Source organism: Pelophylax lessonae (genome assembly GCF_965119305.1).
Source record: "Pelophylax lessonae genome assembly, chromosome: 7".
NCBI lineage: Eukaryota > Metazoa > Chordata > Amphibia > Anura > Ranidae > Pelophylax > Pelophylax lessonae.
Window position 1 is genome coordinate 26174332 of NC_138774.1, and position 72089 is coordinate 26246420.

The 72089-nt window shown below is 44.5% G+C and overlaps 1 protein-coding gene across 1 annotated transcript; it reads left to right on the forward strand.

The window, feature by feature from the left end:
• Nucleotides 1-1100: 1100 nt before the first annotated feature.
• LOC309560399 (tripartite motif-containing protein 75-like) lies at nt 1101-28438 on the forward strand (the record flags this gene model as incomplete). The annotated part of the gene is made up of 3 exons (XM_082264036.1): nt 1101-1864; nt 2303-3127; nt 27802-28438. 3 exons carry the CDS (start codon nt 1101-1103, stop codon nt 28436-28438), a joined length of 2226 nt encoding a protein of 741 aa, XP_082120162.1.
• Nucleotides 28439-72089: the final 43651 nt, after the last annotated feature.

Here is a 72089-nt window from a genome sequence, read left to right on the forward strand (position 1 = left end):
TTAAAAAGCACTGATAGATTATCACTGCTGAGTACATGTGCGTTCGACCCCCACTAATGTTAATAAAATAATTAGTCCCCCTACATGAATTTACATATATACTGCATACACACAGACACACATACATTTTATATATATATATATATATATATATATATATATACACACATGAAATATATATATATACATGTATGTATGTATGTATATGTATATATATATATATATATATATATATATATATATATATACATAAATATGGCAGGGGGACATGATTACTGTGTTGGGGGGTCTGAACGAGGAAGAAGGAAGTCGATAATCTTCCTTTATCCCCCTCAGTTCTCCCCCGATTCTGTCTTCTCTCCCCGGTTCACCACCTCCAGGCTGGTGAATCCGGGAGTGTAAATTTTGACCCAGATCACCAGTGAAGTGCGGAGATCGCAGCTTCATAACCTGGCCGTTTCTGTGTCAGGCAATGACAGATTCTCCGTGTGTAGCAGGGGCGTAACTACAGGGGTTGCAATTGCAACCGGGCCCCATGCTCCAGGGGGCCTGCGCAGCTCCCCTGTACACCTGGATAGGAGGGGCAGTGGGGGCAGCATGTAGAGAAATCACTGTCCTCCTTTTTCCTCTGGTAGCTGCAGGAGGAAAATGGAGGAGATTGGTTCTTCTGTAAGCTGCCCCCACCACTACTCCCATCCAGTTCACTTGTGTTCTGCTGTCTTTGCAGGACTTGTGAAAGGGCCCCGTTGCGGGACCGTAATAAAGGGCCCCGCAACGAGAGTAAAGGGTCCAAAGATCAGTGGGAAGAGCCCCAGGCTTGAAGGGAAGGGCCCCGGCCATGGGTCCGGGGGGCCCTTCATGGTTTCTTGCACCGGGGACCTGAAGGTTCTAGTTACGCCTCTGGTGTGTAGAGATGATCAGCGGAGAACATGTTCTCCCCCGATCATCTCTGTTTCATAAACCAATAAAGATCGGAAATGAGCTGCGATCAGCAGGATCACTGCTCATCACGGTTTCATAAAAGGACACCTTTATTTGTTCAGTGACGTGTTACGTCTGCACAGGAGTTTCACTTTCATTTCTTTGCTCTGTTCCCAGTCATGGCGTCTGCAGATGTGAGAAAGGAGCTGCTGGATTGTTCTGTCTGTCTGAACATTTATACGGATCCTGTAACACTCAGATGTGGACACAACTTCTGCCGGGTCTGTATTGATCAGGTATTGGATACACAGGAGGGATCTGGAGTTTATTCCTGTCCTGAATGTCGAGCAGAGTCCGTGGAGAGGCCTGTACTGATAAGGAATATAACTCTGTGTAACATCGTGCAGAGTTTCCTCTTTACTCAGCCAACTCAAGATGAGACTGGAATCTTCTGTACTTACTGTGTAGACTCTCCTATACCGGCTGTTAAATCCTGTCTGATGTGTGAAGCTTCTCTGTGTGATAAACACCTGAGAGTCCACAGCAAGGCACCAGAACATGTCTTAACTGAACCCTCCACCTCCCTGGAAAATAAAAAGTGCTCTGTTCATAAGAAGGTCCTGGAGTATTTCTGCATCAAGGACTCCATCTGTGTATGTGTGTCCTGTAGGTTGGATGGAGAACATCAGGGACATCAGGTTGACATCCTGGATGAGGCCTCTGAGAAGAAGAAGAAGAGGCTGAGAAATGTTCTGCAGGAACTGATCACCGAGAGAGAGGAGACGGAGAGAAGAGTCCAGAGTCTACAGGAACGCAGGGTCAAGATACCAGGAGAAGCAGCTCATGTAAAAGAAAAAGTCTCTGCCCTGGTTAGAGATATCATAGGACAGCTGAGAGACTTGGAAAGAAGGGTCCTTATGGCGCTTTTCCACTGCATGGAACCGTACCGGTTCGGCACGCTTTTGTGCTTTTCCACTGCGGTACCGCATGGTATAGGGTCGGAACGGTTCGGTACGGTACGGTATAGGTTTGCTTTTCCACTGCATGGAACCGAACGGTACGGTACGGTACGGCTCTGAAAAAACAGTACCTACTCGATTGTGGTTCCAACAGGTACCAAACTGGTACCATATCCCACAATCCTTTGCATGCAGTCACTACTAGCCACTGATTGGTCAGAGAATCACACCCACCCCGTTGTTATCCCACCCACTTAACTTTAGTACTACATTAGTGGAAAAGCAAACCTACACCGTACCGTACCGAACCGTTCCGACACTATACCATGCGGTACCGCAGTGGAAAAGCAAACCGGGCCAAGCAGGGCCAAGTAGAGCCGAGCCGGTACTAGCCGGTACTTGCAGTGGAAAAGTGCCATTAGTGAGATCTCCAGGCAAGAAGAACAGATATCATTGTCATTCTCGTACCTGCTTCAGCACCTGGAATCAAAGAAGGATGAACTGTCCAGGAAGATCCATCACATTGAGGAGCTGTGTAACATGACTGATCCACTGACTCTCTTACAGGAATCGGATGTAGGTGACTTTTGTGAAACTAATAAGGGATATAATGAGGACAGAGAAACACATAAAAAACATATTTCCAATGATGGGGAACTAGATGTAACTGTGACCTCACAGACATTACACGCATTATCTGATATTGTAAAAAGTGTCAAGAAAGGGGTCTTTGTTCAGGAACCTGCAGACATATTACTGGATGTAAACACAGCTGGTAATGGTCTACAGATATCAAGTGACTTGAAAACAGCATCCTGGTCAATGCACCAGAATCACCCAGAAACACCTAAGAGATTTAAGCATCCTCAGGTGTTAAGTAGCACAAGTTTTACCTCCGGGCAACATTCCTGGGAAGTGGAGATCCAGGGATCAGATGACTGGATAGTGGGGATGTGTTATGCCAGTGTACAGCGGAAAGGGGATCGCTCTTTGATTGGACAAACTAACAAGTCTTGGGGTTTGGACAGAAAAAACAAATATTTTGTGGTACATGATATAAAAAAAACAGAGTTAACTGGAATTATAGGCAGTAATAGATTCAGGATCTCTTTGGATTATGGGGGTGGGCAGCTATCCTTTTATGAGCTATGTGACCCAATCCGACACCTCCACACCTTCACCACCACCTTCACTGAACCCCTTCATGCTGTGTTGGGGGTATGGAAAGGATCTGTGGAGATAACAAGGTTTGATATGCAGCAGGGCCTGTTTTGTAAATAGGGATGATCGAACTTTTGAAAAGTTTGGTTTGGCCAGAACACCCGAACTTCCCGAAAGGTCTGGATTCCAGAACCCCATTGAAATCAATGGGACCCGAACTTCGCTAATCAGAAAACACCATTTTGAAGCCCTAAAACCCAGTAAATGCCCATAAAAAGTGCCTAGGGTTCTGGGTCATGCCCCAGGGACTATGAATCAGGCAAAAAAAGTTCTTAAAAATTGTCGTTTTTGATAGAGAGCCAATTATTGAAAAAAAAAAAAAGAGATTTCTTTGGATTTAGTGTCTGGGGGGTCTGAAAAGTATACCTGTGAAGTTTCAGCTCTGTAGCATGTCCAGAACCGGAACAAAAAGGTAATTTTTCTTAGAATTTTTAGTAGAGCAGGGATGGGGTTCCGCTCCTTTCACACCTGGGCGTTTTTGTTGCAGGTGTTTATTGGGCATTTTTTGGGCGTCTTTGGAGGCAGGCATAACATCTGAACTTCTGTATAAGTGTATATATACACACACACATATATATATATATATTACACATATACACATATAGGTGTGAAAGGAGCGGAACCCCATCCCTGCGCTACTGAAATTATGTCAGTAGCGCAGGGATGGGGTTCCGCTCCTTTCACACCTATATGTGTGTATATATATATATATATATATATATATATATATATATGTGTGTGTGTGTGTGTATATATACCCCTATACAGAAGTTCAGATGTCATGCCTGCCTCCAAAGACGTCCACAAAAAAGCCCAATAAACGCCAGAAACAAAAACGCCCAGGTGTGAAAGGAGCGGAACCCCATCCCTGCTCTACTAAAAATTCTAAGAAAAATTATCTTTTTTTTCTGGCGGTCACCTTGACATGGATTAGTTCGGTCACCCTGGCATAGCAGTCAGAGTCAGTTCACCCTAAACTACATTACGGTCACCTTGACACTTAACACTTTCCCTACAGAAGCTAGATTATTGAATCTAACTATAGTGGTATATAGTACCCTAACTACACTGCATATCCCTTTCCTCACACTAATAATTGCAAAATGACACTGGAGCATCAGGAGTAACAGAAATGCTTCCACTCTATTCCACAGCCTCTCTATTACAGTGCTAGAGATTTGGCGGGGGCTATGTTATATACTGGGGGGCGTATTCACTACTGATTGGCCTCTGGACCCCCTAGTCACTCCAATCACATTCCTAGCAGACTCCTGCCCCCTCAATTGGCTTTTACTGATGTTTCTGGTCCAATCACGGGCTTTTAAAGCCCAGTTTCTGTCCCAGATGCTCGACCCGAACCGTTCGATCATCCCTATTTGTAAATAGGCACTTTAGCCCTGTTCCCGGAGACATGATATTGCTCCTGAGTTTTCCCCCTAATGTGCCTTTAGGAAAATGCTGCTACGTTTTCTTCAAGTTAGTATACACTATATGAACAAAAGTATGTAAACACCCCTTCCAAATTATTCAGGTGGTTTCAGGGGAAGGTATTTGTGTTTTTTTGTAGCAACAGTTTGTAGAAGGTTGTTTTCTGTTCCAGCATGACCAGGGCCGTCTTTTCCAATGGGCATGCCCGGCGGTTGCCCGGGGGCCCCACTTGTCAAGGGGCCCCACACACATGGTGGCAATTACTGTCCCCCAACAGGCCAGAATCCAGATTACTTAGTTTACCTGGTGGTCTAGGGCCCCCCCGTTGTCTGCCGGGCCCCCCCGTTATTGTCCGCCGGTGGCTCGAGTCTGCACTGCACACTGGTTGCTAAGGCCAGCCGATTGGCATCTAGCAACCAGTGATGTTCTGAGAGCAGACCCATGATGCACAGCGGAGGAGGATCCTCCTCATCGGCTCGTCCTCCTCTCCTCTCCACGCCTAGAAGACTGGCCCCACCCACACCCACCTCCTCCCTTCATGTGCAGCATGACTGAGCAGCCGTTGTGAAAGGTAAGGCAGCCATCCCAGCTGCTAGGCTGCTTGATTTTCTTTTTTTTTTTTCACTCTCTCTCCATCGACACAAGAGACAACTACCTGGAGGATATACCTTACTATATATTGGTCCCTGTAATATGTATATAGTAAGGTATATCCTCCAGGTAGCAGTTGTACTCTCTTGTAGTATATAGTGTTCCCCGTAATGTGTATATAGTCTATATACATATTACAGGAAACACTATATACTACAAGAGAGTACAACTACTACCTGAAGGATATACCTTACTATATACATATTACAGGGACCAATATATACTACAAGAGAGTACAACTACTACCTGGAGGATATACCTTACTATATACATATTACAGGAACCAATATATACTACAAGAGAGTACAACTAACTACCTGGAGGATATACCTTACTATATACATATTACAGGGACCAATATATACTACAAGAGAGTACAACTACTACCTGGAGTATATACCTTACAATATATACATATTACAGGGACCAATATATACTACAAGAGAGTACAACTAGGCTGGAGTATATACCTTACTATATACATATTACAGGGACCAATATATACTACAAGAGACTCTTGTAGTATATAGTGTTCCCTGTAATATGTATATAGTAATGTATATATCCTCCAGGTTGTAGTTGTACTCTCTTGTAGTATATAGTGTTCCCTGTAATATGCATATAGTAATGTATAAATCCTCCAGGTTGTAGTTGCACTCTCTTGTAGTATATAGTGTTCCCTGTAATGTGTTTATAGTCTATATACATATTACAGGGAACACTATATACTAATTTCTTGTTTTTTAATTCCTTGTGTTTCACGCTCATGTTATGTTGTCCAATCGTTGTGTTAATGTTTAAACACTGATTTTGTTTGAGGTACCAATAAAAATAAATATTGCCTTATCGATAATTTGCTTTTTTATTCTCGTGGGTGATTGTGTAGGCAGGGGGCCCCAGTGCACTGCATTGCCCAGGGGCCTATAAGGCTCTTAAGATGGCACTGAGCATGACTTTGTCCACAAAGCCATCTCCATAAAGACATGGTTTAGTTTGAGTTTGGTGTAGAGCAGGGGTCTTCAAACTATGGCCCTCCAGCTGTTCAGGAACTACAATTTCCATCGTGCCTAGTCATGTCTGGGCATATCTGAGAATTTTACAATGCCTCATGGGGTGTGTAGTTCTGCAACAGCTGGAGGGATGTAGTTTTAGGATCCCTGGTGTAGAGGAACTCAAGTGGACTGCAGTTCAATCCTACTGAATTCATTTGGGAAGAGTTAAAATACTGATTACAAGACAAATCTTCTTATCCAGTTTCAGTACCTGAGCTCATTAATGCTCTTTTGGCTAAATAGTTCTGAATTCCCACAGATACAATCCAAAATTCCCAAAAAGTGGAGGTTGTTATAGATGCAAAGGGAGTGGAGGGCAACACTATATTATTGCCATGGTTTTCCAAGGATCGTCTATGAGCATTATGGTCAAGTGTCCACAAGCCTTTAACCATATAGTGTATATATACAATTTTTTGAAAAACATTTGTATTTAATTATGGGTTAAAGCTAATACATTGTATGAGGTCACCCTATCTCAAGTGCCACTTGCTATGAGTGACCTTTACCAGGAGGCACTTGGTGAACACTGGCTTTTGTGAATGCACATAAGCTGAGAAACACACCCTAAACCAATGCTAATATTCTAAAACGTTTTATTTTTTAGACATTTTGGAGCCTATGCATGCCTACATCTTAGAGGACCAGATATGCATTTAGCATATTGGCGGATAGGGGGGTAGGTAAATTATGGTCATAATGTAAAGGGATAATAATGGTATCTATAATAAAAATGTAAGAGTTCATTTTTCATGGTATCCAATATTCCATTTGTGCTCTACAATGTCCAGTTTTATAATAAATAATGATTTATTGCATTTTGACTAGCTTCTAAATCCAATGTCCTTGAACATTTTGCCACTGAATATGGTTTCCTTAGGGCTCTGTTCAAATACTGACAGGACGCCTGTCGCTCCAAAAAAGTACAAGAACTTCTTTTGGGTGACAGGCGTCCCGCGATTCTGTTTGCGCAGTTTTATTGCTATTCTTCAGTTGGCAATCGTGGAAACATCACCGTTTTTAGGATGCCATTGCAAGTCACGGGAATCGCATGGGCGTCCTGCAGTTTGCAATGATTCGGGATTGCGGGCAGAATCGTGACGATTCTGCCCGCGATCCGTTACGCCAGTATGTTAACGGAGCCTAAATGTCTATTCAATTGCTAATGCATGAATTTGCCTTCACTGCTTAGTTAACACTGCACTGTTATTTTTGAAAGTGACTTCTTATGAATACAAAATATGGGACAATGACCGCGAGGAAATAATTACTGTTTGTAGACATAATAGCCCCTGTTTGTGTGACAGTATTAACTGATGGTGCCAAAGTGGTAATTTATTGTTTTGGGTTGCTTCTGAGTTTTTTTACAGTATAATAATACTAGACATTAGAGTGGAGTTCCACCCAAAAGTGGAACTTCCGCTTTAGGTATTCTAACCCCCTGACATGCCACATTTGGCATGTCATTTTTTTTGGGGGGGAGTGGGTACCTAGTTTTGACAGGTACCCGCTCCCACTTCCGCTCGGAGCGCCGCGGCGCCCTGAACGGAAGTTCTCCTCTCCCCTTCCCTCCCTGCAATCTTCTGGGACATGTCAGAGGTCCCAGAAGATTGCCGGCCAATCAAGACGCGCAGCGCGACTCGCGCATGCGCAGTGGGTACCCGGCTGTGAAGCCGCAAACTGTCACAGCCGGGTGCCCACAGCAGTGATGCCGGCGCCGCCGAGACCAGAGGGAAGAGGATCGAGGCTTCGGGCGGCCGCATAGCTGGACCGTTGGACAGGTGAGTGAAAAGGCTGGAACTCCGCTTTAAACCCGTTAAATTAACGGGCGCTAGAACATATGTGGTCAAACTTTAAGCTGACTGAGCGGCTCTCGCTTATCTCTTTTTTTTCTAACAACGCGAGAGCTGCATGACGTAGCCAGCTCTGCGCATAGCGTCTCTGTTGCCCTAGCAACATCGGGGACACGCTGACCAAGCGGCTCTCACGTGTAAGCGCGCACCCGCCGCGTGCCCGCGCACACCCGCCGCTTCAACATTTTCGCCCGGCCGCCCGAAGTTTCTGCGCTCCAAGTCCCAACGGCTGTCCGTGGGGCACATGCGCAGTAGCGCAATCCCACGGACACAGGGACTGGACGCAGAGACACTTGTACTTTATATAGTAAGATATGATTTATATGGGGTATGATGTTGTTTGTTATCCTGTAATCCAGTTCTTCAGAAACCTACGGGAACACCCATTTCCTCCTCCGCCCCTCCTGTCTAATAATATATCCTTGTTCCATTCATCATCCATCCCTGCCCCTTTCCTCCTCTGTCCCCGCCCCACTCTTCCTCTCGCATTCATCCAGTGGCTATCTTGCTCGTAGGCTCCTCCCCCTTCTCCGCCTCTTTCCCCAGAGTTGTCAATCGATCTCTCTGTGCTCAGTTCTCAGCCTGGGTCAGGTGGCCGGGATCGCCGATCTGTGGATTCGGGAGTGACAGCCATGGCGTCCGGCAGAGAAGGAGGAGGAGGAGGGACGCCGGGCAGCGGGGTATGACAGCACCGGGAGCTCTCACAGTGTTTTTTCTTGCATGGGAGCACCAAAAAGGGCAGACAGGAAGAGGGGCCCAGAGTGTGGGGGGGAGGGGTGTAACATTTTCGCCCGGCTGCCCAAAGTCTCTGCGCTCCAAATCCCAACGGCTGTCCGTGGGGCACATGCGCAGTAGCGCCATCCCACGGACACAGGGACTGGACGCAGAGACACTTGTACTTTATATAGTAAGATAATCAAACAACCTAACAGCTCCCCTTTGCACAACCACATGCCCAAGTACAACACAACATTTTCTCCATAAGGCCTAATGGAGAAGTTGTCTCCCTGCTTCTTCAAAGTAACAATAAGAAAAGGCCATGTGTGTGCAATACAGGGAGGCATACATAGGAGGGGGTTGGTCTCTTTGACTGCTATCCCTTAATTTACTTTTGTGTTGCCTAAAGAGGGACAAATACTACAAATACTGTAGCTGCTGACTTTTATTAGCTAGACACTTACCTGTCCAGGGAGCCCATGATGTCAGCACCCCAGCTGATTTTTGGATCGGCTGCTGGGTGCTGCCGCCGCCATTCACTGCAAGGGAAACGAGCATTAAGTCTTTTGGCTTCACAGCCAGCTCCCTATTGCGCATGCGCGAAGCACGCTGTGCATTCTGATTGGCTCAGTGGCGGGTAGGAAGGAGAAACTGGACGAAACTTCCGAGGGACGGCGCTGTGGCGCTGTCTCTCGGAAGTGGGGAAGGGTACCTATAAAAAACAGGTACCCGTTCCCCCCTTTCCCCTGAAAGGTGCCAAATGTGGCACCGGAGGGGGGGGGGAAGCAAATGAGTGGAAGTTCCACTTTTGGGTGGAACTCTGCTTTAACCACTTCTGGACCGGAAGGATTTGCCCCCTTCCTGACCAGGCCATATTTTGCGATTCGGCACTGCGTTACTTCAACGGACAATTGCGCAGTCTTGCAATGCTGTACCTAAATAAAATTGATGTCCTTTTCTTCCCACACATAGAGCTTTCTTTTGGTGGTATTTGATCAAATGTGCAATTTTTATTTTTTGCACTATAAACAATATAAACAAAAAAAGAGTGACAATTTTGAAAAAACAAAAACAAATATTTTTCACATTCTTTCTGCTATATATCATTCCAAAAAAAAATGTGAAAATAACATTTTTTTTTTTATTTTTTGCCAATTTGTTTTCTGCTAGCATGTTTTTGGTAAAAGAAAAAATTGCAATAAGCGTATTTTGATTGGTTTACGCAAAAGTTATCGCGTCTACTATCTACGGGAAAGATTTATGTCATTTATAATTGTTTTTTTTTTCTTTTTTACTAGTATTGGCGGCGATCTGCGATTTTTTGCAGGACTGCGACATTGCGGCGAACAGATCGTAACCCCTGACTGACATTTTTGACACTTTTGGGGGACCAGTGACATTACTACAGTAATCAGTGCTAAAAATATGCACTGTTACTATAATAATGACACTGGCAGGGAAGGGGTTAACAGTCTGGGTGATCAAGGGGTTAAATGTGAGCCTAGGGGCGTGATTCTAACAGTGGGGGGGCGTGGCTTGTGAAATGACCATAGAGACCTGTGTTCCTATATAGAAGGATCACAGGAGCTCTATGATTCTTCCAGGGAGAAGAACGGTCAGATTTGTTTACAACAGCTGACCGTTCTCAGCGGGGAACGATCGCAGGTGTCAGGTGGCAATCGGAGCCGCCTGCCCGCTGCATCGGCTTCCCCGCTAACGAGCGGGGGCGGGAGCTTGCCCCCTAGCCTCCTGCGCGTGACCGACGTATAACTATGTCAGTTTGCCCATAACTGTGGCGGGCGGTCGTAAAGCGGTTAAAGCATACATTCACGTTTTTGTTTTTTTCTTTTCCCTTCTGTAAAAAAGAAAAAAGGAATTGCTGCGTAATATATATCTTGCTCCAGCTGCCTACATCTGTCCATTAAGGTGTACACACCGCTCAGGTGAATGTGTACCAACAATCAAATGTGGGTGCCTGGTCCCACCACGCCACCGTAACAATACAGACAAAAAGAGAAAAACGGCCACACACCCCAAAGGAACTTAAATTTAAGCTCCTTTGTGGTGTGCGGACGTTTTTCTCTTTTTGTCTACATCTGTCCGTTGCCAGGAGTCCTCTTCTGGCAAAATGAAATATTATTTTTTCAATTTGCTATGAGACCAACCTGTTTATATGCCCCCTAGGGAGCATATCATCATTATTATTTCAGGTACTTATATAGCGCTGTCAATTTACGCAGCGCTTTACATATACATTGCACATTCACATCAGTCCCTGCCCTCAAGGAGCTTACAATCTAAAGCCCCGTACACACGCGTCGAAAATCGGCAGGGAATTTTCATCCAACGACTAATCTGCCGATTTTCGGCTTGTTAGTATGATGCTTCCGACAACCAACTCCGAATTTTCGGCTGAAAAAAATCTGGTGCAGGCTATAAAATTTTTGTCCGCCGTCAAAACACGGCCGATTTTCGTGCAGTCAGTACAGATTTCGACAGGGAAAAATCTAATGAGAAAGTCTGGGCATGCTCAGAGAAGAAAGAACACAAAGAAAGCAAACCAACACATGACATCACTTCTGAAGTAGAATTTTGTCGGGCGAGAAAATTCGTGTGCAGTCTCCAACCTGCACACGAATTTGTGCAGGTTGTTCCAACCAACAAAACACCACTCTGGACAAAAGACGGACGATCGGTCGGCCGATAATCGTTGCGTGTGTACGGGGCTTAAGGTTCCTAACTCACATACATACACAGTAGGGCGAATTTTTATTAACCAGGATCCAATTAATCTACCAGCATGTCTTTGGAGTGTGGGAAGAAACCAGAGCACCCGGAGGAAACCCACACAGGCACAGGGAGAACATGCAAACTCCAGGCAGGTAGTGTTGTGGTTGGGATTCGAACCAGCAAACCTCTTGTTGCTATGTGAAAGTGCTAACCACTACACCACTGTGCCGCCCATCATATATATAAGTAACTAATCTGTATTTTTTATATTAAAAATATATCTTAAAGCAACAATGTCCTCAGTGTCTTGCAGCCTTTCAGTGTGACATTATTTTAACTATATATAGACAAAAAAGTCGCGCTCAGTGATGTAGGACTAAATAAATGTCCAAAATAGCCTAGTATTGAGAGAAACCAAAATTTCAATAATAAATTATAAATAAATGTCCATAATAGTCCATATATCAATAGTGAAATTGTGAAGACAATGGTGTCAATCCAGATTGCCCTTTGGTAGTACGCTTACTGTGTGTCAAAGGCCAAGAATCCAAATCAGGGATCTTGATACTGGTGGCAGATGTCCGTGATAGAACTCCCAAAAAATGGAATGTATGGAATCATGAAAAAAAAACAGAAGAACGCCATAGCGTAAAATCCCACAAACAAATATTGATAAATGTCTAATGCAGGGGCAGAATGGCAATCTTGGGCCCAGAGGGCAAGTACAAACCAGAGGCCCATGGTGCAGTGACTCGGCCCCTCTCCCACTCTCCCTCTTCCCATTCTCCTCCTGACCCCGATTCCAGGCTGAAGCTCCACTCCAGGTAACCTCTACTCATCTGGGTTCCTGACCTGGCCAGCAGGGGGCAGTTGGGGGGAGATGGGACGGCTCGGTCGGGGCTGGCCGGGGGAGGAGAGTCTCCAGTGGTGCATGGAACTGGCCTCTGCTCAGACACAGTTTACACCATCCATGCTGGGAGGCAAGGGCCTGCGCTCTGTCCTTGTCTTTATCCCGCACTTAGTAGGTCAGCGGTGGGGACTTTTTACTTCTTTTCACCAGGAATCCTTTAGGCATGTCTGTGGCAGAAGCGGTGCCGCCTTTTTATAGGGCATCTGAGCGGCCCAGGGGGCAATTGCCCCCCTGCCCCCTGGCCCAGTCCTCCCCTGGTCTAATGGCAATAGATCACCAGTGATTTATCAGAAAATGAAAGGTGTGTGGAAAAAAGGAAGTGATATAATGAATCCACCATCAACATTAATGCTGCTTGATAGAAAAATAGCCTAGGCTATATGCAGCGCTTGCCGCAAAAAACAATTAACTTAATGTATGTAAACAATGTTGAAAACGTATCTTTACAGTATAAGTGAAAATTAAAATCAATTAAACATATGGAAATTAATAAGTTCCAAGAAATTGATAAATAGATAAATAAGTATTTTTCGGTGGTGATAAATATGTATGAATAAAATAAATGTAGAATTCAATAAATAAAGTCTTTTCAAGTAGTGATCAGGTGCAAAGTGCTTCGTGCTCAGTAAATAAAAGTTTGAGACTTTCGTGACGTGAATTCCTCTTTTCCTGTGGCTTGTGGTAGAAATAAATGACTTACCAGAATTGTTGGGTCCTATGTGCTGTATAGCACTAGGACCTACAGCGATTGGAGGCCGTTCAGGCCGGATTGGGGATCCCCTTTGTGGATGATCCTGGTGCGATACAGGTTAGGTTCCTCCTTACCCGATCTCGATCCTCAGGATATGGGGTTAAAAGAAAGGCTCCAGATAGTGTATTATCGTTTTAAAAGTTTTTTCATCAAATATTCATTAAAATCGGAGCGAAGAAAGACTCAAACTCCAAGTTTGCAGGCAAAGAAACCGCTTACAAACGCCTCCTAGCAGAGTGGCGAGCGGAGTGTTCCGGCTTGCGTTCCACGTGGTGCGTAGCGTGGTGACGTGCGTTCCACAACCTTGACGCGTTTCGTCACTTCCTGTGACGTTTTCAAAAGGTCTAATGCTGCTTACCAGAACTACAAATAAAATCCGCAAATATTAGTATAGGAAAGCCAGAACCAGGAAGGACAATCAAGGTGTTCTTTACCAAAAGGAGATGAACACTAGTGTAATCCACCACCGATAGGTCAGTCCCTTACCAGACAGAATGCACAAAACTCATAAGTATTGGACAAATAGCACTCCACCCGGAAATCAGGTACACCGACACCTTTAAGCCTCTTACCAGATAAAACCTTAACTTGGCATGGATATCCTGGGATAGATAAGCAAAGGGATCCCCACGAACACAGAGTCAGATATGCCGGACTGCAAACTTATGTAGTAACACAAAATCTGGATGCTGGATGGGTGTAAAGATCGCCACTGATGCTCAATAATGTTGGGCCCCAAATGCACAAAACATAAAAGAAAAGGCCGCCATAGTGTAAAAATGTACAAAATGTAACCACTTGCCGTCTGCTTACGTTGATAGTACTACGGCAAAGTGGTCTGTTATCGTCTGACGACATAGATCTACATTATCAGACACTCCCCTTTCTCGGCGGCGCGCGCGCGCCACCGGAGGCTCCCTCCCGCTGTATTCAGTCACAGCGGGAGTCGGGCCAGGGGAGGAGCAGCGGCGATCGCCGCTGCTCTTCCCCGATCGTCGGGGATCTAGTGTGGAGATCCGCCTGCTTGTGTAAACACAAGCGGGCGGATCTCCTAAGTGACAGGCAGGGTCAGATTGCAGGGTTCAGCATAGCTGAACCCTGGATCTGTCCTTGTGTCACACAGTCACCTCCCCCCACACACGTCAGTAAGCACCAGGCATACATTAACCCCTCCCTCTCCAATAAAATTAACCCCTTCCCTGCCAGTGTAATTTTTACAGTAACAGTGCATATATATAGCAATGATTACTGCAGTAATGTCACTGGTACCCCCAAAAGTATCAAAAATGTCAGTCAAGGGTCCGATCTGTCCACCGCAATGTCGCAGTCCCGCAAAAAAAAAATCGCAGATCGCCGCCATTACTCGTTAAAAAAAAAAACACCAAAAATGACAGAAATCTTTCCCTTAGTTAGTAAACGCAATAACTTTTGCGCAAACCAATCAAAATACGCTTATTGTGAATTTTTTTTACCAAACATAGGTAGCAGAAAACAAATTGGCCAAAAATTTTAAAAAATTTTGATTTTTACATTTTTTGGGGGGGAATTTCATATAAAAAAATTTGAAAAATATTGTTGTTTTTTCAAAATTTACGCTCTTTTTTTGTTTATAGCCCAAAAAGTAAAAATCTCACAGGTGATCAAATACCACCAAAAGAAAGCTCTGTTTGTGGGAAAAAAAGGACGTACATTTTGTTTGGGTATGGCGTCGCGCGACCGCGCAATTGTCAGTTAAAGTCGCACAGCGCCGAATCGCAAAAAGTGGCCCAGACGTAAGACAGCAAAATCCTCTAGTGGTAAAGTGGTTAATCAATAAAAAGTATTACACTCACATGGATTTAGGCAAAAGAACGTTTGTAATAGCCGCCGGCCGGACGGCTCTGCACATCCGCACTCGTCGGACGCTACCGGTTATTTTAACTGCAAGCAGTGTAAGTACTTGCACTAGGATAAAAGCAAAAGAAGAAGGCGAACCATCCTAGTGCATTATCACAGGACTCTCTATTGAATAAAACCAAATTCCAATGTACTTACAAAGATACACGATAGAGTGCATGTAATTTGTTACATCCACTCTATCATGTACCTTTGTGAGTACATTGGAATTTCGTTTTATTCGAAAAAGAGTCTTGTGCCTTCTTCTTTTGCCTTATTTTAGTGTTGGTCTTTTTCTTTTTGTCTACCTCTGTCCATTGCCAGGAGTCCTCTTCTGGCAAAATAAAATATGATTTTTTTCAATTTCCTCATCTTGACCACTACTACTGAGGTGTACCGAGTTCTTGATTCAGCTAAGAAAATCTGAACTACCAAGGGGCTAGTGAGACTGAAGAATTCTGTTGTTGCTGTTGAAAACGTTTTGAAATAGAAAGGGGCTAGCGTGCCTGAAGAGTTCCTTTCTTACTATGTTGCTGTCAGGGCTAAGAGCCCTTTTCCCAAATCGCCTTTCTCTTCTATTCTTGCAAAAGAAGATGGGGATCAGCAAAACTGCTATAGTTTCTTCAGCTGAGAGAAAGAACTTCTGCCACAAAGGACTTCTTCTGTTAAAGTCAGGGGCTGCTACCTGGAGGGGGGTTAACCCCTAGTTCACAGAGACACTTTGCTAAAGGACACTTAGCGAAGATCTTTTTTTGGCCATGGGCCCCTACTGTTGCTCACAGTGTGGGGAAATCTGACAAATGAGTGCGAAGGTATTTAGTACAGTTCTGGTGATTGGCAGAGGAAAGTGCCTCTGTGCATGCTGGGATACAGTATAAATGCCAAGGACACATGTGGTCAGGGTCTTTCTGCTGGAGAGCAGGCTCCCGGAAGGAGGTGGGGCTGCCCCTCCTCTGTAGAAGTTTCCATACGGCTTCAGGTGGTCAACCTGTGGGCCTGAGAGTCAAAGAGAAGCTGAACCCAGAGGTCCTGCAGAGCTAACTGGAAGAGAGACACTGGAATGGATCTGATTCTGCTTATAGTGAGTACAGATCTGTGTCATGGGGCCTGTCCTGAGAGGACCATCCCTTCAGCTAGAAGAGTCAGTGGATGGGTGTCAGTCAAGGGAATGCTAGAAAGTGTCCCTAAGATAATGCAGTTGTATCAAGTCTGTTGCTGGTGAGAGCAAGAAGAATTAACCTCTTCATTACAAGTGGCAGTATGGTTAAAGCAGTGTCTCTTCTTCCACAAGTAACCTGGTGAGGCCAAGTGAGAGTTGTCCTTATCAGCTATAAATAGTTCAAGTTGGAGTATCCGACTATTCCCTTCTCCCATCCAAGTTCCACAATAAATACCAAAAACCAAAACCCCTGTTTATTGAGTAACAAGTAACTGGGAGTAAGGATGGATGTGTGAACTGTTCCTAATTGACTGTCTGCAGGTAATCAGAGAAGACTCAAGCAGTCATCACACAGCAAGCTCTACGGGGACAGTGCTACATATGGAACTACATCATCACATCAAGGTACCTTTACTACCTCATGGGATCACCTAAACTGTGACATAGATACACTATATTACCAAAAGTATTGGAATGCCTGCCTTTCCACACCCATGGGCATTGATGGCACCCCAGTCTTAGTCCGTAGGGTTTAATATTGAGTTGGCCATCCTTTTGCAGCTATAAAAGCTTCAAAGACATGGATGAGCGAGTTTGGAGTAGAGGAACTTGACCGGCCTGCACCTGACCTCAACCCGATAGAAGACCTTTGGGGTGAATTAGAGTGAAGACTGTGAGCCAGGCTTTGTCGTCCACATCAGTGCTTGACCTCACAAATGTGCTTCTGGAAGAATAGTCAAATATTTCCACAGAAACACACTCCTAAACCTTGTGGACAGCCTTCCCAGAAGAGTTGAAGCTGTTATAGCTGCAAAGAGTGGACCAACTCAATATTGAACCCTACGGATTAAGATAGGCAGGTGTCTCAATACTTTTGGTAATGTAGTGTATATAACCCTAACAAGGGTTTATTTATTGCCACGAGAACAGGTCCAGAGTGGTTTAAAGGAACTTTTGAAACCCTTGAGTTTTTAAAAACCAATGCACACTTAAAACCATGAAGACCTTATTATCTGCGTCTTCCCCATTGATTTCAGTGCAGTTCACCAAACTGACAAATGCTGCCAAAGGAAGGAAGGGGAGAAGAGCTGTGATTTTATTTCCTCTATTGTGAAATTTGAGGATGATTTTGTCCATAATGCCTATAGCTATAGAGGTCAGCTTTTAGGCTGGTAGGGGTTAATGCTGCTCTGGCCGGGAAGGAAAGAGTTAACTTTTTTCCGAGGTCTTTCTTGGAGCACTTCTGCTGGGCTCTGCTCCCCCCCCCCCCCCCCCGTGCACATAAATTCAGAAGGAAGGTTCTGCTCAGAGAGAGACCAGCCACGTGGGAAGAAGAAAGGCTGACAGCTGAAGATGTAACCTGATCTCACTGCATCACCTGCCCGAGGGGGGAACCCTGCTCGGCTCTCCTTTAGCTGTCTTCTTGTCCAGCTGTCATCACTGGGGATCGCCTGTACGGTGGAGCCTGCCAATATGACACATTTCTGCACATCTTACAGTATTGTTTATCGATTCGATGCCATATAAGGATAACCTTACAATATTATAAATTTGTAGCACCCTCCTACATAGGTGATAGGAAAAAGCAAAGTTTTTGCTCTACCTGCTTATCAGGAGAGCCTGATCGATAGTTAGGCCTGTTGCACGTGTCCATGTGTGATTCACTTGGTCTGAGGGAGTGTCCCCACTGTATCCAATAGGGGAGCCTGTTGGACAGTGGAGGAAACCCAGGCAGTGACACACAGGCTTTTGTAACTGTCCCAGTGGGAGGGCACAACAGTGGTGCATCCTGGGATTGAACATAAAAGCCAAGGGCATATGTGACATGGTGTCTTTGGGCGGGAAGCCAGGTCCCAGGAGGAGGCTGTCTCCTACTGTCAGCAAGGAAAGCGGTCACAGGCAGTCGGCCTTGTGGACCAGAAGTGTGGTGCTGAGCCAGGAGGTCCAGAGGATACTGATTGGGAACAAGTGGCAGAGCAACCTGAGGAAAAACAGTGTACGTGAGTACCAGGGAGCTTGCCAGGGGTCTGTCCAGGAAGGGAATCACTCAGAGTCCGTGGATAGCAGCTAGCAAACACGGCAAGTCAGAAAGGGGGTGCCAAGTTAGACCCTGAAGAGTAACCTAAAGCATAGTTCACCTTTTATATCTTCACTTCAGTGGCAAGGTGAAGCAGTGGCCTTTCCGCACTCACTACAGTTAGAAGTCCTCAAGATTTGAGCATAGTCTTTAAGTTGGAGTATCCCACTCATCCCTTCTTCCCATCCAAGTTCTAAAATAAAAAAACAAAAAAAACAAATCCCCTGGACTGTTCATTGACTGAGCCAAGGACTTAAAGTGATACGTTTTAATAGACTGTCGCTATGGGTAACCCAGGGGAATCCAATCTCTGCAGCTCCCAAGGGGGCAGTGCTACAAATTATATTTATGTAATGCAAACATTTTTCTGTGATAAAAAAGTCTGGCGGCAGCGTGACCCCCCTTCAGCGATAATGTGATGGGTTGCTCGGAGCAACAAACACAGTTCACATTTTAGATATTTTTCAATCACAAAGCCTATTGTGTGGTTGCCCATTGGTGTCCTATGATGGAAGCAGATGGTGTAATTGACATATAAGTATCTCATCTTCAATCTCAGAAACTCATTTCATCTCCTCCTCTGATTACGCCGCGATGCTGGATGGTGCCGAGTCCCCTGTTGATTCTTTAGATGCATGCACAACGGGATGTAAAGCGCAATATCCTCTTCTGCAAAATATTACCTTATACACAGATATTTTACTAACATTTCCATCAAGAGGACATAAAACAGAAACATATCATTCATTGTATCTTAAAGGCAATGTGACTTCTTAGTAAAGTGCACTTAAAGCCAAAACAGTCAAATAAACAGGTCAAATGCATATTTGTTGTACCCACCAAAGAATTTGTATTGCTTTCCATGCATTCCTGGGATTTACTGAAAATACAAAGCAAAGAAAAGGGCGCACCAGCCTAGCGCATTATCCTCAGCGAGTTTATTAAATGAAAAATTAAAATCAGCTACTCACAAACAATCGTGAAATTCAGGCACATCAATTCCATAAATCTGCCTCATGCCAGAGGATCAACGTCTTTACTGGAAGCAGAGGGCTGACGCGTTTCGAGGCTGTGCCTCTTCCTCAGAGCCTGGAGGCCATGGTCAAGTCCGTAGTTTAAATATAATATGGAAGACCGGGCCTCCACATGGCCCTTGGGGATGTGGGAGGAGATATCGCCCAAGTGGGCGTGACTACACAACTGATTGCCCAAAACTATTGCAGATCACAATTACAATTACAATTTCAAGTGGCTAGCCTTAAGCGACCATTTGTTCCACTGGTGAGCTATCCAATCCATCAAAAATTCCCAACTCATCGCAGACTCTATTTCAAAAATCATACATGCCAAATGATACATTTAAGCTTGTGTGGTAAGACAGACCTGTGCCTGTCTCGATCCAGACCAAACAGAACATCGCATCCTCCTCATACAGTGACACAGGGACAATCCAGCGCATGGTATTAGTCAGGCCATTGTTTATGCACATCCAAAGAACTGTGCATACACACACTCTTTGTGGGTTGATATTATGTAAGGTTACTATAATAGTGCACTGTGGACTGTTAGGGGTTAATGTGGTAGACTGTGGACTGTCAGGTGTAATCAGTTGTCATACAGTTGGGGAAGATATTAATATTAGGCACATTACCTGGTGGTCTAGTGGTGTCCGCTATTGGCTTGACCGTTCGATTATTGAAAACAGTAACACTGCAGCGGCGGAACAGCGGTGGAACGCACGCCGCTCATCTCGGAACTGGCGTGCGCACCACCGCATGACATCACTTCCGCCCGTCCAGGCAGTGACGACTTCCGCCCATCTCACTAGCCGGGCGGTAGAACACGACTTCCGCATCCGGAAGGTGAGGGGAAGCCATCCAATCCGATGGTGCCCCCGGCAAGCTGTTCCCACAGTAACCACAAGAGGAGGGCGCATGTATGCTCCGCCCATACACAGTACAAACCATACCATACGATACGGGCCAGAGTGGAGCAAATCAGGGGATCATATCCAGAGGAATTTATATTTGAATACACAATGGAGAATCCACTCTGGTGGGAATTATATGGAAAGCTCACCAAAAGTGGAAAAAATGGTAGTCACACATGATTGTAATAGCAGTAACAACATTCATACATACATCAGATACAATAACCTGGAACAATAAAATTAAATTAAAATTGATATTAGAATTAATAGGTACTTATAGACCAATGACGTGACTTGCTGGGCAAAAATAAAATCGCATATATATAGATAAATAGAAAAATGCTCAATATCCAATTACAATATGCACAGTGATGTATAATAAATATATATATATATATAAATAGATACTGAACTAAAGTAATTCCTTATATAAAATCTATGTTAAAACCATATAAATATATGTGTGCATATAATGTGACTCGTTGAATATAGCGTGTAGAACCTTTAACGCGGATTTGCGCGTGCTATACCTCCTCTACAAACAGACCTTGGAGAATTTGGGAAACTTGGCTCCGTAAGCCAGTACAGAACATTAGGTGTGGGATCTATACTGAAGACTATACTCTTGAAATATATTAAGGCGGGGAAAAGAGAAGATGGTATATAAATAAGTGTGTGTATGTACGTGCATGATTCTATGCACACACACCCACACACACACACATGGAGGGAGGGAGGGGAGGGGGGGGCACACATGTACATACGCCAGCCTATACATATGCTTACCAGCACATGCGTGTGGACCCCTCAAAAGGAAATGAGAGTAGTACGATACTAGGATGGGGCCATAGGGAAGGGGCAGTAGTAACTGAACAGGTGCCGGGAGGGCAGGAACACTTACAGAAAAGAGGGGAAGGAGTGCGCTGTAAGGAACTACAGTACGCCCTGGATCTCGAGATCTTCATTCAATCCCCCAGGGGACATAGACCCTAGGGTGAAGATCCAGTATGACTCCCTTCTGCACAACTTCTGAAACCTAGCCCCCTCATCAGGGTCCTTAGCTATTAGCTCAATACCAAAGACCCGTAGGCCCGTCGGATCCCCATCATGATGCTGCTCGAAGTGGCGAGGTATAGAGTAGCTATTGCGGTCCTTCGTTCCTGCCTTCGTTTTCCTGTTCAGAATGCTGCACTTATGTTCACCAAACCTTACTCTAAGGGGCCGTATAGTACGGCCTACATAGAGTAGGTTACACGGGCAGACAATACCGTAGACTACATAGTTGGTGCCGCAATTGATAAACTGTTTGATACTCCTACTGCGGCCATCCAACCCGAGAACTTCACTCTTTCTATGCCACATGTATGAACAGGTTCCACAATTCCTCACTCCGCACCTAAAACTACCCTTTTGATCAAACACAGTGAACCACGGGTTACTCAGGGTGATACCACCGCGCTCCTTGATCTTCTTAACTTTGCTGGGGGCAATCTGACTCCTAAGGTCCCTCGGTTTTCTAAAGACCACTTCTGGAGCCGGGGGGAGGAGGGAACCCAAGACTGGATCTTGTTTCAAGATGTTCCAATTACGTTTCAGGGTACGCTGAATACTAAAGGCTTTGTTGTTATACATAGTGCTAAACCTGGTGATCCTTGTTCCAGATGACTTGGCAGGCAATTTCTTGGGCCTGGCACCTAAACATGCGTTCCTGGCTTGGATACCGCCATCATTGGTACCCTCTCCCCCATAGTGCTGTAAGTATTGATTATAGGCCTCGTCAATGAGACTAACCTGGTATCCCTTTTCCAGGAATCTGCTTTTCAGTATCTGGCCCTGCTCTTCATAATCTGCGACCAAAGTACAAGTTCTTTGTAATCTGCAGAATTGGCCAAAAGGGACATTTCTAATCCACCTTGGATGGTGATTACTCTTCCTGGGATTTACACAGCTCTGCCACACAGTACAACCCTGTCTGGCGGGTAAGGGATGAGTTTGGGTTCAGCCCCGGGGTTTAAACTTTTTTCTGCCAAACCCAGAAGGCGGTTGTCAGTGCCGGGCCAATGAGATGTGGGTGGGGTGAATTCCCATCCCACAGCTGCAAATACATAAAGAGACAGGTTTGCTTGTGACATCAGCAGTGGCAGCCGGTGCGTTGGGGGCGCGGGGGCGCAGGGGCGCCACCCCCCCATCCATGCGTCCGGCCCCCTAATCTGCATGCGTGGCGCCGGACGCATGGAGTTCAATGGGTTTTTTTTTTCCTGAAGCATGTGATTAGAGCCAGAGGCTCTAATAGGCTTCAGTAAAGGGTGGACCCAGGGCGCAAAAAGAAAAATGTAATAGGTATTGCTTCGCGTCAAAAAACGCAGTAAGTCATGGTACAGGCATGGCACAGGTGATGGTATAGGCATGGCATAGGTGATGGTACAGGCATGGCACAGGTGATGGTACAGGAGATGGTATAGGCATGGCACAGATATGCTATAGGCATGGCACAGATATGGTATAGGCATGTCACAGGTCATGGTACAGGAGATGGTATATGCCCCCTTTCAATGCAGAGACCAGCGTACATGCCCCCTTTCAATGCAGAGACCAGCGTACATGCCCCCTTTCAATGCAGAGACCAGCGTGCGTGCCCCCTTTAATGCAGAGATCAGCGTGCGTGCCACCTTTAATGCAGAGATCAGCGTGCGTGCCCCCTTCAATGCAATGAATATTGTGCTGTGCCCCCTTCAATGCAATGAACACTGTGCTATGCCCCCTTCAATGCAATAAACACTGTGCTATGCCCCCTTCAATGCAATAAACACTGTGCTGTGCCCCCTTCAATGCAATAAACACTGTGCTGTGCCCCCTTCAATGCAATAAACACTGTGCCACCTTCAATGCAATGAACACTGTGCTGTGCCCCCACAATGCAGAGTTCAGCGTGCATGCCCCCTTCAATGCAACTGTGCTGTGCCCCCTTCAATGCAATGAACACTGTGCTGTGCCCCCTTCAATGCAATAAACACTGTGCTGTGACCCCTTCAATGCAATGAACACTGTGCTGTGCCCCCTTCAATGCAATAAACACTGTGCCACCTTCAATGCAATGAACACTGTGCTGTGCCCCCACAATGCAGAGTTCAGCATGCATGCCCCCTTCAATGCAACTGTGCTGTGCCCCCTTCAATGCAATGAACAATGTGCTGTGCCCCCTTCAATGCAATAAACACTGTGCTGTGCCCCCTTCAATGCAATAAACACTGTTCTGTGCCCCTTCAATGCAATGAACACTGTGCTGTGCCCCCACAATGCAGAGTTCAGCGTGCGTGCCCCCTTCAATGCAATGAACACTGTTCCGTGCCCCCATCAATGCAGAGTTCAGCGCGCGAGCCCCTTTCAATGCAGAGCACCACAGCATTGTCCCCAATCACTGCAGAGCACCACAGCATTGTCCCCAATAACTGCAGAGTGCCACAGCATTGTCCCCAATCACTGCAGAGTGCCCACAGCATTGTACCCCAATGATTGCAGAGTGCCACAGCATTGTACCCCAATGATTGCAGAGTGCCCACAGCATTGTACCCCAATGATTGCAGAGTGCCCACAGCATTGTACCCTAATGATTGCAGAGTGTCCACAGCATTGTACCCCAATGATTGCAGAGTGCCACAGCATTGTACCCCAATGATTGCAGAGTGCCACAGCATTGTACCCCAATGATTGCAGAGTGCCCACAGCATTGTACCCCAATGGTTGCAGAGTGCCACAGCATTGTACCCCAATGATTGCAGAGTGCCACAGCATTGTCCCCCAATCAATGTAGAGACCAGCGTGCGTGCTCCCTTCAACCCAATGCACTTAACTGGCGGCGGGAGCTCGGCTATCGGTGGCGGCTTTTCCCCTCCTCGATCCTTCGTCCTCTTCTGCGGCGGCAGGAAGGTGAGCGGCTTCTCCCTCGTCCTCTTCTGCAGCGGGAACCGGCGGGCGGCCTCTCCTCTTCTCTGCGGCGGGAACCGGCGGGAAGGTGAGCGGCGGTGACGGTGAGCGACTGACGCCGGCACCGCCCCCATTGCAACGTCAGCGATCGGATGTCCTGGATGATGATTGGTCCAGGCTGGAGACTGGACCAATCACAGCCAGGACATCACGATGGTGGGGGTGGCCAAGCGCTCTTTCCTGCGCCCAGGTTACGCCCCCAGAAGGCAGCCAATCGGCGCCTTTCTGGGTCGTAAACCCCACCCCCCCCCCCCTTTAGCCACCACATAGGCCGGCGAACCGATTTTTTTTTTTTATAACTTTATTGTTCTTTTTTGTCATTTTTTTTTTTACTTTTTTTTAAGGGGGCGGCGCCCTGGCGCCCCCTATGCACGGGCCGCCACTGTTAACGATTATATTATTTAAATAATTGATTGATTTATTTTCTGACCTCAACCCGATGAGGATGATGGATGAGTGAGTTTGGGGTGGAGGAACTTGACTGGCCGACACCTCAACCCGATAGAACACCTTTGGGATGAATTAGACCTTGCCTTGTGCACTGGTGAGCAGTCATGTTGGAACAGGAAGGGGCCATCATCCCCAAACTGTTCCCACAAAGTTGGGAGTATGAAATTGTCCAAAATGGTATGGTATGCTGACACCTTAAGAGTTCCCTTCACTGGAACTAAGGGGACAAGCCCAACCCTATAAAAACAACCCCACACCATAATCCCTCATCTATCAAATGATTTGGACCAGTGCACAAAGCAAGGTCCTTAAAGACATGTGTAGCACCCTCCTAGATAGGTGCTAGGATAAAAGCATTGTATGCTCCATCTGCCTATCAGGGGAGCTTGGTCTGTTAGTTATGCCTGTTGCATGTGTCCAGGTGTGAGTCACTTGGTCTGAGGGAGTGTCCCCACTGTATCCAATAGGGAAGTCTGTTGGACAATGGAGGAAACCTAGCCAGTGGCAAACTGGCTTTTGTGGCAGTCCCAGTGGGAGGGCACCCCTGCAGTGCTTCCTGGGATTGACCATAAAAGCTGAGGGCACATGTGACAGGGCGTCTTTGGCAGGAAGCAGAGTCCCAGGAGGAGGGTGACGGCTGTCTCTCCTCCTGCTGTCTGAGGAAAGTGGTCACAGGCAGTTGCCCTGGTGAGCCAGGTGTAGAGCTGAGCCTGAAGGTTCCTGGAAAGCTGACGGTGGAGCTGCAGGCAGAGTCACCTGGGAAAAACAGTGTCCGTGAGTACCAAGGGGTCTGCCCAGGAAGGGAGACAACTCCAGTGAAGTCAGAGGATAGAAGTTTAGCTCACACAGTATGCAAGAGTAAAGGAGGTGCCAAGTAGAATCCTGAAGAGTAGCGGTAAAGGGGGTGCCAAATGGGGCCCTGAAGAGTAATTCACTATACAGTTCGCTTATTAAAGCGGTAGTATACCGCTTTTTTCCACTTTTAACTACAGGTAAGCCTATAATAAGGCTTACCTGTAGGTACAATTAATATCACCTAAACCGGCACGGTTTAGGAGATATTTGCAGTGCATGCAGCGGTTCACGCAAGCGGCGCATGCGCTCTGAAGGTCCGGCTTTCCTTGCCGGGAGCTTCCCGGAAAATGACTCCCGCGCATGCGTGACGTCATCGCGGCTCCGGCCAATCACAGCGCCGGAGCCGCCGAACCTGGAAGAGACGCTGAAGGATCATGTCAGCTCCCACAGCGGTGTCAAGGGATCCGTGTCGGGGCTTCGTTCTAAGGTAAGTAATTCATAATGAGCTAGTATGCGATGCATACTAGCTCATTATGCCTTTGTCTAGCAGGGTTTTTCTTTTTTTTTTAGGTTTACAACCGCTTTAAATACTTCACTACAGTGGCAAGGTGAAGCATTTAACTACAGTTAGAAGTCCTGAAATTGTGCATAGTTCATTCAGTTGGAGTACCCCACTCATCCCTTCTCCTATCCAAGTTCTAAAATAAAACCAACAAAAAAAAAAACACATCCCCTGGACTGTATTCTGACTGAGCTAAACACTTCAAGTACTTTGAATTATTAAATTGTTGCTATGGGTAACCCAGGGGAACCCGCTTTAAGCAGCTCCCCAGGGAGTAGTGCTACACTTGGATGAGCAAATTTGGGGTGGAGGAACTTGACTCGCCTGCACAGAGTCCTGACCTCAATGCGAGCCAGGCCTTCTCGTCCAACATCAGTGCCTGACCTCACAAATGCACTTCTGGAAGAATGGTCAAACATTTTCCATAGACACACTCCTAAAACTTGTGGACATCCTTCCCAGAAGGGTTGAAGCTGTTATAGCTGCAACTCAATATTGAACCCTACGGACTAAGACTGGGATGCCATTAAAGTTCATGTGCGTGTAAAGGCAGGCGTCCCAATACTTTTGGTAATATAGTGTATGTGATACAAACTATTGGCCCACCCAGTACAACGGAGAGCAGCTGGGTAGGAACATCCCTACAATGAATTGATCCTCAATAGAATAAGCGGTGTTTGATGTAAATGCTTCCATAGGGTGTGATTATCCCCCCACCCCCCTACTTTCTTTTGTAATAGATAATATTAGGAAGCAAAGATTGAGTCCTTTATTCCACCCTTCCTCTCTGTGCAGCTATTCACCTTCAGTGATGGTGGGGGGGGGGGGGGGGTTGGAAAACCGCCTATGGGGTATGGAGAACAATTTATGCATGAACCTCCTTTGCTTAAAAAGGTTCCTCTTTTCCTCTTAGCCAAGAGTTGTCAGCAAGATTAATGTTGTTGCCTTTGCCCACAGGAGGTAAAAAGAAACACAATAATTAGCAGCGTTACCTGGGGGGAAGAAGGAGCATGGTTCTGATCGAAGAACGTGTACCGAGAACAGGAGGGGTCCCTGTATTACCGCATACCCTGCTAATATAAGCGGAGAATTCCGGAGCACAGCAGGAATATCTGTGTGCAGAATGAAAGTGACGGAGACTGATGGCACGGGGCAAAGCGGAAAGGAATTTGTTGGCTGACTTTAAACCCCAAATGAACTTTAGGTCTCACTCGGCTAAACACATTCAAGTTGCGTTAAAACAAAAGTGAAGCAAAGACTTAAAGTTTGTTTTATTTAGAAAGTAGCCACAGTGTGAGTAGAGAAGCCAGTCCCCTGCCAGCATGCTGCAAAGAAGGACCCCTTGGTCTCTGTGTGGAAGCAGTGGTCTCTCTGCAGAGACCCAATGCTTCCCATGTTGGCAGGGCCTAACAAGCATAAAATGAGGATAAATGCTGGGTCTGGCACTGCTAGATACTACTTACTGTGACAATATGCTAATGGTGTCTAATTAGTGATGTAATCATCACATGTACAAAGAAAAAAGTGTTAGTAGCGATAAGTGTGTGTGACCCTCAAAAAACTGCTACACCTGACCAATTATAAGGTGTGATATCAGCCATACCATATCTGAGGTATAGAAATCAAATATAAAAATATGAAAAATTTGAGGGTTTGAGAAGAGGTAAACAGATCGGTGCAAAAAGAAGATAAGTGGAGGGCAGTAAGCCAATTCCCTCAACCTGCAGGAGCAACAGGTTTGCCTGAACTAGGGTGAATAAAGAAGCGTGCCACCAGCCAGGAGGATCGTTCCACAGGCCAGGAGGAGCGTGCCACCGACCAGGAGGAGCGTGCCACCGGCCAGGAGGAGCGTTCCACAGGCCAGGAGGAGCGTGCCACCGACCAGGAGGAGCGTGCCACCGGCCAGGAGGAGCGTGCCCCCAGCCAGGAGGAGCGTTCCACAGGCCAGGAGGAGCGTGCCACTGACCAGGAGGAGCGTGCCACCGGCCAGGAGGAGCGTGCCCCTAGCCAGGAGGAGCGTGCCACCGGCCAGGAGGAGCGTGCCCCCAGCCAGGAGGAGCATTCCACAGGCCAGGAGGAGCGTGCCACCGACCAGGAGGAGCGTGCCACCGGCCAGGAGGAGCGTTCCACAGGCCAGGAGGAGCGTGCCACCGACCAGGAGGAGCGTGCCACCGGCCAGGAGGAGCGTGCCCCCAGCCAGGAGGAGCGTTCCACAGGCCAGGAGGAGCGTGCCACTGACCAGGAGGAGCGTGCCACCGGCCAGGAGGAGCGTGCCACCGACCAGGAGGAGCGTGCCCCCAGCCAGGAGGAGCGTGCCCCCGGCCAGGAGGAGCGTGCCCCCCGCCAGGAGGAGCGTGCCACCGGCCAGGAGGAGCATGTGAATGGGCCCAACATGGAGGAGCCCATTCACTGAGGCAATGCAGGGTTGTCAAATAATGAGGTGAGAGGGGACGGATCTGAAGACAAGAGGGAATATAATCCCCTTTTGTACCACAAATGTATAGCAGCTGTGGTCAAAGGGGATAAAGAGTGAAGCCTCTGTATACCATGTTTGTTACCCCAAAGGAGGGCCCGTAAATCAAGCGAAGAAAGGTCCTGTTCGACCATAGTGGATGCTTTGGTAAAGGGACGAGGGAACCATTCCAACACCCACGCCATCAAAGCTACTCTATATTAAATTTCAAAATCTGGTAGCCCAACTCCACCTTGAAGTTTGGGGTAGGTGAGTCATTTGTGAGGCAGGAAGGAGAGGCTCTCTCTAGCTTTGGTAAATAAACCCCAGTGTCCAGTTCTGGAGACCACAGTGAATGCTTTGGTAAAGGGACAAGGGAACCATTCCAACACCCGCGCCATCAAAGCTACTGTATATTAAATTTCAAAATCTGGTAGCCCAACTCCCCGTTGAAGTTTGGGGTTGGTGAGTCATTTGTGATGCAGGAAGGAGAAACTCTCTCTAGCTTTGGTAAATAAACCCCAGTGTACAGTTCTGGAGACCTCACTTACAGAAAGATATTGATAAGATAAGAACAAGTCCAGAGACAGGTATCAAAAATGATGAAAGGTCTGGGAGATAAACATATTGAGAGAGACTTTAAGAACTTAATATGTACAGTCTGGAGGAAAGAAGGGAAAGGGGAGACATGATTGAAACCTTTAAATACAACAAGGGAGTGAATAAGGTTCAGGAAGCCAGTTTTTTTTCAATATGAAACTAAAATCAAGAACATGACCTCAAACTAACTGGAGGAAAGATCAAAACTAATCTTAGAAAGTATTATTTTACTGAAAAGGTAGTTGATGCTTGGAATAACCTACCAGCAGAGGTAATGAGAGAGTCAACAGTAAATGGTTTCAAACTTGCTTGGGACAAACATACACCTATACAGGCAGTCCCCGGGTTACAAACAAGATCGGGTCGGTAGGTTTGTTCTTAACCGCTTGCCGACTGCTCACAGTATATTTACTGCGGCAGTCAGCCCCTCACAGGCAGAGTGACGTAGGTCTACGTCGCTCGCCTGTGAGGCTCTGGGGAGCGAGCGCGCGCCCGCGGAGGCGCGCTCCCGCGCGGTCACGGACCCCCCCGCGCGTGTGACCAGCGGACCCGATGTCCGCCGGTCACTCAGCGATCGGCGGGGGAGAGGGAGAATGTCAGGCAGCTTGTGTAAACAAGCCACCTGTCATTCTCCTCGCTGTAAAGACACTGATCACACGGATCTAGTATGTAGATCCGTTGATCAGTGTCCTTACAGCTCAAGCCACAGCCAATCACAGTAGAAAGCACGCCCCTAGGGGCACACACAGCCCCTCCCTCCCAAATAAAGTTAACCCCTTCACTACCAGTGTATTTTTACAGTAACAGTGCATATGTATAGCACTGATTACTGTAGAAATGTCACTGGCAACCCCAAAAGTGTCAAAAATGTCAGTCAAGGGTCCGATCTGTCCGCCGCAATGTCGCAGTACCGCAAAAAAAATCGCAGATTGCCGCCATTACACGTTAAAAAAAAAACAACAAAAATTACAAAAATCTTTCCCTTTGTTAGTAAACGCAATAACTTTTGCGCAAACCAATCAAAATACGCTTTTTGCGATTTTTTTTACCAAACATAGGTAGCATAAAACAAATTGGCCGAAAATGTTAAAAAATTTTGATTTTTAAATTTTTTTTGGGGGGAATTTCATATAAAAAAATGTGAAAAATATTGTTTTTGCAAAATTGTCGCTCTTTTTTTGTTTATAGCGCAAAAAGTAAAAATTGCACGGGTGATCAAATACCACCAAAAGAAAGCTCTGTTTGTGGGAAAAAAAGGACGTCAAATTAGTTTAGGTACAGCGTCGCACGACCGCGCAATTGTCTGTTAAAGTCACGCAGTGCCGAATCGCAAAATACCCCCTGGTCGTTAAGCAGGAAAATCCTCCGCGGTTTAAGTGGTTAAGTCAAATTTGTTAGTAAATCAGAAGAGGTACATTTTTTAAGTGTAGCTCCAGACAAAAAAAATATTTTGACATTTTTTGGATAGCATAGGAAAGGGTTAACACCTCTGTATCATTTGTTTTGCTGTCTGTGCCCCTGTTCAGAAGATTTTGCCTCACTTTCTGTCCCTATGACAATTGGGTTTTGAAAATTTTGGCTTGTTGAGGAAACAAGGATTGGCGATAAAGCTTCAGTGGAGACACCTTTTTCACATGAGAACTCTTCCAGGAGTGAATTTCCCTTCCTAATTTCCTCTCACTTCCTGTTGTCTCCCTCCGTTTGTAAGTAGGAGTCGTTTGTAACCCAGGGGCCACCTGTACTCAGACAATAAAGTAACGAAAAACATACAACAAAATAAATGAAAATAAAACATAAAAAACAAAAAAAAAAAAAAAAATGTGCAGACTCGATAGACTACTCTGTCTTTTTCTGCGGTCACTTTTCTATGTATCTATGTATGTTTAAAGTAATTGTAAAGTCTAGTTTTTTTTTTTTTCTAATAACTAACATGTTATACTCACCTCCTCTGTGCAGTTGGTTTTGCACAGAGCAGTCTGGATCCTCCTCTTCTCGGGTCTCTCGTTGCTTCTCCTGGCCCCTCCCTCCTGACGAGTGCCCCCACAGCAAGCAGCTAGCTATGGGGTCACCTGAGCCGAGCTGCAGCTCCGTGTGTCCATTTCATATCCCATCCCCTCTCTCTCCTGATTGGCTAAATTACTTTCATTGACAGCCACGGGAGGGAGCTTGGAATTGAGCTTCAACCCTTTCATGACCTGAGCTCATTGAATCCTGCATGTGCGGATCGAATTTACCAGTATCAGCAATTGTCGATTGACTTGACAATAAAGCCCCGTACACACGTACCGATCGTCGGCCGACAGAACGTCCTACAAATGTTCGCGGCTGGTGTGTTTGTTGTTTGTCTGTTGAAAAGTGCTCTAAACTTGCCCAGGACATTTGTCTTCCGACAGAAAATGACGTCACTACGTTCCACGCACGTTCGCCGCTACAAAAGAGGAAGTGAGTGTTTGGCCGTGACCCTTCTGGGCATCTCGCGCTGATTTCGGTAGCATTTGTTTGGTTGACGACATTTCGCTATTTTCCGAGACATCGTTCGAGAATTTATTATGGCGACCGTGAATTCGTCCGTTGCTGTCGTTAGTGTTGGAGTTTTGGCTCTGAGACGACGTACGAGCAATAGGAAGAAGAAGCGGACCTCCTGGACGAAAAATTGGTTGCTTAACCGTGATCAATTTTCTCATATGTCCTTGCTGAGGGAGCTCCAGGAAAATAATCCTGATGACTTCAGGAATTATTTGAGGATGACGGATCCCATCTTTTACCGTCTTCTTGCCCTGGTGTCCCCCTATATTCTGAAGCAGGATACTTGTATGCGGCTTGCAATTACTCCTGAGCAAAGGTTAATTGCGACGTTGAGGTATCTTGCAACAGGGAGAAGCCTGCAGGATCTGAAGTTCACCACAGGCATCTCCCCCCAAGCACTTGGTATCATCATCCCTGAGACCTGCTCTGCCATCATCAAGGTCTTGCAGAAGGACTATATCAAGGTATGTTTGATTTTTTACATTACATTACATGTATTACTAGTTTCACCCGAATTATGATGTTTTTGGATGTACAGCAATTGACACAGGCCATTATTTGTAAACTACCCTCTGTCCGCATGCACATAGTAGTAAAGATGTAGATTATCTTTAACCATTTGTAAAATTACCCACTAACCACCCCACCATTCTCTCCTATGTGTCCCTAAACGCATTGCCTGTTAACAGTATTTTGAATTTGGGTCATTTTATTGCTTTCCCTCAAACAATTATTCCTTGGCCAATGTTTTAGTACCTAGTTAATGATTTATCTAAAATACATCAGTCCATCCATTCCCACCTATGATTCTGTATGTTTATGTAATGATGTTAAAACCTTCACTGACCACAAGCCCTTATTGATGTATAAATGCCCAGTTTTACTTACCCATCCCCCACCCACATGCTAAATCTCAAAGTCAGCATATACCAAAGCTCAAGTTCAGAGGTCTTCAAACTATGGCCCACCAGTTGTTCACGAACTTCAATTTCCATCATGCCTAGTCATGTCTGTGAATGTCAGAGAATTACAAGGCCTCATGGGATGTGTAGTTCTGCAACAGCTGGAGGGCCGTAGTTTGTAAATCTCAGCTCTAGCTGGTGAGTATAATGGGCCATACACACTAGAAGATTGTCAGAACAATTTATCCTTCCGATTTACCAAAACCAAATAATATGAGGTCCAACAAACACTTTCAAATCCTATGCAATCTGGTAGGCCCTTGCACTACATAGAAAAGGTAAATCTGCACGAAAAAGTCTTCAGAGAATCTTCTAGTGTGTATGGCCCTTTACAATATAAGAACAATAGGAGGTTGAAAAGAAATGTATGTAGATGTTACATCCCCATATCCAAACCTTTGCCTTCCTGTTGTATATTTTTTTAGCAAGTTGCATAAGCATTTAACAGACAACTGTGTAATTAATAATGTGATGTGCTCAAGCACTAATTTTATTTTTTTTATTTTTTTTTATTTTTTCCCCACAGTTTCCTTCAAACGCAGAGCAATGGCTGGAGATTTCTGATCAATTTCTGGAGAAGTGGAATTTTCCCAATTGTGGGGGTGCTATTGATGGGAAGCACGTCCGCATTGTCCCCCCTCCGAATTCCGGCACATTTTATTATAATTATAAAGGTTTTTTTAGTATAGTCATGCTAGCCATAGTTAATGCAAACTATGAGTTTATTTTTTTGGATATTGGCAAAAATGGCCGCAATTCGGATGGGGGAGTTATTGATCAGACGGAGTTCGCTCGTCGTCTAAAGAACGGCACTCTGAACCTGCCATCCAGGGAGCAAACTGTTGAGGGTATGAGCTTTGTGTTTATCGCAGATGAGGCTTTTGCGCTTGGGGAGCATCTCATGAAGCCCTACCCTCAGAGGAACCTCACCCCAGACCAAAGGATTTACAACTACCGGTTGTCCAGAGCTCACAGAGTTGTGGAGAATGCCTTCGGGATAATGGCCAACCGGTTCCGGATATTCCTGACGTCCATAAACCTGGCACTGTACAAAGTGGATAATGTGGTCTTGTGTTGCTGCATTTTGCACAACTTCCTACGCAGGAATGCACAAAATTATGTATTGCAGCAACTGGATACTGACCCTGCTATGCCAGGTACAAGTGGAGAGGCCCAACCTTCTAACCAAGTGGAGTCCATGCCGTCAATGGAAGTTGGACGGTCAGCATTGGCATCACACAGGGCCCGTCAGATCCGCCAGGAATATCTGGAATATTTCGTGGGGAGAGGAGCTGTGTCCTGGCAGCAATCACTGTCACACACCCATTAATCTTGTTAAAGATTGGACACACAAGATAAATGTCAGAGATATATTATTTTTCAACACATTAAACAAAAATTGCAATGATTCTGTATTATGGATTATAATCATTTGGGCACATATGCCAAACACAATTATTTGGGTTAATCATGTGTTATATATGTGTGACTTTGGAAGGGTTAATACATTCATCAGTGTGTTTCTTGACTGTAGTCTCTCACCAGCTGATCCAAAGTGATGATGGCCATGTGTTATTTTTTAGCCAGTGGTGTAAATACAAGGGCCTTCTGCACCCCACAAAATGTACACAAACCCTGTCACATTGAGAACTAGGTCACACCCAAGGTTCATCTAATGTCACCTTACATTGGTGTTCATTGTCCAGAAGTTGCCCATACTATATATTTCATATAATACATTAGGGTATTAACAAAGTACCTACACCTGTTATGTTGTGTTCATTTATGACATCCTTCTCACTGCCCACCAATGTTAGGATATGTCAGTGTTATGTGAAACTTGATCATTGTTCATCTCAAAGTGTTATATATATAGGTAATGGAAAGTGAACTAGAGCAACGAACAAGCAATACACTATAGATTACACTGATCTCCCTACACTGATTGCTACTGGCAATATCAATGCCATATTGAATCCTAGGACTGCTAGTACCTTGAGTGTTGAGTCACACTTATGCGATGCGGGAAGTCTGCGACTTTGCAGCCTTCCAGCATTGCATAAGGGTGACCCGCCACTTACTTTTTGCACAGGATTGTATTCCACAAGTGTTAAGCACTGTGCGATCCAATCCAGATACATCAGAAATAAAGGGTCATGTGCGACTTGTATGCGTGTTCAGTGCGAATGTAGCCATACAAAGTGTATGTCTCAATTCACACTGCACATCTGATGGCATGTAATATCGTAGCGCACTGCTCCTTTATTACATGCGATCAGATGTTCATGCGAAAATCAGCTATACAGTTTGTATGGCTCAATTCGCAATGCACTCGCACAAAAGTCGCACATGATGCATTTATTCAGCCGCATCAGGATAGGATCGCACAGTCGTTCAAACTTGTGTGATCCGATCCTGTGTGAAATGTCAGATCGCACTGTGATATGCGTTAAAACTGGGGGTATCTTTAACATTTCATTGACACCTCCAGCAACTCGCATATGGCAGTGTCCAAAATGCTTTCATTAACATGTAAATATGTGAATAGGACAGCCATCATACATTTAGTGCTTCTTTACACAGCTTTAGACCTCGACCCCCCAACGAAAGTCTAATAAAGAATTGAACACACATTGTTGAATGTAAAAATGTTTTAGTATCAAACATTCACAGGGTTAGGGTTAGGGTTAGGGTTAGGGTTAGGGTTAGGGTGTTGTAAAGTGCTTTTCCCAAACTTGGGTACACTCTTTAACATCTGAGTGTAATTAAAATGCCATAAAACATCATAAAAAATTTGTAACATCAGGAACATCCCAATACAAACATTAAAAACGTAGGAAAATTGTGGCTTAAAATTTGCCAATCATGTCCACAAAATTGCGCATTTTGATTTGTAATGCCGTTGCAGTCTCCTTTATTTGTTCCAGGTCTGCGCAGCATTGGAGAGCCTCACGGGTCAATTTGGCTAATGTGCAACTATGTAAAACATGGTCTGTAAAAAAAAAAAAAAAAAGAGTCAATGTGAATCACCTACATGAGGTCATAATAATAGAGAAACATTTGGTGTCCAGGTAATCTTAAATTCCTCTCGAGTTAATACCTACCCTGTTCTTATGCTCTTTTGCCCTAGGCTCTTCTTCTTCCTCCTGACCTCCTCCAATGCTGTTGCTGATGATTCTGCCGGTCTCCTGAGCTTACTATATATTCATTAGGGGTGTGAACGCATGATGACGTCATTGTGAGGGCATGGTTGTAATGTATATATATTAAGATGCAGAGACCAGAGACGGGCAGAATGCACGGCAACAGCATTGGAGGAGGACAGGAGGAAGAAGAAGAGCCTAGGGCAAAAGAGCAGAAGATTGGACAGCAGAAGAGTGGAGAGGAGAAGATCCAAAGAGCAGAGTGGAGAAGACCGGACGAAGATCTTTAAGAACATTTCATAAACGTCTCCTGTCGTTATTCACATACACTTCCATTTATGTGGTTAATGTGTAGGGGTACTATGTACCCCATACCCATTCACATAGTGATTGGGGTCTGGGATCTGGGGGCCACCCTTTGTTAAAGGTTGCTTCCAAAGTCCTAGGAACCCCCTGGCCGCATGACCCCCCAAAACCACCAGACAGGGTTGTGGGGATGAGGCTCTTGTCCTCCTCTACATGGGAGTAAGGTGCTTTTGGGTGTGCGGTGCAGAGGCCCCCTGGCCCAAAGCAACAAAACCCCCCCATGTTGAGGGCATGTGTCCTGCTGTGGTCCAGGGGGTGTTTGGTCCGCTTGCTCGTTCTCTTTCCTGGCCTGACAAGCTGCATGCTTGTATAAGGGTCTGGTAGGGGTTTTGGGGGTAACCCACGCTGTCTTTTTGTTGTGGGCATACCCTCAAACTCAATACCACACACAAAAGGCCTGGTTGTGAACTTGGGGGGACACCCACGGTGGGTTCTTCAATTTTTTGGTGTAGTTCCCCCTCAAAAATCTTCACAACGCAAGTGGCCCCGCAAGTCAGAGCATCCTGATCCGACTTACGGTGCGACTTCCATTCAAATAAAGAGGCTCCCATAGGGAACTAGTGTTGTAAATTGGAGGCTAAAAATAACACTGATAAAAATCATTCTGAAAAAACCTACGTGGGCACACAATTGGCTCTTGGACACTTGGTCCTGGTTCCTCCACAGTTTCTGAAGTGGCTTCCATGCTGCTTGGCAAGTTGCCAGGAGATATTGGTTCAGACCTGGCTGGGGATGCCACATCCTGGCATGACGCAACATCTGCAATGTAAATTTGTAAGGGAATACAAGAATATAAGGTTAAACAATCATTGCAAATACACATATTTCTATGATCCCACTACACAAAAATCTGTGACTACCAACCTTCTTGTTGCTCTGGTGTCTGGTCACTTGTAGGCTCCACCAGAATCACCTCAGGCATAATGTCTTCATCTACATAATACAAAACATTGGCCATATCATAAAAGTCACAAGAGGTACATTTGTTAGGACATGGTGCCCTGCTTGATAGCTCTTTTAGTAACAAATATGAAGACATGTACATGGTTATCTACGAAAAATATGGTACATTAATGTTTGACAGTGCATAGGAACCAATTACCTTTAGTGGAATCTGTGCCACCATCTGGGCCCATGTCCTCCTCTTCTTCCACAACTGCCGATGGAGCTGCCAAACCTCTCCTCCTCCTTTCCCATTGTTTGGCACGGAGTTTACGTTTTTCTCCTATTTAAAGGTTTGAATAATAATCTGTGATTAATAGGAATGTTTGCTGAGAAGATTTGTGCAGGAAAGAACGTTCGTTGCAACACAATACATATATTTTTAACTATGGCTTCCTGACTTTTAATGTCATATACTAAAACATCAACAATAGATCGATCAAATCACGACATGACAACTAAAATGAGTAATCTAACTTTTTACATAGACATTATAATCTAGACATGTTAATACAACATACACAAAATTATAAAAAACATATTGCATGATTAAAAAAAAAAAAAAAAATAAAACTTACTTTTTTTCAAAATCCGATGGATTTGGGAAAGCTGATCCTGCTCACGGTGTTTGAGGTCGGACCACCGTTTCCGAATCTGATCTTTCGATCGCTCGACACCGAATTTTTTGACCAAACAGGCCACCACCTTGTCCATGATGCCATCTTTCCTGGCATTGGGCCGATCGTAATTTGCCAACTTGCCATCGTAATCCATTTTTTCTAAAATGGAGACCATCTCCACCATTTCTGGCTTTGACATGGGTGTAGCCCTTGATTTTCGGGTGGCCCAATCACTTCGGCCCCCACTAATTGAGCTCCCAGATTGTTGAGACATGGTTCCTAATTAAACAATGATTATTCCACTGCCTCAGGTGTGAGTGCCGCATGTAGGCCTGATCTTCGGCACGTACACACCCCTGCACAAGCCCGCCACTGGAGGAGGAGTTGACGCCTGCGCTGTATTTAAAGGACGCCAGATCGTTCGGCCGACGATTCGCTAGCGGACATATCGAGAGTTGGAGCACGATCGAGCGGCGAATCACGACTTTTCCCCACAAACAAAGGTACGACTCTTTTAATAGAAAGTGTGTGTTTTGGGCCCTATACAGCTTTTATTAGGAATATCTTTATTATGTGCCAAAATACATGCTATTTTAATATGTTTTGTGTTGTTTTGTGTCTTGCAGGCATATACTGTCCTGCAATATGGTGGACAATTTCACCACCCACAACTTTCTCATCAGTTTCATTGATGAATTCAGGCAACTGCCGTGTTTGTGGCAAGTCAAGTCCGCAGATTATAAAAATAGAAAACTCAGAAAACAGGCCATGGAACATTTGGTGGCCTTCTACAAGCCCGTCTGTCCTGGGGCAAATTTTGAGTATATACGCAAAAAAATAAACAGTATTCGCACTGCCTACAGGCGGGAGTTAAAAAAAATTGAAGATTCCACCCAGTCTGGAGCAGGTGCACGGAATGTATATGTACCACGGCTGTGGTACTATGATAACATGCGATTCCTGGCAGACACCATGGAATCCAGGCCGTCAATTTCAACACTGCCTTCTACTTCGGCAGAGGGCTCAGTGTCGGTAGATCCAAGCCAGGATGAGGATTTCCTGGAGGAGAGTTTTACTCAGGTATGGCATTTCACAATATATTGTCTGCTAAAATGTAATCATGTAACAAAATTATAAGCTAAACCATAATTGACCCTTTATGTAAACGGGCATAGCAAGGGGTTGGCATGGCAGGCAACCGCCAGGGGCGCAGGCCAAGGGGGGTGGGTCACAAAAACATTGGCATTGTTTTATTGTTTATTTTAACAATCCACTCAGCCTGCACACCCCAGAACCCCCAGTTTGCAGGTGGATTCATGCAGGTGTAAAACATTGAGAGCAGCTGAGCCAAAAGACCAGGAGACTGAGACTGCCTCTCACTGCATCCCCAGCACACCTCCGGTCTTACAAACACTGCTGCATCCCCAGCACACCTCTGGTCCTAACAAACACTGCTGTAGCCTCAGCATTCCTCTGGCTCAACCTTTTTTAATACAAAACTAACAGCTCCTGCAAATGATCCATCCATCCTTGCTTCCATGTCTCTGGTCTCTCACTCTGGGTCAGCAAGGCAGGTGGCTTCCTTATTCATGTTTCCCTGCACTGCTTCACCCTCAATGCCCTACATCAAGTCCTCTGCAAGTTCAGGCCCCTCTCTCTCTGCAACCCCCTCCTCTCTCTCTCACACCCCCTCTTTCTCTCCCTCTCTCTAGCTCTCAACCCTCTCTTTCTTTTTCACACCTGAGACAATGATTGCCCACTAGAGAGCTCTACACTGGGCAAACAAGGGGCAAATTAGAAACTTTTAATGCCCTTTAATTTTTTTTTGGGGGGGTGGGTTACAGTTTTACATTGATCTTGGGGGGGGGGGGTTGTTGCCAAATACAGCTCCTCAACAAGGGCACTGGAGACCCTAGATACGCCACTGTATGTAAAGTCTGCTATTTGTTCACAATAATATAACAAACATGCATTTTTATATACACTATAACATTCTAATCAATTGTTCATTTCATCAACAGGGAAGTGTCACTGAGGAGGAGCCAGGTTGCAGCCAGGAGCCTGGGGAGCCTGCGGAGCCTGAGGAGCCTGAGGAGCCTGCGGAACTCTTTCCACCACCACCTCCTCCTGCCAAACGGAGGCAAAAGAGGAAACACATCGACGACATCACAGATGAATTCATACAGGAGGCCACCATAGCCCTCCGTAGGAAACCGGAGGCAAATGAGTCCTTCGGGAATATGACTGCCAAAATTTTGGATAAGGTGGACCTCAGGCAGTGTCAGTATGCCAGAAAAATTATTCTTGATGTGCTGCAAAAGGCTGAAAACGGCATACTTACTGAGCACAGCCATGCATGCCAGGAGCACCCGTGCCCTCCACCTCCACCTCCACCTCCACCTCCACAACACCCACCACCTCGCCAAATGCCACATGGCCAGTGGCAATATGGCCAGCATGATCCAAACCTGCCCTCATGGCAACCTGATTACAGTTACCAGCAACTTTAATTTTTGTAACCCCCTATTATTTATTTTACCCCTGTTTGCCAGTTTCTAGTTTAATTTTGTCCAAATGGACCTTTTTTATGTTTAGTTTATTATACGGAAAGTATTGATGTTTGCTTTGGTTTTTTTTGCTGAGATCCAAAAAATAAAGAAATTGAAAATACAAAATGGCCTATCTGAATTTGTTAACATGTTTAATATTGTGCATAACCTGAAAAATATGTTTTAGACATTAATTCATAAAAGAATAAAGGGTCATATCAATAGTTAGATCTTTGGTGTGAAAATACAAAAATAATGGTGAAGAGTTCAAATTATTTAATTATAAAATTTGATAGAACAGATAGAATAGACAAACATTATCTTCATCATAACAGAACACATGCCTTTTTATTAGAAAAGTATGGCATTATGAGCAGCATCTTCCTTCTTCTCACATTTATCAAGATGAGCATGTGCTCCGCATTTCACCTATTTCTTGGACTTCCGCGAGCCGAAAGTTCTTTCTGAATAAAATGTTGAGTTTACTAGAGAAAATTCTTCCGGGAACTCATTTGGTTTGATCATGCGTGTTGGGATTTGTAGCTGTGTGTCGGCCGAATTGTGTACTGACAGGCGAACAATCGTCCGTTCTGGTGTCGGCATACAAAAATTTTCATGTTTGCAAGAAAGACTTTTGTCCGCGGATTGTGCGCAGACATCTGTCGGAGGCACCATACTAACACGCGTACAATCGGCAGATCCTTCGTCCACCGACGTTTGTATGCCGACGATCGGTACGTGTGTACGGGCCTTAACACTCTGCCTAGTTTGCCTACATAAATCATTTCATTGTTGTTTTTTTTTAAAGAACATAATTTTGGTACAATTTTTTAATACTCTATTTAGATCTATTATAGGCATTTAAAATGACGTGAAAAAAAAAAAATGATTAATTAAATATTTATTTTTTAAATCATTTATTATAATTTTCATTACAAAAAAGACAACCAAAAAACTGTGCATTGTAAAAAAAAAAAAAAAAAAACTTTTTTTTTTTTTTTTTGTGCACAGCAGCTGGCACTGATAGCTTTTCATAAACAAAGTCATGTGATCATTGTGATATGGTCATGTGATTAGGAGTTGCCGTGATTGGTTTTTGAGCTATAAGTGACAGCAAAGTATCCTCCAAAGAATGTTAATCTACTGATTGCAAATGAGAAATGGTTTATAAATCATTTTACTAAAATGATTTCATTGTATTTAATTTAGTTTTCTAAAATAAAGATTTCCATTGAAATAGGGTTGCAATAAAGAAGTTTACTTAAAGCGGAGTTCCAGCCATTTACTCACCTGTCCAACGGTCCAGCGATGCGGCCGCCGGAAGCCTCGATCCTCTCCCTCGGCGCCGGCATCACTGCTGTGGGCACCCGGCTGTTACAGTTTGCGGCTTCACAGCCGGGTACCCACTGCGCATGCACGAGTCGCGCTGCGCGCCGTGATTGGCCGGCAATCTTCTGGGACCTCTGACATGTCCCAGAAGATTGCAGGGAGGGAGGGGGAGAGGAGAACTTCCGCTCAGGGCGCCGCGGCGCTCCAAGCAGAAGTGGGAGCGGGTACCTGTCAAAACTAGGTACCCGCTCCCCCCCCCCAAAAAATGACATGCCAAATGTGGCATGTCAGGGGGTCAGGACTCCCTAAAGTGGAAGTTCCACTTTTGGGTGGAACTCCGCTTTAATATCCCCTTATTCGCAGATCTCTTTTATATACACTTACCGGCCACTTTATTAGGTACACCTGTTCAATTGCTTGGTAACACAAATTGCTAATCAGCTAATAACATGGCAGCAACTCCATGCATTTAGGCATCTAGACGTGGTGAAGATGACTTGCTGAAGGTCAAACCGAGAATCAGAATGAAGAAGAAAGGCGATTTAAATGACTTTGAATGTGGAATGGTTGTTTATGCCAGACAGGCTGGTCTGAGTATTTTAATAAAATCCGATCTACTGGGTTTTTTACGCACAACCATCGCAAGCGGCAGTTGTGTGGAGGAAAATGCCTTGTTGATGTCAGAGGAGAATGGGCAGACTGGTTCCAGATGATAGAAAGGCAACAATAAGTGTGGATAGTTTTTTTTTTCCTTTTTTTTTTTTTTTTTTTTAATTATTTGTTTTGTCTCAGCTGGTAGCTCACCCTTGGGATCTCTTTTTTTATATAATTTTTTCCAATGATTACACATGTTAACTCTAATGCCTGATGTCAATTTAACTTATATTTTTTTTTAAGTTAATGCGTTTTTTAACCACTTAAGCCCCGGAAGATTTTACCCCCTTCCTGACCAGGGGGTATTTTGCGATTCGGCACTGCGTGACTTTAACGGACAATTGCGCGGTCGTGCGACGCTGTACCTAAACAAATTTGACGTCTTTTTTTTTCCCACAAACAGAGCTTTCTTTTGGTGGTATTTGATCACCTGTGCGATTTTTTGATCATGCGCTATAAACAAAAAAAGAGCGACAATTTTTGCAAAAATAACAATATTTTTCACATTTTTTTATATGAAATTCCCCAAAAAAAAATGCAAAAATCTAAATTTTTTAACATATTCGGCCAATTTGTTTTCTGCTACATATGTTTGGTAAAAAAAAATAGCAAAAAGCGTATTTTGATTGGTTTGCGCAAAAGTTATTGCATTTACTAACAAAGGGAAAGATTTTTGTCATTTTTGTTGTTTTTTTTTTAACGCATAATGGCGGCGATCTGCGATTTTTTTGCGGGACTGCGACATTGCGACGGACAGATCGGACCCTTGACTGACATTTTTGACACTTTTGGGGCTACCAGTGACATTACTGCAGTAATCAGTGCTATACATATGCACTGTTACTGCAAAATGACACTGGTAGTGAAGGGGTTAACTTTATTTGAGCGGGAGGGGCTGTGTGTGTCCCTAGGGGTGCAATTCTAACTGTGATTGGTTGTCTGTTGAGCTGTAGAAACAATGATCAACGGTTCTACATAGTACTAAGCTTTTATTTATTTTTTTATTTTTTTAATTACACCAGGATTTCCAGAGCAGTATGAATTAGCTAAAAAACGAATACCAAAGCCACGTTGTCAGTGCTGTCATGATCACATAACAAAGCCATGTTGATACCATTCAAAATTTCTGTTCATGTAAAATCGATAATTTCTCTATAAAACAAAGCATATTCTTCCCAGACCAGTCCAATTGCCAGCTTGCACATTGGTCTAGCATCCCAAGTTGCTTTAACCTGATTCGTTTTTTTTTTTTTTTTTTGTCATTATTTTTTCTTTTTTTTTCCATATAAGGAATTTTTTATTTTTATGTTTTTAGATTGTTATGAAATAAAAATAGCCATTTTTCCTGGGTGTAGGGTCCCATAAGTTGATCATTTTTTTTTTTTTTTTTTCATTTTGTCTCGTTGGGATCTCTTTTCTATATATTTTTTTTCTATTGATTTACACATATTAACTCTAATGCCTAAGGTCATTTAAAATGTTATTCTTTTGGTTTTTACATTTTTTAAAGTGATCTATTATTTTATGCCTGATGTCAATTTAACTACATTTTTTTTAAGTTTATGCATTTTTTTTAAAACTGACCTTTTTTTTTTTTTTTTTTTTTACTGCACAATGTTTTTTTCAAAGCCGTACGGGTTAGATAAAAAGACTATTACCAAAGCCATGTTGTCAGTACTGTTGTGATCACATAACAGATCAATGGATTTTCCAGACCTTATCCTTACATTTACTGCACATTCTCAACAGACCAGTCCCACTACCACCTTGCACATTGGTCTACCATCCAGTGCTGCTTTCACCTGATTAGATTTTATTTTTTTTATTCATTTTTCGTTTTTTTTCCTTGAGTTAATCTTTATTTTTATGTTTTTACATTTATATGAATAAAGTACCCGTTTTAACTGGGTATGGGATCCTGTAAGTGTGGAGAGTTTTTTCCTGTTTTTTTATTTTTCTGTTTTATTTTCATTTTTTGTCTCAGTTGGGATTTTTATTTTCTGTATTTTTCTATATTTTTTCTAATGAATTACACATGTTAACTCTAATGCCTAAGGTCATTTAAAATTATATTCTTTTGGTTTTTACATTTTTGTAAAGTGATCTATTATTTTTTTATTTTTTTTTTACACAAGGATTTCCAGAGCAGTATGGGTTAGCTAAAAAATCTCCTACTAAAGCTATGTACTCTGTACTGTTATTATCACATAACAAGCCTATGTCAATAACATTCAAAATGTCTGCACATGTAAAATCGATTTTATATTTAATAAAAAAATTTATTTTTTATTAGTTTTTTTCTTATTTTTTTATCTTTACTTTTATGTTTTTAGATTGATATAAAGTAGCCATTTTAACTGGGTATGGAGCCCTGTAAGTATGGAGAGTTTTTTTCTGTTTTTTTATTTTTCTATTTTATTTTCATTTTTTTAGTCTCAGCTGGTAGTCGCTTTGGAGACCCCATTTTTCTATATTTGGTTTCTATATCTTTTCTAATAAATTACACATGTGATTTCTAATGCCTGAGGTCATTTAAAATTATATTTTTTAGGGGTTTTTTTTAAAGTTAAAGTTCTCTTTTATTTATTTATTTATTTATTTTTACCACACAAGGATTCACAGAGCAGTATCGGTTAACTAAAAAGTCTCCTACCAAAGTTATGTTCTCTGTACTGTTATTATCACATAACAAGGCTATGTCAATACCATTCAAAATGTCTGCACATGTGAAATCGATAATTTTATTTTTTATTAATTTTTCATGTTTTTTTCCTATTTTTAATATATACTTTTATGTTTTTAGATTGATTTTAATTAAGGAGCCATTTTACCTGGGTATGGAGCCCTGTAAGTATGGAGAGTTTTTTTATTTTTCTATTTTATTTTAATTTTTTTAGTCTCAGCTGGTAGTCGCTTTTGGGATCTCTTATTTTCTATATTTGTTTTATGTATCTTTTCTAATAAATTACACATGTTATTTCTAATGCCTGAGGCCATTTAAAATTAAATTTTTTAGGTTTTTATTTTTTTTTCAGTCCTCTTTTATATATTTTTTTACTGCACAAGGATTGGGATCTGTTATTTTTTATATTTTTTTTTTCTATATCTTTTCTAATAAATTACACATTTTAATTCTAATGGCTTAGGTGATTTAAAATTATATTTTTTAGGTTTTTAATTTTTTTTTTAAAGTTCTCTTTTATTTTTTTATTTTTTACTGCACAAGGATTCCCAGAGCAGTATTGGGTAACTAAAAAGTCTCCTACCAAAGCTATGTTCTCTGTACTGTTATTATCACATAACACGGCTACGTTAATAACATTTAAAATGTCTGCACATGTGAAATCAATAATTTTATTTCCTATTCATTTTTCATGTTTTTATTTTCTTATTTTTAATCTTTACTTTTATGTTTTTAGATTGGTATGAGTAAAGTAGCCATTTAACTGGTTTTGGAGCTTTTGGGATCTCTTATGTTCTATATTTTTTTTCTATATCTTTTCTAATAAATTACACATATTAGTTCTAATGCCTGAGGTCATTTAAAATTAGATTTTTAAGGTTTTTAATTTTTTTTAAAGTTCTCTTTTATTTCTTATGTTTTTTTTTTTTTTTTACTGCATAAGGGTTCCCAGAGCAGTATTGGTTAACTAAAAAGTCTCCAACCAAAGCTATGTTCTCTGTACTGTAAAAATCACATAACACAGCCATGTTAATAACATTTAAAATGTCTGCACATATGAAATCGATCATTTTATTTTCTATTCATTTTTCATGTTTTTTTCTCTTATTTTTAATCTTTACTTTTTATGTTTTTAGATTGATATGAATAAACTAGCCATTTTAACTGGGTTTGGAGCTTTTGGGATCTCTTATTTTCTATATATTTTTTTTCTATATCTTTTCTAATAAATTAAACATGTTAATTCTAATGCCCGAGGTCATTTAAAATTATACTTTTTAGGTTTTTTTTAAAGTTCTTTTTTATTTTATTTTTTTTACTGCACAAAGATTCCCAGAGCAGTATTGTGTAACTAAAAAGTCTCATATTAAAGCTATGTTCCCTGTACTGTTATAATCACATAACACGGCTATGTTAATAACATTTAAAATATCCGCACATGTGAAATCGATAATTTCCCTACAAAATAAAAATTGTCGAAATTATTCCGCTCACCGATGCTGTCCACTGGATGTAAAGAGTATTCAGCGGATCAATGAATTTGCTATACCTTATGCCTACATTTACTGCATATTCTCCCACTACTACCTTCACATTTGCAACCTTTGAAGGAGCATGTTCCAGGATTGGTCATGCTCTTTGTCAATCAGTACCTTACATATTCATAAAAAAAAAAATTAAAAAATATATATATATATATATATATATATATATATATATATATATATATATATATATATATATATATATATATACATATATACATATATATATATATATATATATATATATATATATATATATATATATATATATATATATATATATATATATATATATATATATTCTAATGCCTGAGGTTTACAATTTACAATTATATTTTTTAGGTTTTTAATTTTTTTTTAAGTTCTCTTTTATTTTTTTACTGGACAAGGATTCCCAGAGCAAGTATTGGTTAACTAAAAAGTCTCCTTCCAATGCTATGTTCTCTGTACTGTTATTATCACTTAACAAGGCTATGTCAATACCATTCAAAATGTCTGCACATGTGAAATCGATAATTTTATTTGTTTATTCATTTTTCATGTTTTTTTTCTCCTATTTTTAATCTTTACTTTTATGTTTTTAGATTGATATGAATAATTATAATATATTATTATTATAATATATTATATATATATATATATATATATATATATATATATATATATATTTTTTTTTTTTTTTTTTCATTTTTGTAGTCTCAGCTTGTAGTCGCTTTTGTTACATAGTTACATAGTTTGTGAGGTTGAAAAAAGGCATCAGTCCATCCCGTTCAACCTATGATGTGTGTGTGTGTTTGCTGGATTGTTTTGGGATCCCTTATTCTCTATATTTGTTTTCTATATCTTTTCTAATAAATTACACATGTTATTTCTAATGCCTGAGGTCATTTAAAATTATAGTTTTTAGGTTTTTAATTTTTTTCTTAAGTTCTCTTTTATTTTTATTTTTTTTTACTGTTCAAGGATTCCCAGAGCAGTATTGGTTAACTAAAAAGTCTCCTACCAAAGCTATGTTCTCTGTACTGTTATAATCACATAACAAGCCTATGTCAATAACATTCAAAATGTCTGCACATGTAAAATCGATAATTTTATTTTTTATTCGTTTTTCATGTTTTTTTCTTATTTGTTATCTTTACTTTTATGTTTTTAGATTGATATAAATAAAGTAGCCATTTTAACTGGGTATGGAGCCCCGTAAGTATGGAGAGTTCTTTCCTGTTTTTTTATTTTTCTATTTTATTTTTAATTTTTTTTAGTCTCAGCTGATGCCTGAGGTCATTTAAAATGATATTTTTTAGGTTTTTAATTTTTTTTTTAAGTTCTCTTTTATTTTTATTTTTTTTACTGTTCAAGGATTCCCAGAGCAGTATTGGTTAACTAAAAAGTCTCCTACCAAAGCTATGTTCTCTGTACTGTTATAATCACATAACATGGCTATGTTAATAACATTTAAAATGTTTGCACATGTGAAATCGATAATTTTATTTTTTATTCATTTTTCATGGTTTTTTTTATTTTTAATCTTGACTTTTATGTTTTTAGATTGATATGAATAAGTATAATATATATATATATATATATATATATATATATATATATATAATGTTATATTATAATAATAATAATATATTATAATTATTCATATCGACCTAAAAACATAAAAGTGAAGATTAAAAATAAGAAAAAAAAATGAAAGATTATTTATATATATATATGTATGTATATATATAAGATTAAATATATTTTTCCCAGTTTTCTTTTTTTAACATTCTGAATGACTTGGTAGGACCTAATCTAATTTTCTAATTCCCAGGTGTTAAGAGGCAATTAATATGTGCAAGTAAAATTTCACAGCAAAAAAAAAAAATGAAAGTCAAGGCATTAATCTTCAAATATTTGGCAAAAATACCCACAAGGGTTGTGTTGATTTTATTTGAAGAAAAACTGACATTTAATCATGTGGGTAAATTATGAATGAACAGACTAGAGGAAAGGTTAGATCCTTGCAATTTTTCCAAATTATATCAAAGCAGTTTGTTTGCACGGGGGACATTTGCATATGCGGACTTTATTACATATCACAAACATTCCTTTTTTTTTTTTTTTATGGAACACGCTTCCTTTTTATGAACAGTGCGGTGCCTGTTTCTGTAACAGATAAAGATAAAAGTGTTTTGTTTTTTTTTTGTTTTTTTCCTGCTCTTTGTTTTACTTCCACCTTGCCAAGCAACATCCAAGTTGAAGAGCAGAGCGTTTAATTTAAAAAATTCCCTATCGCTCAGGAACTTGGGAGCCGTGAAATGTCATTTTATACGGCACCGGCGGCCCAGAGCTCCGGCCAGCTGCACGGCTGTGTACCTCAGCTGTGCGTTCGCAAACATAATTACGCGGAGCTCATATTGCCCCTTAGTGACTTGGTAAATACACTGTGCAAAGCTTCCGCTAGAGGTATGTGTGTTCTCTGCATGCTACTGTAGCAAAGCTACGCTCTGTGGCAAAAGGGAGCAAGGGCATCAAATTGGAGTAGGTTAAAAATTAAATTTTAAAGTGTGCCCACAGGGAATGTTGTGCCATTTTCGGGCCAAAAGAGCATTGGGGGAGTCAGGTACTGATATTAAACGAAAAGACCTGGCTTAAAATCAGCATCATAATTAAATTAATTGAGGTCAGCTTGGAGACCTGGAGAACCATACACTGGAGTCACACACATGGAGACGTGGAGGACCATACACTGAAGTGGCATACTTGGAGATCTGGAGAACCACACACTGGAGCAGTGCTGTATTTTGGCCTAGGCCAACAAGGCCCAGGCCTAGAGCGGCACTTTGCAGGGGGGCATCAAAAAAGCCTCCCCTCCTCCACCTGAGACTCTATTGGCAACTGGTTGCTAGAACCGCCTCTCTCACCCTCCTCTCTCTCACCCCCTCTCTCTCCCTCACCCCCCCTCTGTCTCTCTCTGACCCCCCCCTCTCTCTCTCTCTCTCTCTCTCTCTCACCCCCTCCCCTCTCTCTCTCTCACCCCCTCCCCTCTCTCACCTCCCCCCTCTCTCTCTCTCTCTCACCCCCTCACTTTCCCTCTCTCTCATCCCCCCTCTTTCCCTCTCTTTCACCCCTCCTCCTCTTTCCCTCTCTCTCACCCCTCCTCCTCTTTCCCTCTCTCTCACCCCCTCTCTTTCCCTCTCTCTCATCCCCCCTCTTTCCCTCTCTCTCACCCCCCTCTTTCCTTCTCCATCCCCCCTCTTTCCCCCTCTCTCTTAACCCCCCCCCCTCTCTCTCCCTCTCTCTCTCTCTCCCACCCTCTCATGAGATATCAGGGGTTCATGCTGGAACTTGTAGTCCTTCAATTTTGGAGGGAGTCACATTCGTTTAAAAGGAATAAGTGGAGCAAATTTACATAGGAGGGGGGGTGCCCAATTTTAGTTTTGCCTAGGGCTGCACAAAACCAAAATACACCACTGCACTGGAGTAGCACACATGGAGGCCTGGAGAACCACATACACTGGAGTCACACACCTGAAAGCCTGGAGAGCCATACACTGTAGTCACACACCTGGAGTTGTGGAGGACCATACACTGAAGTGGCATACCTGGAGATCTGGAGAACCACACACTGGAGTATCACACATGGAGGCCTGGAGAACCACACACAATGGAGTCACACATCTGGCAACGAGAAGAGCAGAAGATAATAGCACCATGCACCCAGCCCCAGTTCTTGATATAAGGTGGGAATTTCAGAATAATGAGGGCTGTAGGCAGTTGCATTCAAATGCCAGCCCTGCCCCTGGTTAAATCCCTTTTCCCTTGTTGTAGAATTTATATCTTAGTCCCCCTGCTCAGATAGAGGCAATCAAGATAATCTTGATTGCTCATATAGATGCTGCTGGCCAGTAATTCTCTTGAGCCAGCAATAGCTTCTCTATGCATATTCACTCAGGAAATCTCTACTTTGAGTACATGCAAGGTTCACACTGGTGTTTGACTCCAGTGTTTTGTTCTCCAGATCTCTAGGTGTGTGACTCCAATGTGTGGTTCCCCAGGCCTCCATGTGTGTGACTCTAGTGTGTGGTTCTCAAGGTCTCCAGGTGTGTGACTCCAATGTATTGTTCTCCTGATCTCCAGGTGTGCGACTCCAATGTGTTGGGTGCCCAGGCCTCATGTATGTGACTCAAGTGTATGGTTCTCCAGGTCTCCAGGTGTGTAACTCCAGTGTGTTGTTCTCCAGGTCTCCAGATGTTCTACTCCAGTGTATGGTTCTCCAGATATCCAGATGTGCAACTCCAATGTGTGTTCTTCCAGGTCTCTAGGTGTCCAACTGAAGTGTATGGTTCTCCAGGTGTGCAACTCCAGTGTGTGATTCTCCAGGATTTCCAGGTGTGCGACTCCAATGTGTGGTTCTCCAGATCTCCAGATGTGCAACTCCAGTGATGGACTTGTAACTTTTTTCAACCTGACTAACTATATGTAACTATGTACATACAAGGTTCACACTGGTGTGTGACTCCAGTGTCTTGTTCTCCAGATCTCTAGGTGTGTGACTCCAATGTGTGGTTCTCCAGGTCACCACGTGTGTGACTCCAGTGCGTGGTTCTCAGGTTCTCCAAGTGTGGGATCCCCAGGCCTCCAAGTATACGACTCTAGTGTATGGTTCCCCAGGTCTCCAGGTGCGCGACTCCAGTGTTTGGTTCTCCAGGTGTGCGACTCCAGTGTGTCGTTCTCCAGGTCTCCAGGTGTGCAACTCCAGTGTGTGGTTCTTCAGGTGTGCAACTCCAGTGTGTGGTTCTCCAGGTCTCCAGGTGTGCAACTCAGTGTGTGGTTCTTCAGGTCTCCAGGCGTGCAACTCCATTGTGTGGTTCTTCAGGTCTCCAGGCATGCTACTCCAGTGTATGATTCTCCAGATATCTAGGTGTGCAACTCCAATGTGTGGTCTTCCCGGTCTCTAGGTGTGCAACTCTAGTGTACCATTCTCCAGGTCACAAGGTGTGCGACTCTACTGTGTGGTTCTCCCTGTCTCTAGGTATGTGACCCCAGTGGGTGATTCTACAGGTCTTCAGGTTTGTGACTCCAGTGTATGGTTCTCCAGATCTCCATGTGTGTGACTCTAGTGCATGGTCTCCATATGTGTGATTCCAGTGGGTGATTCTCTAGGTCTCCAGCTGTGCGACTCCAGTGTTTGGTTCACCAGCACCTTGCGACTCACTTAATTCTGAACAGCCACAGAAGCACAGCCTTCTGTGTCAAAAGAGATGGCCATAAACAAGAAGACTAGAGCTGTCACTGTTACCCTGAGACCCTAGGAGTGTAGGGAAACCAATAACTTCTATTTTCTCCTCTAGGCTTTGAAGACTTTTTGTAATTAAGCAAAAGAAGGTTCACCTGGGTATCCTGACTGTAATAAACTTTCTGTCCTGGGGGACAATGCTCGCTCACTCACTGTAATGTATGCACGGAGAAGTTTTTCCCCCTAGAGCAGGACTACAGAACACCTCCTCTCTTCATCTCAATCACATGGGTGGTGGGTTGTTCTGTAGTTCCCAGAAGAACCTGGGCACAACTAAAAACCCTGTGTATCGCCCCTGAAGGGGCCACTAGATGATTGGATTCCCTGATTCCTGGTGTTAAAGCGGAGTTCCGGCCTCAAAAACCACTTTGGGCCATCCGCTTGCTGAAAATCACCTAAAAAAGAAATGGATAGTCACGATTTTTTTTTTTCAATTCCTTACCTTGTTATTGAAGAAAATATACTTATCTTTCTTCCACTCCCTCCCTCTGCGGCCGCGGCCCGCGTAGTCTCTTCCTGCTTGCATTGACTCCTGGAAACTGAACGTCATCACTCCCAGGAATCAATGCGCCTTTGTGGGAACAGTTTGGGGGTGGCCCCTTCCTGTTCCAACATGACTGTGCACCAGTGCATAAAGCATGTCATACATTACCATAGACAGATTCCAACCTTGTGGACAGCCTTCCCAGAAGAGTTGAAGCTGTTATAGCTGCAAAGGGTGGGCCAACTCAATATTGAACCCTACAGACTAGGACTGGGAGGCCATTAAAGTGTGTAAAGGCAGGCGTCCCAATACTTTTGACAATCTACTATATCTGAAACCTGGCTCGAGGGAATAAAATCCTCACCTACTAAGCCCTGACTTATAGGGAGCTCTAAATACAGAAAATATCCACTCAGGGGCTAAAAGTTGTAGTCCCTTCTTAACCCCTCCCACTAGCCAGTGGTATACCTGATGATGGCTGGCGTTGGGGCCCAAGATGACGCTGGAGCACTTTTGCTGTCCCTATAAGAGGAGAGAAACAAAGATGTTGGCCAAAGGCATCTCACCACCCAGCAGTTCTCATGGGAGTCTCCTTCCTCTTGTGGGCAGGATGCACAATATACACAACTTATAATATAATGCCACGCTTATAGTGCTTAAAAAAACCTCTTTTATCAATCATGTATGTATAACATAATGAGTTATACATAAAAAAGTGTCAATAATCAATTAATCAATACATAGATGTGTCCGATATACTCAAAACACTACCAAAACAAATTATTTGTGCAATATAATAAAGATATAATGCAATATCTATAATATGTGCAATCATCACAGAATAATATAACAAAAATGTCCATGCAAGTGTAAAAACATATGCAGATTGCTCCAAGTGTTTGCCCACCATGCAACTTCTTTTCCGTTCACAAAAACTCATATATCACCTCATAGTGCTCCCCCCAACCAGGAATATTCCCACCTGGGGTAGTGTGACTACTTCAGTTAAGTATGGTCAAAAACAGCTTTTTAGCGTACCAATGGCTACATCTGGCTCCTTCAATCTCCTCTGTATTTTCCTCTTAAGGAGTTATGGCATCCAGACATCGTAAATAAAAAAAAGAAGAAAAACAATAGTGCTTATACCCTTTTTAAAATCATTTTATTACAAAAACAAACTCAGGGTACTCACTCTTTTCTGGTGCTTCCAGTGCACAATGCTATTACAGGCATAAAACACTCTGTTTCTGGGAAGATTCCATATGTAACATATAAGTAACAGCCTTGCAGGCACACTCCGGTCTCCAGCTCCACGCTGGTTCCTGGTGTCGTCACCGCCCTGGCCCCCTCACAACGCCGAAGTCCACAAACCCAGAAGAAACACTGGGGAAGATGCCAGCTGTCCCAGCCGTGCACACGTAGAGCCGCCGTTTACGGCATGGGCTGTGAAGGTCCGGCACGGTAAGCCGGAGCTTCAGAGTGCAAGCACTGATGATGTCATCGGCTGTATGCACTCTGAATATTTCCTAAACTGTGCAAGTTTAGGATACCAGGAACCAGATCCACGCTGGTTCCTGGTGTCGTCACCGTCCTGGCCCCCTCACCGCGTCGGAGCTCACGAACCCGGAAGGTTGCGCACGTGGGAGCCGTAGGGTAAGCCCGAGCTTCAGAGTGCAAGCACTGATGATGTCATCGGCTTTATGCATTGTGAATATTTCCTAAACTGTGCAAGTTTAAGATATATTCACAGTACCTACAGGTATGCCTTATTATAGGCTTACCTGTAAAAAAGACATTTCTTCCACTTTAATTAAATTACATTTTTTTTTTTTTTTAAATGTCCATTTCAGTTTCAGTTTTCAAACAAATGCATCCTGAATGTTCGGTTTCGGCACGGGAATTTTACATTTCGGTGCACCACTATTTTGTAGATTGTAATGGATCTGCAAACCACACTGTGTTTGTGGGCTTCTGTCAATCTACGGCTTCCTCCAGTCTTGATCTTAGATATCAGATATTATAGCCGCCCCCTATACAAAACTAGATGTAACTTAGCTTGAAGAGAACTGGAAACTTTATTTGAACAAACTCACGCTGAATATATACAGGATGGACATCCCTCTCCTGATCAGATTACCCCACCAGGTCAGGTGCCTGATTACATTATCATATGCAGATGAAATTGTATACAGAAATATATTTAAACTTAACTAATTATCTAAATAACAACCAACACAAACAGTGTTCTACTTTTCCACCAGTAACTAATAGATGACAATGATTCAAGCAATCTGAGCCAATTAACTAGCAGACTGCCGTCCTCGAGCTCATGAAGTACAATATACATTATCATAATTGTAAACACAGAACAATAGATATCAGATATTCTAGCCGCCCCCTATACAAAACTAGATGGAACTTAGCTTGTAGAGAACTGGAAACTTTATTTGAACAAACTCACACCGAATTTATACAGGATCGACATCCCCCTTCTGATCAGATTACCCCACCAGGTCAGGTGCCTGATTATATTACCATATGCAGATGAAATTGTATACAGAAATATAATTAATCTTAACTAATTTTCTAAAGAACAACCAACACAAACAGTATTCTATTTTTCCACCAGTAACTAATAGATGACAATGATTGAAACAACCTGAGCCAATTAACTAGCAGACTGCTGTCCTCGAGCTCATGAAGTACAATACACATTATCATAATTGTAAACACAGAACCCACAGTAGATAACAGGTGAGTAAATCAGCATATTCAACAATGTGTGGAAGACAGGTGCATGGGTGTCCACAGAACTTTTTTTTGGGAGGGGCATAATTTTAAGGTCACCCATGCTCCACCCCTTTTCCCGCCCTTAGATCCCCCTTTAGAGCAGGCCAGGGTCCCCCATAGATCCCCTTTAGAGCAGGGTCCCCATAGATCCCCCTTTGGAGCAGGCAATGCCAGGGTCACCCATAGATCCCCCTTTAGAGCAGGCCAGGGTCCCCATAGATCCCTCTTTAGTCTTACCTTTTTGCCTATATTCCCCGTGCTACCAGGTTTTCCTGCACCACCAGGTACTCCAGGCTCTCCCTGCAAAGCATATATATATATATATATATATATATATATATATATATATATATATATAAAATTGGCCAAATGTGACACCCTTTAGAGCAGGCCAGGGTCCCCATAGATCCCCCTTTAGAGCAGGCCGAGCCAAGGTCCCCCATTGATCCCCTTTACAGCAGGGTCCCCAAAGATCCCCCTTTAGAGCAGGCCAGGCCAGAGTCCCCCATAGATCCCCTACAGCAGGGTCCCCATAGATTCCCCTCTTAGAGCAGACCAGGAAATGCGGACGCCCATGGACAGGTTGTTGAGCTGATGATATTAGCCTCTGCTATGAGTCTTCACATGTTTCTTGAGATATATGGTTGATAAATATTACTGTCCCATTTGTAGTAATCCAAGCCATATTCTCAGTGTCCAATAAGTACCTGTCCATCATTTCCTTGGTCACTCTCTGTCCCTAATAGACACAGGATGGCTTACTCATAAGAGGGGCCTAGGGAGCTGAGAGAGGGATTTCCCAACCTCTCTAAGGTAAGCTGTGTTCCACAGGCTCCCCAACCAAAGTGACTCTCGTCACATAGATGATGCTGCAACATCAAGAATAGAGCAGCACACCAAACATTTTGTTCCTCTCCTCTTTCATTTGTTATTTTTTTTTTTTACATTTTGCCATTTGTCCTTTCAGGTTATGAGTGACCAGCATCATAATAAATATTTCACCTAAAAAAAAAAAAAAGAGGAGCTTTCAGTAGTGTACGAAAACACAACAAAATCCAGGCAGCATAAATTCACCCAGCATAATGAGGAAGAAATACATCCCGGGTCGCTGGTTATTTGTGGCTGGTAATGATGGAAAATGTGCCTGCTACTCTGATTTTTAACAGATGTCTCAATCTGTACAGCTAAATGAAGCTGCTCCGGGAACAGACACGCATGATCTGAGCTCAACAGAAGGTGGGCTCATACAAAACCTTCAAACAGGCCACGGGCGTGCACGACTTATTGTCTTTAGCTCTGCCAGCCTCTAGTCTGTGCACCTGAAGATATAGATGTAGAGATATATTAATCTATTCTAGCTTGTTCTAGGACAGCTCTATTCAGCTGGAGACAAACAGAACCCTGCCAACAGAATGTCATCATTACCATTTTTATTTTGATGAAGTCATTTCTTTTCCCTGACACTTTGGATTTTAAAGGGAACCCCACTTTTTCCTTTTTTTCTAAACACTTATTAACCACTTTGGGACCGCCCACTGTATATATACGTCACTACTTTGATGTTAAATACTGGGGTTATGGCAGCAGGTAGCTGCCATAAACCTAGGGTTGCCACCCGTTCAGGATTCACCCGGACAGTCCGGGTTTTGAATCGTGTGACCACCTGAATCCGAGACATAATATACAGAATGGACTGTGGTTCCCCAACAGTGGTGGCTGGTGCTCCATCAGTCGGGGGGGCGGCGGGTGGTAGACGGACCCCCCAATCACTCCAGTGGCAGACGGACCCATGGAACCCCCTCCAATCACTCCAGCGGCAGACTGACCCCCCTCCAATCACTCCAACGGCAGACACGGACCTCCTTCCAATCACTCCAGCGGCAGATGGACCCCCCCACGCCAGTTTACTTACCTTGTTCTGTGGGAGTGACAGGCTTCCCCCTCAGTCCCCATGTTCTCTCTCTGCCGCTGTCTCTTCCCTCCTTGGCCAATAGGATGCCTTCTCCTTTCAGCCAATCGGGAAACAGGTCTCTGGACCCGCTTCCTGATTGGCCGAGAGGAGAATCAGTGTGGCAAAAGCGAATATATATTCACTATTGTCACACAACTGGGTGGGCTCAGGGCGCAGTGCTCTGTGCCCCAAGCCCACCCTTTTTGGAAGCCTATTAGAGCCTCTGGCTCTAATCACGTGTTTAAAAAAAAATCTCCCATTGGAATCCATGGTCCGGCGCCCTGCATTTTTTGGTGAATGGGTAGGGGTAAGATGTACTCGATATTCATTCACATAGGGGAGGCCGGGATCTGGGGGCCCCCTTGTTAAAGGGGGCTTCCAGATTCTGATAAGCCCCCCAACTGCAGATCCCCACAACCAGGGAAGAGACCCTTGTTCCCCTGATGGGGACAAGGTGCTTTGTTGGGGGGCACCACAAAGCACCCTCCCCATGTTGAGGGCAAATGGCCTGGTATGGTTCAGGAGGGGGGCAGTCGCTCATTCCCCCCCCCCCCTTATCCTGTGCAGCCAGGCTGCTTGCTCAGATAAGGGTCTGGTATGGTATTTTGGGGGGGAACCCAAGCCATTTTTTTTTCATGTTTTGTTAACTGTATTGCCGGGAGCTGATAATACATTACAGCCGCGAGCAAGTTTAAATTGCATTTTTTCCTTTAGAAATGTCAATATTGCTGCATCAGGCTACATATATCGTAATGATGCACCACTTTACAGGCACATCAAGGGGACCCACCAGGCACAATTTTCCATTTTTATTGTTTCACTTTAAGCATCATTATAATCAGTAAATCAGTGCTTCTGTAAAAACTATCGTTTTTAAAAAAAATGTTTGCATTGATATGTGTACCCAGACCCCCATAAACTTTTTTTGAGCAATAACTTGCATTTAAGCCTTTAAAATTAGAACTTCTGATTTTTCATGTTCGTGTCCCATAGACTTTAATGGAGTTTGCATGTGCTAACCAACTTTTCCCCTGTTCGCGGTATTCTGGTGCGAACCGAAGCAGGGGAAGGGAGGGTGTTCGGCTCATCACTAGTAAGGAGGGGGGGGGGGCTTTGGGGACCCTAATTTAAGGGAAACTCTGATGTAGGTGGGAGGTTGTGTGAGCAGAAAACCCCCTTACATTAGAATTCCCCTTTACACCAGAGTCCACAGCGTTCCCCCTTAAAAATACAGTTTTGCATACCTAAAAGTACACAGTGGCGGAGCTAGACTTTTAAAACAGGGGTGGCAAAGGGGTGGCAAGGTATTATTTTGGGGGGTCAATATATAAAGTGTCATTTAGTGTCAGATTTGTCCACCGCAATGTCGCAGTCGCTGATCGCTGCCATTACTAGTAAAAACAATTAAAAAATAAAAAGTTCCATAGTTTGTAGATGTAATAACTTTTTTGCAAACCAATCAAAATACACTTTTACAAAAAATATGTGGCAGAATACATATTAGCCTAAATTTATGAAAATAGGGGGGAGCTGTAAAGCACTGTGGGGAGCTGAAGAGCCCTGGGGGAGGGGGGACTAAAGAGCACTGGTGGGGGGGGGGGGGGCCTGAAGAGCTCTGGGGGGTACTGGAAAGGGGGGGGTGTAAAGTATGCATTTATTAGATACAGAGAAGAAGAATACATCAACATCAGCAGTTCTATGGCACATCATTCTTTGTCAGTTAAACACTCTGACCTATACATATCTGTGAACACTTGCAGATTAATATGTGCACAATGTTCTAGGTATATTGGGGACAGTGGTGGCTGGTGCTCAAAAATTTTAGGGGGGCGCAAACAGAAAAATGTAATAGGCATTGCTTTGCAGCAAAAAACGCTGTAAAAAATTGCGTGACTTTGAGGTCGCAAAAGTGAGAAACGGGTCTTCAGTAATTAAGGTATAGTACCCCCTTTCAATGCAGAGAGACCAGCGTGCCCCCTTTCAATGCAATGACCAGCGTACATGCCCCCTTCAATACAGTGACCAGCGTACATGCCCCCTTTCAATGCAGAGACCAGCGTACATGCCCCCTTCAATGCAGTGACCAGCGTACATGCCCCTTCAATGCAGAGATCAGCGTATATGCCCCCTTCAATGCAGAGATCAGCGTACATGCCCCCTTCAATGCAGTGACCAGCGTACATGCCCCCTTCAATGCAGTGACCAGCATACATGCCCCCTTCAATGCAGAGATCAGCGTATATATGCCCCCTTCAATGCAGAGATCAGCGTATATGCCCCCTTCAATGCAGAGATCAGCGTATATGCCCCCTTCAATGCAGAGATCAGCATACATGCCCCCAATGCAGTGACCAGCATACATGCCCCCAATGCAGAGACCAGCATACATGTCCCCAATGCAGAGATCAGCATACATGCCCCCAATGCAGAGACCAGCGTACATGCCCCCAATGCAGAGACCAGCATACATGCCCCCAATGCAGTGACCAGCATACATGCCCCCAATGCAGAGATCAGCGTGAGTGCCCCCTTACCTACCTGGAGCGGCAGCGGGCGGCTTCTTCTGAGTCCCGGTGACCGGCGGCGCGTCTCCACGAGTCCTTCCGTCTCCTCCTCGGCTAATTGCAAGGGGTTTGTCTTGTGGCTAATGGCAAGGGGTTTGTCCTCCCTCCCCCCCCCCCTCAGGCACTCACATTCTTCTTCCACCCCCCCCTCGGGCACTCACATTCTTCTTTCCCCCCCCCCCTCGGGCACTCACATTCTTCTTCTACCCCCCCCCTCGGGCACTCACATTCTTCTTCTACCCCCCCCCTCGGGCACTCACATTCTTCTTTCCCCCCCACCCCTCAGGCACTCACATTCTTCTTCCCCCCCCCCTCGGGCTCTCACATTCTTCTACCCCCCTCGGGCACTCACATTCTTCTCCCCCCCCCTCGGGCACTCACATTCTTCTTCCACCCCCCCCCCCTCGGGCAGTGGCACTCACATTCTTCTTTCCCCCCCCCCTCGGGCACTCACATTCTTCTTCCCCCCCCCCCTCGGGCACTCACATTCTTCTCCCGCCCCTCGGGCACTCACATTCTTCTTCCACCCCCCCCCCCTCGGGCAGTGGCACTCACATTCTTCTTTCCCCCCCCCCTCGGGCACTCACATTCTTCTTCCCCCCCCCCCCCCCTCAGGCACTCAGATTCTTCTTCCCCCCCCTCGGGCACTCACATTCTTCTTCCTTCGGCTCTCAGAGCAGCGCTGCAGCCAGAAGAAGACGGAGGGGGTGGAGGCGGAGCCAATGCTAGGCGGCAAGGAGAGGAATTTGAAATCCTCCTCCGCTCCGAGAACCTCTTCTGCTGTCATGACGAGAGGAGGAGGATTTCAAATTCCTCTCCTTGCCGCCTAGCATTGGCTCCGCCTCCACCCCCTCCGTCTTCTTCTGGCTGCAGCGCTGCAGCTGAGAGCCGAATGAAGGAAGGAGGAGCAATGGCATACTGTATATACACTCGGGGCAAATAACTTCAAACGATCCACACGAGACCCGGGGCTTTTTGGGGGCACACTCGGGGCTGAAGCCCCGTTCAGCCACCCCCCCCCCTGCCGACACCACTGGCTGTGTAAGTAGCAGGAGTTTAGTCTTCCCTGCTCTCCATCCGCCTCCCTCCGCAGCTCCCGGCCGTACTGCGATCCCCTGTGATTCTCCCGCTGCCCTGCCATGCACCCGGCCACCCGGCCAGGATTGGGGTGGCAACAGGGGTGGCAAGGGCTTCTTCTGGGGTGGCAATTGCCACCCCAGCTAACCCTCTAGCTCCGCCACTGAAAGTACATATCCCTTAACAACCCTCTTAAGTGCCGGTTCACACATAAGCGATGTCAGATGTCGCATGCGATTTGGAGCGCTGTGCTCTGCAAATCACATGCGATGTCTGTGCGTTGCGAATTCAGCCATACAGATTGTATGGCTGAATTCGCATAACATTCGTTAACTTTGTATTGACATCCCCAGCGATTCGCATATGGCAGTGTGAACTGCCTGCAAGTCGAGTGTGATGAGGGAACCCGCAGTGGATTCGCAGGGTTCCCGCATCGCATATCTGTGAACCGGGACTAAGTCTGAGTTTTCGGTGTGGTTCATTACCTATCACTATATTCTCTGTTCCTTGTAAATTTAGTCATTTTGATGATCAACCTCTGCTTATTGCTGGAACCCAATTGGGGTAGGCATGTTTTGGTTTTTAAGATTTCTATCAACATTTATTATCCCTTCCTTTTGTTGAAAACGGTTTTACCATATGTGTTATTTCTCCCACCAAAACCAATATTTTACAATTATAATCTATGTTACTGAAAGTTTGTAACAATGTTCATTATAAACAAAAAAAAGTATTGTCGACCGCCCGCTGCAGTTTTACTGCGGCAGGCTGGCTTGGCTGCCCGAAATGATGTGTCATGCTGGGGGGCAGATGCCGATGCACGGGGCCGGCGGCCGCCCTTGCCGCCGGGCACCCGCGATCGCTCCCCGCTGAGAGAGAAGGACGGTCAGCTGTTGCAAACACAGCCAATCGTTCTTCTCCCTGAAATGATCACAGAGCGCCTGTGATCCTTATAAATAGGATCACAGGTCTCTATGATCATTTCAAAAGCCCCTCCCCCATACAGTTAGAAAACACTCCCCTAGGCCCACACTTAAAGAGGTTGTACACCGAGATTTTTTTTTTTTTCTCTTCTTTAAATCCTGAAAGAGAAACCCATAATGAGCTAGTATGCATCGCATACTAGCTCATTATGAAATACTTACCTTAGAACGAGCCCCCGCCGTGCCGTCCGCTTACCTGTATGACGGGCGACATGTATAGTCGCCCGTCTTCCGGGATCGCGGCATCCGGCCATCTGATTGGCCGGAGCCGCGGTGACGTCACTCCCGCGCACGCGCGCGGGAGCCGACGGTCACGGCACGGGGCTCTGAAGGAACGGCACGATCTGCCGTTCCTTCAGAGCGCATGCGCCAGTGACGTCACTGGCTGCATTAAAGGTAAATATCTCCTAAACGGTGCATGTTTAGGAGATATTTACAGTACCTATAGGTAAGCCTTAATATAGGCTTACCTATAGGTACAACTTCCTGAGGAGGGTTTACTTCCTCTTTAACCCTTTGATCACCCCTAGCTTAACCCCTTCCCTGCCAGTGTCATTATTACAGTAACAGGGCATATTTTTAGCACTGATTACTGTAGTAATGTCACTGGTCCCCTCAAAAGTGTCAAAAAGGTCAGTTAGGGGTCCGATCTGTCCGCCGCAATGTCGCAGTCCCGTTAAAAATCGCAGATTGCCGCGAGTACTAGTAAAAAAATAAATAAATAAATAAAAAAATGACATAAATATTTCCCATAGTTTATAGATAACCTTTGCGCAAACCAATCAAAATACGCTTATTGGGATTTTTTTTTTTACCTAAAATATGTAGCAGAATAAAAATTGGCCTAAATGGATGGAAAATTTTGATTTTTAAATTTTTCTTTTTTTGGGAATGTTATATAGCAGAATGTGAAAAATATATATATTTTTTTTTCTTCAGAATTGTCGCTTTTTTTGTTTATAGCGCAAAAAATAAAAACCGCAGAGGTGATCAAATACCACCAAAAGAAAGTTCTATTTGTGGGAAAAAAAGGGCATCAATTTTATTTCGGTACAGTGTTGCACATCCGCGTAATTTTCTGTTAAAATAATGCAGTGCCGAATCGCAAAAAATGGCCTGGTCATTAAAGCGGAGTTCCACCCTGGAATTTTTTTTTTTTTTAAAAATACCCCCGGGACAGTCAGGGCTAGTGCATTCCACAATGGCTAGCCTCTAATCTGTCCCGGGTTGCACTTACCTGTTAGGACAAATACTTACCTTGAAAACGTCTTGTCCAGCGCTGCCATCTCAGATGTGGGCAGCTTGAAGCCAGCGAGATCCCCTTCGGCGTCTTCTTCCGCCTTCTTCGGTCCCACGATGCCCTGCGCCGGCCCCGACGTCACTTCCGGGTCGCGCGCACGTCATCCCTCCACAGCTTCTGGGCATGCCCAGAAGCTGTTTAGAAGGGGATGACGCGCGCGCCCCGGAACTGACGTCGGGGCTGGTGCAGGCGCAATTATTCCTGGGAGCGATGACGTTCAGCTCCCAGGAATCATTGCAGAGCCAGGAAGTGACAATGGGCCGCGGCCGAGGAAGGAGGAAGAAGGAAGTAAGGTAAGTATATTTTCTTCGCTATGAGGTAAGTAAAAAAAAAAAAAATGCGATTATCCATTTCTTTTTCAGGTGACCCGGAGCGAGAAGATGGAGGCAAGTATAAAATGAGGGTGGAACTCCACTTTAAGGTGACAAATCCTTCCGGTCCAGAACTGGTTAAAAAATAAATAAAAAATGCAGCGCATGGCTACAGTGTTTGGGTTTGGCTTGAAAAAAAGGTGGCAACCCTACATAACCCTGGTATTTTTTTATACAGTGTGCGATTGGGCATCCAATCAAAATGGTCCTGGCAGTGGATTCGCTATGAGATACATTTTATAGGCAGCGGGGGAGGTGCCCCCTCCTGCCACTTTCCAGTAATTTCCCCACTTACCAGAGCCGTTGGTAAAGGTGGAAACGATCAGATGCAATGAGCAAGGGGTTGAGCGAGGGCAACATGGCCCCCACTCGACTCTATGCTCTTGGAGGACTGAAGCGACATCTGACGTCACTTCTGGCTAATGGCCTTAAAGGGCCAATTTTTTTTCCTGGTAAATGTAAAATTACATGTTTTTTTTTTTTTTCTGCTTTTAAGTGTAAATGTGAGATCTGAGGTCTTTTTTACCCCAGATCTCACAATATAGAGCCCTTGTCGTGTTTATTTCTATTACAAGGGATGTTTACATTCCTTGTTATAGGAATAAAAGTGATAAAAAAAAAAATGTAAAGGAACAGTGTAAAATGAAATAATAAAAAGAAAATTAAATAATAAAAAGTAAAAAAAAATAAATTAAAGTGCATCCGAGCTTGTGCACAGAAGCGAATGCATATGCAAGTCACGATCATGTAAAAGCTGTTCAAACTAGGGATCGACCAATTATCGGCAAATATATTGGAATCGGCCACCAAAGTGGCCGATATTGACGATATTTCTGGAAAGTGCTTGTACCGGAGTGATGCCTGCAACTAGAGGTATCACCCCGGTACCGGCTTCCATAGCCGACGATTGGCTGTCTTGTAATGACAACCGATGCAGCTGAGAAGCCGCTCGGCTGTCATTACAAGGAGCGGGAGGGGACTTCCCCCCCCCCCCCCACTGCCTTCCTCGGCTCGCCCATCGGGAGACCCGGGCAACCACCCTGCATGGCCGCCGAAGACCCAATCAAAGCCGCATTCGGCTCTGATCGGGTCTCCATGTAAAAACCCGGAAGTGATGTCATGACATCACTTCCAGGCACTCGGTGCCAGATAAATAAAAAGACGACAGCATTCAAAAGAGCCAAACTTGGCATTTTGAATGCTTTTAAGTGCAGAGGAGGGGTTTGGGGTCCTTTAGACCCCCAGATCCCTCCATAAGAGTACCGGTCAAGTGATGAAAAAAAAAAAAAAACTTTTTTAAATGTACGAAAATATCAGCCCATATCGGCCAATACCAATATTCAATGGCCAAAATATCCGTATCGGTATCGGCAACGAAAAACTTATATCGGTCGATCACTATTTCAAACCACACATGTGAGGTATCGCCGCGATTGTTACAGTGAGAGCAATAATTCTAGCACTAGACCTCCTCTGTACCTTTAAACAGGTAACCTCTGTAAAAAATATTAAAGCGTCACCTATGGATTTTTTTAAGCACTGTAATTTGTCGCCATTCTACGAGCATGCGCATTTTTAAAGTGTGACATGTTAGGTATCTATTTGCTCAGCCTAACATCATATTTTACATTATACAAAAAAATTGGGCTAACTTTACTGTTCTTTTTTTTTACTTATTTTTTTTTTTAAAGTGAATTTTTTCCCAAAAAAATTGTGTTTGTAAGACCGCTGCGCAAATATGGTGTGACATAAAATATTGCAACGATCTCCATTTTATTCTCTAGGGCAGGGGTGGGGAACCTTTTTTCTGCCAAGGGCCATTTGGGTATTTATAAAACCATTCGGGGGCCGTACAAACATATCAACTTAAAAATGTGCCTGTTATATTTGGTCAAAATTTTAATTAACTCACCCTAATGTGATGGCTGCAACTGCTTATCTTTGGTGAGGTGTGTGATGTTAGCTGGTATTGATGATGTTGCTACTTGCAACTGGTTTTCTAGGTTTGCGTCGGTCAGTCTGGAGCGCAGTCGACTCTTTGTGGTGGTAATATTTGAAAATAACTGCTGGCTGGTACTGCTGTGGGTACTGCTGGCTCAGGCTGGTACTGCTGGCTTGTACTATGCTGTGGGTACTGCTGGCTGGTACTGCTGATTCAGGCTGGTACTGTGCTGTAGGTACTGCCTTGGGTACTGCTGGCTCAGGCTGGTACTGCTGGCTGGTACTGTTGTGGGTACTGCTGACTCTGGCTGGTACTGCTGTGGGTACTGCTGGTTCTGCTGTGGGTATTGCTGGCTCTGGCTGGTACTGCTGGCTCTGGCTGGTACTGCTGTGTGTGCTGCTGGCGGTAAATGCTGGCTAGCAGCGGCGCCGCGCTGGAGGAAAAAGGCGATGTTTCCTGTATTGGTCACTCCGCCTGTGGCATTTGATAGAACTATACAGGAAGCATTGGCGCCGTTCTGACAGATCAGCTGAGAGACACAGACTCAGCTGCATGGGGGGCCGGACCAAATGACTTTGAGGGCCGCATACGGCCCCCGGGACATAGGTTCCCCACCCCTGCTCTAGGGTCTCTGCTAAAATATATATATATTACACACATATATATATATATATATATATATAAAGTTAAAATCAGTATTTTTTGCGAGAAATTTACTTAGAACCCCCAAACATTATATATATATATATATATATATATATATATATATATATATATAATGTTTGGGGGTTCTAAGTAAATTTCTTGCAAAAAATACTGATTTTAACTTTTGTAAATAACAAATGTCAGAAATAGGCCTGGTCCGTAAGTGGTTAAAGAATGGTGTAGCACCCTCCTCTAGGTAGCAGCTTTACGTATGCTAGAATGTTTACCCCTGCTGGAAAAAAAGAAAAATACAAAATAGAGAGAGGGGGGATCTCTCTAATGGGGGGCACAGGCAGCAACAACATTCCAATCCATCGCCACTCTATCCAAAATGACAAAAAACATTTTGCATTAAGTTATACTTTATATTATCTATTAGCTTGTAGATGGGGGGAGGGGGTAGGGAGGAGACCAGGGGCGCCCACAGATAGGCACATTACATTTCAGCTTTACAAGGAAAAAAATTGATCATCAGAATGACTCAGCAAAGTGAAGAACCGCAAATTGGGAGTTAAATATACCGTAAGTGAAAAAGAGAAAATTGAACTTCAATTATGTTACAGGCAGAAAATACAAAATAGTAAATGGGAAATTTCAAGCTGAAAAATCTGCATATTTTCTTGGCAGTCAATGACCTTTAAAGTCCTTTATTAACTATATTAGACTGGGTAATAGTCATATATCAGAACATGCTGAGTAGCAAGGGCACAGGGCCCTTGAGGGGGTAATTTGCCTTTTACATTATTAACCCATTTATTATCAAAATTAGTGCCAATAATCAGAACAGCTGTCTCCTCTGCAATCAATTTACATCTGAATTAGGATATCGGCACACATATGCAGGAAAATATATAGCAGAAATAAAGGAGGGAATTACTCTTGTTCACTTCAAACCCAATGGCAGCCATTTTTAAAGTGATTGTAAAGGCAGAAGGTTTTAATTAGGGATAGACCGATATGGTTTTTCCAGGGCCGATACCAGCCGATATTCTGCACATTTAATCACACATCCATTGAATCGCACATTCAATGCCCCCAACAATGCAGAGTGACTAGTGCCCCCATCAATGCAGAGTGATCAGTGCCCCCATCCAATGCAGAGTGTCCAGTACCCCCATCCAATGCAGACTGACCAGTGCCCCCATCCAATACAGAGTGATCAGTGCCCCCATCCAATGCAGAGTGACCAGTGCCCCCAACCATGCAGAGTGACCAGTGCCCCCATCAATGCAGAGTGACCAGTGCCCCCAACAATGCAGAGTGACCAGTGCCCCCAGCAATGCAGAGTGATCAGTGCCCCCATCAATGCAGAGGGACCAGTGCCCCCATCAATGCAGAGTGATCAGTGCCCCCTTCCAATGCAAAGTGACAAATGGCCCCATCCAATGCAGAGTTACCAGTGCCCCCATCCAATGCAGAGTGACCAGTGCCCCCATCCAATGCAAAGTGACCAGTGCCCCCATCCAATGCAGAGTGACCAGTGCCCCCAACAATGCAGAGTGACCAGTGCCCCCATCCAATGCAGAGTGACCAGTGCCCCCATCCAATGCAGAGTGACCAGTGCCCTGTCAATGCAGAGTGACCAGTGCCCCCATCCAATGCAGAGTGACCAGTGCCCTGTCAATGCAGAGTGACCAGTGCCCCCATCCAATGCAGAGTGACCAGTGCCCCCATCAATGCAGAGTGACCAGTGCCCCCATCAATGCAGACTGACCAGTGCCCTCATCCAATTCAGAGTGACCAGTGCCCCCATCCAATGCAGAGTGACCAGTGCCCCCATCCAATGCAGAGTGACCAGTGCCCCCATCCAATGCAGAGTGATCAGTGCCCCCATCAATGCAGAGGGACCAGTGCCCCCGTCAATGCAGAGTGACCAGTGCCCCCATCCAATGCAGAGTGATCAGTGCCCCCATCAATGCAGAGGGACCAGTGCCCCCATCAATGCAGAGTGATCAGTGCCCCCTTTCAATGCAAGGTGACAAGTGACCCCCATCCAATGCAGAGTTACCAGTGCCCCCATCCAATGCAGAGTGACCAGTGCCCCCATCCAATGCAGAGTGACCAGTGCCTCCTTCCAATGCAAATTGACCAGTGCCCCCATCCAATGCAGAGTGACCAGTGCCCCCAACAATGCAGAGTGACTAGTGCCCCCATCCAATGCAGAGTGACCAGTGCCCCCACCCAATGCAGAGTGACCAGTGCCCCCGTCAATGCAGAGTGACCAGTGCCCCCATCCAATGCAGAGTGACCAGTGCCCCCATCCAATGCAGAGCGACCAGTGCCCCCGTCAATGCAGAGTGACCAGTACCCCCATCCAATGCAGAGTGACCAGTGCCCCATCAATGCAGAGTGACCAGTGCCCCCATCAATGCAGACTGACCAGTGCCCTCATCCAATGCAGAGTGACCAGTGCCCCCATCCAATGCAGAGTGACCAGTGCCCCCAACAACGCAGAGTGACCAGTGCCCCCATCCAATGCAGAGTGACCAGTGCCCCCATCCAATGCAGAGTGACCAGTGCCCCCATCAATGCAGAGTGACCAGTGCCCCCCTCCAATGCAGAGTGACCAGTGCCCCCATCAATGAAGAGTGACCAGTGCCCTCATCCAATGCAGAGTGACCAGTGCCCCCATCCAATGCAGAGTGACCAGTGCCCCCATCCATTGCAGAGTGACCCGTGCCCCCATCAATGCAGAGTGACCAGTGCCCCCATCAATGCAGAGTGACCAGTGCCCCCATCAATGCAGAGTGACCAGTGCCCCATCAATGCAGAGTGACCAGTGCCCTCATCCAATGCAGAGTGACCAGTGCCCCCATCCAATGCAGAGTGACCAGTGCCCCCATCCAATGCAGAGTGACCAGTGCCCCCATCAATGCAGAGTGACCAGTGCCCCCATCCAATGCAGAGTGACCAGTGCCCCCACCCAATGCAGAGTTACCAGTACCCCCATCCAATGCAGAGTGACCAGTGCCCCCATCAATGCAGAGTGACCAGTGCCCCCATCAATGCAGAGTGACCAGTGCCCCCATCCAATGCAGAGTGACCAGTGCCCCCATCAATGCAGAGTGACCAGTGCCCCCATCCAATGCAGAGTGACCAGTGCCCCCATCCAATGCAGAGTGACCAGTGCCCCCATTCAATGCAGAGTGGCCAGTGCCCCTATCCAATGTAGAGTGACCAGTGCATGGGGATTAGAGCACCGCCTGATTACACAGAGCAGGGTTCTTCTGCTTACCCGGCACGGGCGCTGTCATACCAAGTCCTGCCTCCTGAATTGGCCTCTATGATAGACGTCACCAGTGTGCTGTCTATTATAGGTAGGAGCCGGGACTTTGTATGACAGCGCCCGCGCCGGGTAAGCAGAAGAACCCCGCTCTGTGTAATCAGGCGGCGCTCTAATCGCCACCCCCCCCCCTTCTCCTCCGGAGGCAGCCCAATAGGCCTTACCTTAAGAAAATATCGGTCATATCGGCCAAGTTTGTGGCCCATACCAATACTTTAAAAAAAGTGAATATTGGCCTCCGATTATCGGCCAAACCGATAATCGGTTGATCCCTAGTTTTAATGCATTCTATGTATTAAGATTAAAAAAAAACCTTCTGTGTGCAGCAGCCCCCTTCAGCCCCCCTAATACTTACCTGGGCCCATCTTTATCCAGCAATGTTGCAGGAGTGTCTCAGCTGTCCGGGACTCCCCTCCCTATTGCCTGAGATAGCGGCATGGTGCGATTGGCTTCCACTGCTGTCAATCAAAGTCAGTTGCCCAATCAGGGGAGATCGGACCGTGGCTCCATGTCTGAGTGGACACAGGGAGCTGTGACTTGGCTTGAAGGCCCCCATAGCAAGCTGCTCGCTTTGGGGACACTCAACAGGAGGGAGGGGCCAGGAGCACCGAAGAGGGACCCGAGAAGAGGAGAATCCGGGCCACCCTGTGCAAAACAAACTGCACAGAGGAGGGAAGTATAACAGAGGTCCCCCCCCCCAAAGCATAATTTGCGATTTCTATATCTTGATAGAAGTTATTGCCCTGCCTATTTTTGTGTCATCTGTGAAAATTGAGATTGAGCTACTGATTCCATCCTCTAGATTATTTATGAAAACAAATTTGGTCCCAGGACTGAGTCTTGAGGAGATTCTTATTAAGGGAAACAGGAAGTGAAGCCTTGCGGCTTCACAGCCTGTTTAATACTGCACATGCATGAGTCGCGCTGCGCTTTCCGAATAGTCCCTCTGTCTTCTGGGACCTCTGTGTGTCTCCCAGAAGGCCGCAGGGGTAAGAAGGAGGGGCCGCAAACGACATAGCGCCCTTAAATGGACGTGGGAGCGGGTACCAGTTTTTGAAAGATGCCAAATGTGGCACCAAAGAGGGGGAGGAATTAGTAAACGTTTGGGTGGAATTCTGCTTTAAGATAAAAAGCCATCTGTGTGCAGCAGCCCCCCTCATCCCCCCCTAATACTTTCCTGAGCCCCATCTCTATCCAGTGATGTGCACAAGTGTCTTGGCCATCCGGGACTCTCCCTTTTGATTGGCTGAGACACATCAGCAGCTCCATTGGCTCCCGCTGCTGTCAATCAAAGCCAGTTAGCAAATTAGGAGAGATAGGGGACAGGGCCAAAACACGGCTCCATGTCTGAATGGACAAACAGAGCTGCCGCTCAGCTCAGGTGCCCCCATAGCAAGCTGCTTGCTGTGGGGGCACTCAATAGGAGGGAGCGGCCAGGAGCACTAAGGAGGGACCAGAGAAAAGGAGGATTCGGGCTGCTCTGCGAAAAACCAACTGCACAGAGGAGGTAAGTATAACATGTCTGTTATTTTTTAAGAAAAGAAAAGAAAACTTTACAAGCACTTTAGGTTTTAGAGTTAGAACCATTGTTGGCTTTATATCAGTGCCCCTGTCTCCATTACAGGGATTTTTCTCATATCTAGAGATATGTAAAGATAAAGTTCAGTCCAAGCTAGATTCTGAACCAAACTTTGGTTGTATTGGCTTTCAGATGAACACCCATTTTTTTTTCTCATGCAGCCCTCTGTTTGGTGGGAGCTGAACATTATATACCTAAGACGTTTTTCTACCACTTCTATATATGATAGCTTCCCACTGTCACTGGTGGGGGCTTGCACCCACAGTATCCCTAGGAACCCCTGACATCAATGGGAATCCCTGCCATGCAAGTTTAGTTCTAACCCCAATAGAAGCCGCTGCTTAGGATGGGTCCTTTCGGCAGTGTAATCAGTATGCAGCATATGTTCATCAGTTCCCTCAGCACCAAGAGGAAGAACCAAGCTAAACAGGCTCAGAAAGGCATCTCCACTCCTCCTTCTTGCCCCAGTGTCTCTTGGGAATTACAGTGTAACGTGTCTATTTGTCCCATTATTTGGCTGCTGTCTCAAACTACAACTCCAAGGATTCTTAGCGCTCTGCATAGAAGCATTTAGGCTTGCTTGGCTTTAGATCTCCCCCTGCTGGCCAGAGGAGAATAGTGCAGCATAACATCAGTATCAGTAGAGGGAGAGAAGAATAAAAGGCATTGTCTCCTTCTTCATATTTCTGTAGTCCAGCACCTAGCTACACAAGCAAAAGGAGCAGGGATAGCAGTGATATCATTGCCCAAGTATGCCCACATGCCATATTTGGGTAATAATATCCCGCCCTTCCCATACAGCTGAGGATTGCTCGGGAGCTGTCATTCAGCTAGTCATACTGTCAGGATCAGTTGTGTTTGCCAGGTCATTAGGTTTGTTTTTTTTTTTTCGAGAAGTTGGCCGTCATCATGACTGATGATGGATTTACTGTACAACGATGGCATTTGTTTGAGATTTTTGTTTTTTTAATAAAGAACTTCTCAAAAGTAATTCTTTTTTTTTCTGTGAATGAGTAGAGGTACTCATTCATGTGGGGGGCAGTATCTGGAGAGCCCTTATTATTATCAAAGGGGTCTTCCAGATTCCGATAGACCCAATAGACCCCCCAAAACCACTGGCCAGGGTTAGGGGTAAGAGGTCCAAAACTTAAAAATTCTCCTGCGCTCAAGTGGTGTGTAAGAAGGGAAATAACAGTATTAAGTGGTCTTTATTGGCATCTCTTATGGTCTTGCCGCTCCCCCAGGTCCAAGGGTATCCAAAAAACACTAAATGACAACCACATGAGAGGGGCGCACTGACCTTGTGCATTACCACTAAAAAGATTTATTAACCACTTTACCCCCAGCCACTGTGCTGCTACTGCAGCAATGTGGCTCGTTC